The sequence below is a fragment of the Melozone crissalis genome, unplaced genomic scaffold, assembly GCF_028551555.1.
Source record: "Melozone crissalis strain CALT ecotype California unplaced genomic scaffold, PUWL_Pcris_2 ptg000027l_1, whole genome shotgun sequence".
In the NCBI taxonomy this organism is placed as follows: Eukaryota; Metazoa; Chordata; class Aves; order Passeriformes; family Passerellidae; genus Melozone; species Melozone crissalis.
The window spans coordinates 46136706-46205112 of record NW_026535805.1 but is presented as its reverse complement, the minus strand read 5'-3'; the positions used below and the strand labels follow the sequence as shown (position 1 = coordinate 46205112).

Below are 68407 nucleotides of genomic sequence, written 5' to 3'. Positions count from 1 at the left end.
TTGTACAGGGATCAGCAATTCTTTAAGAGATTGCTCTGTTGCCTGTTTTGAATTTGTGCTATTCAGGTGCCTCACTTCAGCTGGAGGTTAGAATACCATTTTGGTTAACTAGGAACATTGCCAGATGTCATGACTTTTGACAAACTCTAGCAGTTTTTGAAGTAGCTCATATATAATGTAGGTAATTTCCCAAACTGTTCTTAATGCATATGTTAAGCAAACAGTCAGAAGAAAATTGATCTAACCCATCAGGTTCAGATTAGCCTTCTTGCAAGCATGTTAACATAGAGAATTTTTGTTATCTCTAAGGGTTTATTGTAACGGTATACCAAAAGGTAACACTTTTGTTTCTTTGGATGCTATTTACCATCAAAAAATCTAGGAATAATCTGAAGGGTAAATAGTTAAGCTACTTGTAAAGTGTGGTAGGAATATATGCCAACATTTCAGTTTACAAAGGATAGTACTTGCATATAAATCTAAAGAACCGTTTACGTAAAAAATTTTAAAAGGCTGATTTATCAAAAATCAGCTGCAAAAATACATTAAGATTAAATAGAATCTAAATGTTATGGCTGGACTGAAGTGGCTTGATTATACTTTTAAATATCTGGCATTGAGTTTCAATAGTCCTAATGAACTGAGTTTCTTTTTCTTCCAAAAATTGTTTCTACTGTTTATCCCATTTGAATAAATATTAGTGATTGGAGTAGCTGGCAGGGGAAGAGAGGCAAAACCCTTTCACTCAAGTCGCTGCTGGTGAAAGATCCAAAAAGCACCTGTCATCTGCACCATGACCCGTGCCTGGGTGAGGAACTGTGTCTTCATCAATAGTCAAAGCTGGTTTGCCCACCATCTCCCAGGATGAAAAATTTACAGCTCTCTTAGTGCAGTCTTAGGTTAAAATATTTTTTATGTAGACTTATTGTTATTATGGATTTCATCAGTTTTCTGATATAGGTGTTCTTTTTTTTTTCCATCTCATCTCATCATCCCTTTCTGAGGCCACCCATTGTGCTTCATGCATGCTCATGAGTAATAGAGGACCATTTTTACCAGGCCTGTAGATAATGATCTTTTTGGGTTATGTCTCTCTCACTTGAACCACAAAGTGTTTTTCTGAGCTAAAACTTTCTCTTCAGTGTTAATTTATGAATGCAAGAAACTGTACTTTATTGGTCTGTGATTTGCATTCTCTCTTTTTCTCATGACTAGCATACTTGCTTCTTCTTGCCACCAATGCAATAGCTTTCCTCTTTGTCTTCTTTGCTTTTTTGCTTTCAGTTTTGTTGGAATTTGCAATAAGAATAACAAAGTGGGAGAGGTACTTGGAGGACCTTGAACCCTTGCAGCTTTAATCAGAGTTCCATTAAGGGGCTTCCAACTGTGTTATTCATTTCCCTTTGCTGTGCCAGGTTCATCTTCCTCCCTCTTCCTTGACCCACCTTCCTTTGATCATGTCTCTTCCCTTCCCTATCAGTTTCTCCAAGAGGTACATAGCCCAGAGTTGCTATTCTCCTTTATGCCTCCACCATTCTCCTGCCTGCCCTCCTGCCTTACTGTTCTTTTTTTTTTCTTTCCCTGTGTTAGGCAGGGGACAGGTCAGGACCTTGTCCTCTGGGCTTTCTTGAACTTTGAGTGCTATCCATAAGTTCATTTCACTTCATTCACAGAATGTCAGAGTCTATTTAAGTCCATGCAAAGACTCCAATAATTTCAGGGAAGTTGTTTTTGTACTGACCGTGGCTGCGTTGGTCAGAATGTCATTCCCTAGCAACCTTATCCAGGAATTCAGGGGAATGCCGTGGCTCACCCTCATTCTCCAAAACACTTGTTCACTGTTATAGTAAGTGGTTACTACAGTGAGAAACTCTTTCTTGACTTGTTGACTTGAGCTGTTGGAAATACTACTTTTTCAGTGATCACAATATTATGAATTTTTGCTACCTTTCCACAAAAAAACCCCACCTTTTTTAAAAAGGAAAGTGGCCAACTGATTCATACAATACATCTGCACTTTTACAATGGTGCTTCACATACCAAATATTCCTATGGTGTACAATTTCCTTAATTTTTCATAAAGAAACCCAGAATATGCTTATTCTTATTTTTTACTGATAATTACCCAATTTTTCCCCAGTTTTACTTTATCCATATCATATTGAGGTTAACATTTTTAAAGAAATGTCTGTGACTGGTTACATTACCCTTCAGTCAACCCCTTGCTAAGTTTGAGGTATTCAAGACTTTTAATTGCTCTGTATAATTAGTCCCAACGTTCTGAACATTTCTGTTACTCTTCACTGAAGTTTGTAATTTAGTAATGTTTTTCTACTTCTTGAAAGTAGTTTAAAAATTCTTGACCTATTAGCCAAATTGTCCTATTCAAATTTCAATATTTGACTGGTAAATTTGTATAACAAGGTGGGCATGATGTATTAATATTTGTAATGAACTCTTGAAGAAATTACTTCACATATCTTGGAACTCCTAATTTTCTTCTTGGCACATATATCCTAACTATGTATTCGTGAGGTCTTGGCTTAAGTTACACAAGATCTTTTCTCTGTAATTTTTTTTTTTTTGACAATTACTTCTGACCTCAGGATGCAATTTTTCCAGCCTTTAGGAACAAGTCAGAATATCCTCTGGAGTATTTTTTTCCTTTTTTTTTTTTTTTCTTTTCATAACTAGAATTTCCTGTGTTTTTAAATCCTTGGGGTTTATGTGCTGGATTTGTGCTTTAAAGTTATGTCAAATGAAGATGGTACATAATCTATGCAAGCTGATCCACAAATTTCATTTTGTTGGTTGATATTTATAATCTTTTCCTCTTGTTTTACTGTGATTTCTCAACTGTGGAATTTTTTTTCCAATTTCTTATCCCTGCCAACTTAGATGTTCAAAGTAATTTGGTTTATTAAAAAACATCAGCATGATCCTTCATCATGGAAAAAAAGAGGTCACTGCAACACTGATAATTTTGCTATTTTAGACAGCCAAAAAATTGCAGTGTGAGGCAGATATGCCATTTGTTCAATAGCGACTGTGAATTGGAGCCATGGCAGAAGACAATTGTTCATGTCAAAACCAAATCCTCAAATAATTTATCAGACCTGATTTAGAATCCAGGAGAATTGTAAGGAGGATGAGACAAAGGAGATAATAAAACATTTTGGAGAGATCTTTGATGTTATCTTGTTCAGGCAAGCAAATGGTAAATTGTCCCATCTGCTTCCTTATTTCCAGCTTGGATGGAATTCCCGAATTAAAAAAATAAGAGAAAACCACAACAAAAAAATCCCAACAAAACACTCCCCCCCACACCAAAAGAAAAAGCAACAAAACAAAACAAAAAAAAAGGCAAAAATAAACTGATTAATAATGCATGTCCAAATGCTAATAAAAAGTAGTAGATGGGTCATAGAAAAATAGAAAAGCCTAAGATGGAAAAGATAAAAAGTTCATTTGATTCAAACTTTCATAGGAAAGGGAGCCCTGATGACATCTACCCTTGTCCAGTGGTATCTTAAAAACCTACAATGATGGAGACTATCACATAACTGGAAGATTGTTCCAATGGCTGATTGTTCTCACTGTGAAATAAATTATTTCTTGTATCAAGATGAAACCTGTCCTTATGGAGCTTGAGCTCATTGTCCCTTGTCCTCTCTGTGTGTCCTTCTGAAGTGACCTTCTCTCTGATTTTTAACTGCCCTTTAAGTACTAGAAAATTTTGATGAGGTCACATGAGTCTTCTCATGAGAGAAAAGGCCTAATTCCTTCAGTTGTCCTTGTGAGTCAGGTTCTCCAGCAACTGAATCATCTTTGTGGCCCTCATTTGGATCCTCTCTAGTCTGTGCATGTCTTTTTTTGAGTTGTGGAGTTGAAAACTTGACACAGTTCTTAAAGCACATCCTCATTTTTGTTGGCTAATACCTCTGCAGATAGCCTTCAGAGATTTAATGAAGCATTACATTCCTTTTACTATCTTGAAACTCAGTTAAATCTTGGCTTTTATTCACTCTGCATTAATAGAATTCTTGCAATTTTTTTTTCAAGACTCTTTATATATATAGATAATTTGCTGGAGGATTTTGAGAGGAGGAGTACTTATAGTTGATGAAATATTTCTTCTTTGTCCTGTTAAATTCTGGTAAGCTTCTGCTGAGATGTAAATGCCTCATACAGCTATTGGCCTTCTTTAGCTCATGGACCACAAGAAAAGACTATAATAGCAAGCTGAAATATTCAAGGACTGGGAAAATCTGTGGCTGGGCTAATTCAGAAGTCAAGGCAAAAAACAGTTGTTCTTTCTAATGGAATCAATATGCAATGCCAAAATACACAGTTAAGACTGGAATTAGCTCTATGTCCAAATCTGCTGCAGAACCTCCAAATTTTGTGTGTTTCCCTAAAGTATGATAGGCAGAGCAGGAACAGGGAGAAGAAAAGCTGGGTTCTTGTTAATTGTCTCCCAGACAAACCAGGTGATTGGAATCCCCATTTCTTCATATTAAACTACATGTGTATGGAGGAGGGAAGGAAGGAAATAAGGTAATGGTAAAGCTGTTTTTGGCAGTGATACACAACCTAGAAGTGTCTCAGGGCATAGCAACTAGATAGATCTTACAGATCCTTCCCTTTCACTATTGCCAGGAGCCTCAGTCACTCACCAGGGCTGCAGTGCCCAGGTGCTGTCTAAACACAGAAAGAGCAGTGCCTGTCAGTTTATAATCACAGAATAAAAATAATAGGAGAAAGCAAGAAGTAATATGCTAAAAATATATGTTTTCTGAGTCAGAATTTGGAAATGTCAAGTGAACTCTTCTTGCAAAACCAGTTTTCAGACATCTTAGTGTGCACTCATATCCTAGGATCGGGCATGTACCCCAAACACAGGTTTAATACACAAAGCAATGTATTTTCTATCTTTTTTTGTGTCTAACTTTTTAAACCATAACTCAGGTTTCTTTCACAACAGATAATTAAGAGTGTGAAAATAAATGTATCATTCATAATAAATTTAAATAAAGGCAATGTTTATACTGAATTCAGATGAATTAATTATGGTCATCACTTATCTCCGGGAGAAACAAAGCTTCCTTCACCTATGTTCAAAGATTTCAGCAGCTTTGATGGGATTTTATAAACTAAGTCTTAAATTCTGCTGTCAAGCAATGGACAAAAGATCTTATGAAAGAAGTAGAGTTTAATGGGGCTTTTGAAGACACCAACTTAAAATGAAGTTCAGTGATTAATTACATGTTGTATCCACTTTGAAGATTTCAAATCTGTCTAATAGTAGAGAAGGATATGCAATACAAATTGTCTTACATGGGAGCTGTAAACATTTCTACCAGTCAGAGTAGTCTCCAGAATGCTGATCCCAAGGAAGACCATGGAGCAAGTCCTCTTGAAGAACATTGTGGGGCAGATGAAGATGGGAGTTATTAGCAACAGATGGCATGGATTTTCCAGGGAGTGATCAATCATACCCTACCAAACTGACAGCAGTGGGTGCCATTTACCTTGACTTCAGCAAGGCTTCAAACTTCATGGAACTAAGTTGAGTCATTACACTGCAAATGGGTGGGCAGATAGTTGGTTAAAAAGCTGTTGGATGGTTGGGCTCAAGGACAGAGAGTAGTTAGAGGATTGTGTTTACCTGGATGCTGGTGGCAGTGAGGTGCCACCAGTGCATCTGCCCTGGGACCTGTTCTGTTTGACATCACAGGAGAACCCAGTCCAACCCCAGCACTGAGTCTTCTGTAGCAGGGCGGCAGCAAGGACCTCCCAAGCATTTTTATCATATAGCGTTTGAACAACTGTCACTGTCTGCATTCTGTAAAGGATATGTTTAGAATCTTTATTTTTTTTCCTTTTGAAAGACTCTTCTTATCTTGTAAGTAACTCTTTAAATTGCTTACAGTAGGCACCAGGCACATCTGGTCTCTGTGTTGAGGTTGAACAATATGTTACTTACACCTGAAAATTTAATCTAGTGTAGAATCTGAAGGGTTGTTAAAAATGAGGGTTTGATTTTAAATGTTAGAGAAAAAGAAAACAAAATCAAAGTAGTAGGAATAAATCCATTTACTAATAAAAAAGGTTTTGCTAAGTGGCAGCCTAGAATTTGAATTTATTTGCCTGAATGAGCATGGAGTCAGAAAAAGTCATTGTGAAACCAGCTGAACACAGAAAGCCAAATTCTGCGCTCACATGTATTCACACAGCTATCATTTACTGGGAACAGGATTGGCACAGAGCATGGAAATGAATAAGTCTTTTCCAAGAAAAAAAAACTGAGACAAATTTCAGAAACCACATCAGAGGAAAATTTGCCATTGTGCCTGTGATTGTGGTCTGGTGGTCTGCTGAAGTGAGGGAGAAAAGCATGAAATTGGAGAGAAAAATATGTCTGCAGGCACCAAGCAACAAGAGGGTTGCAGCATTGTGGCAAGGTGTCTCACTGACTAATTGCTTCTTAAAAGGCATTAGACTGCATTTAAAAAAAGTTTGTTAATTCTTCACAGTTAGTTGAAGAATTGTGGATATATTTGCTTAGATATATTCCTCCTGGTCAGGTATTTTTCTTTACTGTACTGTTTTTCCCTCTCCACAGTTGATAACTTGTGTTACAGGGAGTCAATCAATAGACCTGCTTTCACTACATTACTGAAGGCTGCTTTAAATGGTTTTATTAACAGTCAGGAAAATGAAACTAATTTTACATGAAAATCTAGCATACTGTGTGGTCAATAAGAGTTTCTTAAAGTACTTTGAAAATTAATGGACTGAATTAGTCTGTACAACATTAGAAGGGCCAAAAAACCACAAAGTCTAAAGTTTCTTAGATCTTCAGGACAAAACCACTAAATCTAAAGCAGTTATTTAGCTAACGAATATTTGAGTCAGATTTGGGGGGGGAATAGTGGAAAATAATTTTGAGAGAAATTCTTATTCTTTAGAATTACTGAATTACTACTACACAAGTCAGAGTTAATTTCATTCATATCCCTACTTTTATTTCCCTAGGCTGCAAAATCTTTTTCAGTTATTTTCAGTGGGAACAGATAGTTTTAAAGACTTATGCTCTCAGTGTTCCTGAGCAGACCTTTAGATGGCACACAACAAGTCTAATGGACCTGAGGAGATGGTGCTCCAGTGTCAGCTGAGCTGCTTTTGAGTCCAGTCAGGTCTGAGCACAGTGAATTCCTTTCCTTGCTATTTTTTTCAGCGGGGAAAAACCAAGAGTCAGGAATGTGAGTTTTAAACTGTGGGACTTTATTATTTCCTCAAAAGATAAATTAAGCCATTCAGAATCTAAGTCCTGTGTGCTCTCTAGATGCAAGGTGCCTGCAATAGGAAGCTAGTCCCAGGAAGCCAGAACAGGATCCCTGCCCACCCAGCAGGGCTGGAGCTTTTCTGCTTTGGTAGCAAGCTCTGCCTAACAAAGTGCACAGTACAGAAACATCATCAGTCTGTGTGCCAGTGCCTGTGGCCACTGATCTAGCTACAAATAGAAGTCATTAGATTCATTCTGATTATGCATGTACTGAGTAGGACATTACCAGCAGGAGCAACAGTGAGTCTATCTAATAATATAATGATGTGATAGTGGCAGAAATACTAAGAAGAAATAGGTGTTTCCATTGCTTTAGGCTTTTGCATTAGCACAGCACCATAGTGCCTCATATTCCTAGTCACACACTATACAAGTGTACAACCTCAAAAATAAGGGAAGTGTAAAAACATCATCAAGTGTTGTCATTATAGGGCATGAGTTCTATTGTCATTACATTGCAAGGGTTCCATATTGCTAGAGTTTCGTACCTCCTTGATGTCTCTCATGGACAGCTCCTCCAGGCACTGACTCTTCCTTGTCCTCACAGCAGCAACTGACTCCAGTTCCCTCAGCCAACCAATCCACTCTTTTATAACACTCTGCTGATTGGCTACAGCTGCGGCCTGGTAAAGTCAGGCCTGCTCCTAATCTTTAATAATTGGCTCAGCTGCAACCCTTTAGGGGATGAGATTACTTTCTAGACTGCCTTTATTTACTTATGTTCTATCCCCCTACAATCAAGTATCTGTGTTGGAGCAGACCAAATCATAACTACACTATCTGTACATTTTTTTAATTAGCTAAGAAAAAGAATTTTTTCATGTGTCATTTTATTAAACATAATATATCCAAATATGCTAGTGTTTTTTAAAGCAAACACACAGCCCCATCAATTTTTCATGTCTCTCTTTATTTTTTTTTGTATCATTACAATGTAAATTGTAATATGGGACAGAAATGTGTCATCTGTAGACAGAGGGGAAAAGGAGGCTGCTGTGACTTTTACTAAATTGCACAGACACAGCACACATAGCAAGGTGTATTGCCAGTGTTTAGCAAGTATGCAGCACTGGCCAAACACTGTCCTCCTAGGTGGAAAAGGTGGGAACTTTATGGCCACATGAAATGCTGAGTCTCTCTGATCTGCCAGAGGTTCATATGGCAGGGAAGGTTATATTACATTTTAATTTTCCATTATAGGTGTCAGAAATAATGCTTACATCATTAATGTAAAACAATATAACCTTCCCCACCATTGACCATTCAGCCTGTGTCTGACTAGTACTAACAACAGAAACCCACAGTCCTCTGAAAAAAACAACTAAACAGCTGTACAGGGTCCAGTGAGCCATATGAACCTCTGACAGATCAGAGAAAAAATTGATGTTTTTGTTTGCTTTAAAAAAGACTAGCATATTTAGATATGTTATGTTTAATAAATTGACACATGAAAAAATTCTTTTTCTTTGCTAATTTAAAAAAAATGTACAGATACTGTAGTTATGGGTTGGTCTGCTCCAACACAGATACTTGATGATCTTTTCTACACTTCCCTCATTTTTGCATTGTGCTTCTAGCTAAGATTTCCTCTTAATTCTGAGGTTTTGGCATTGTTTAGTACAATTATAACACATGAGGAGCACTCAGCCCTCACTGCACCCTGAGCATGTCTTTTGAGGGTGAGAGAACAAAAAATTAATTATAGCTACACATCAAATTCTCAATGCATTTTAATACAAGTCTGAATACAAAGAAAACAGAATTTATATTTTAAGTTGCAGGAAAGAAGTGGTTGCATCAAGCATAAAGGAAAGGCAGAGAGGCTACATGTGTGCTGGAATTGAGAGGTTATTTCTGCCACATGGATTTTGCAGTGGCTGCTGGAGGCTTGAAACAAAGTTATAGTGGCAGCTCCTTTAATGCAACAAAACACGCTGGGGTTCTTGTGTTAATTTTGATCATTGTGTAAGTGACTTAACTAACTTCAGTGGGTATGGAAGAAGGTTCCACTAGGAGGAGAAAGGGGATGGCCATTCACAGCTCCCTCCAAGCGCTTATCCAGAGCCCCCTTCAAGTGCTTATTCAGAGTTACACACTATGAGGATGTCAAAAGGTAGTGATGAAGGTTTTCAGAAAAGATAGTTGATTTTTGGGGTGTTTAAGTATATTTCAGGAAACTTTGCTGTAGCATGCTTTTTAGGAAGTGCTGTGTGTTCATGCTCTGTACAGTTGCTTTAGGTCTCCTTTGCACACATTGCTGCCAGCCCCTCCTGAAAGTCTCAGGCTACCTTCCTGCATCAGTTCTAGGTGATGGGAGAAGCCTCCCAAAAGTAAATAAAGGAGCCACTTTAGCATCACAAGAAAGAATATCCTCTGTGAATAAAGTATTCCAACTTCTGTTCATGCACCCTTCCTTTCCAGCTAATGGTGAGTGTGTCAGTTTATCTTGTAGTGTTTGTCCATAACAGCAGGAAATATAAATTTGAAATTTCTATTTAAGAAAGCTGAATAAAGGGTTTGCATTCTTCCAGTTCAACTACTTTTGAAAATAAACCCTCAGTATAAGGATGCCAGAAAGCACAGTAAAACCTGCAGCCTCTTGCAGACCCAGAGCAGGTACTTTTGGCTGGTGTAGGAGCTAGGATTTTTGCAGAAAGAGAGAGAAGGACCAGCATGAAAGACCAGGAGAAAAAGAGAAAAGGGGTTGGGGAAACTACAATGAAAGAGATAAGTTGAAGACAAAGTCACAATGCAATTAAAGTTGGCGTTAGAAATATATAATGACGTTACTTTCCCCGCAGTGCAAAGCTGTGAGCCTGCTGATGGAATAAACTCAGTGCTTAATGCCATCTGCTCTTGCTGATGGAAACGATGTCTTGCTGGATGTAGAGGGTGGAACATTCCTGAACATGGTAATGCTATAAGCTGTTCATAGATTTGCATAGTTTGTTGCAGAAATGCTTGAATTAGAGAAGGAAATGACTTGTCATAGCAGCTTTAAAAGAGTCCTTAATGGTCTCTTGCAGATCTGTTGCACGCAAGTGACTGACCCAGCCCTGATCTGAGAACACTGCAAAATCTTATCTGCAAGCATAGATCCTGTTTGTGCCTGCAGGCAGCGTACTCAATTTACAGCCAAGGCTGAAAGCCCTTTGAAAGTTGGCTCTTAAGGTCATACCCTCTGTCCTAAAGTCTGTCAAGGAATTTTCTCCTACAAGATATTCCAGGAGAGTTTTCTAGGGCATGCTTGCCTTGTTTTGTTTTCTTTTTGATGTGACAGAAACGGCAACCTTTGTGAGAGTTCAGATAATCAGATTTGCATTTTGTTTAACCAGTCTCACTGCTGCTATTTTGAAAATAACTCTCAATATAGTTTTATACTCCAATTCATTATCACAGCATATGGTCATCTTTCAGATAAAAAAAAATAACAGCAAAGATGTTCCTGAAGGAATACAGAGTCCCTGGCATTTTCTTTTCTTTGGCATCTTTCTTTCTGAGTCTGTGGGATTTTTAACTTCAGAAATTCTTTGGATTTGGTTTACTGTTTTCTTCAGATTCCTGTAATACAGGTTGGGGGTGGCAACCCTAATATTTGTTAGTACAAAGCATTGTGATTCTTAGATGAAACGTGGAATCTTTTCTTTTTAAGGTTTTTGCTGTGTTTCCAAAAAAAAAGGGATTATAATATTTTCTAACTTTTTTTTTCTTTCACCATAACTGAATTCCTTCAGTAAGGAATTCTTTGTCTCCATACACTCACAAACTTTGTCCTGTGCTTTTCAGCTTGGCACTGTTTTAAAGCTTTCTTCATAGTAGATATTTTGCCCTATAACTGTTTGCGTACACTTAGCACCTCTCTTCAAAAGTGACACACTGTTAGTATTGATTTTTTTTCAATTTAATATTTTCCCATGACTTTCTCAACCTTCAAAGTTCTTTAATTCACCCATTTTAACTCTGAAAACTCACTGATTTGCATTCTTCTTTTATTATATTATTATTATTATTATTATTATTATTATTATTATTATTATTATTATTGAGTATCCTGCTGGTTAAATCTGAAGTAATTTAGAACTGTAAATCTCAAATATTATAAGGGAAGAGCACTTAATTTGTTTAAAGTATTTACATCAATGAAAATGATTCAGTGGAACTGGATTATAAACCAGTTAGTTTATGCAATACTGAAGTCAGTTATTTTAGATTATTCCATGAGCCTAAGAATAACAAACAAGGCAAAAATGAATTCTTTAACTGAGAGGATGCTAACTAGAAGAATAAACAAAACAAAATCAGATGAGTTTTAATGGCAGAGTAGTAAATGGATAGGAGGCATGCAGGCAATCTAGAATTATTTGATTTCTCTCCCTGTTTTTGCTTATTTTACACCAAGTTAGTCCATTGGAAGTCATGCTCCATTTATAATATTCTAAGTGATGAGAGAATCTGGCTAAAATTACATTCAAAACCTCTGTAAGTACCAATCACGTAAACGGGAACCCAAAGCAAACACAAACTGAATTAGCTAAGGTGAAGTCCATATTAAGACATGGAGTCATAGACTTCATGCTAAAGTTCTTTTCTGCCTTTGGAATGTAACTGTTTACCCCTTTTCCCCTCGCAGACTGCAAGTGACAGAAGTGCTCCAGGGTTCAGGGGCTCTTGCAGCAACCACCAGCCTTTGCTTCAGCTCTGTCAGCATATGGGTCATTAATTTCCATGTCATCAGTGCTGAGAATGAAAGTAAAATGTCAGTTGATTAAAACATTCTGTTTAGTGAACTCAAAGGAATCTCATAAACTTCTTTCTGTCCCTATCTGGCAGAATAGCAGTGGCATGTGGGCAAGTGTTGATCTGTTGGCTATGTGAAGCACACTGCTGTGTAGAACTGGGCAGTGCAAAACCATCTTACTTGATGTTTTTCAGTTTTCATTGGCAATAAGAGCTGAAAAGTACCCTGCAATTGAAGAGAACATGATTTGGAACAATGTAAAAATAACAATGGGAAAATGATCCATCTGTTAACAAAATCCAGTTTTAATTGTAGAGAAATTCACATGAAAATTCCTGGGTTAAGTGTGGTCTTCTTTTGCTATATTACAATACTGTGGGTAATTGTTTTGAAAGCTTTTGTGGGACAATAAGCATCAAATTCAGATATCTGTAAATGGCTTTTAGTTTGAGATATTCTTGGGCCCAGTGTGTGGTATCCAGATGCTCCAGAACAGTGTCGACATCCTGTTTGTCCTGTGTCACATCTGCCAGACACATGCACATGTCTGAAATGCCCTCAGGCACCCCAAATGGCAGTAGGTGTCTGTTTGAGACTGCTGAATCAATCCTTCAGTTTAAACTCGCTTCCAGGTGAGTTTAAACTGAAGCTGGATTTAAGCCAACTAACATAGGAACAAATTTTAGCTGAATTTTAAGGAAAATCTTGTCCAAGAGCTGAGCATCTCCTATATTTCTGTTCTTTCTCACAGTCCCACGAATATCCTAAATGCACCAAATGGCCCTAGTCACCTGTAAATATAGCCAGTCTCACCATGTGCAATTCATGCAACTAGATTTTATCCTTAACATCTACTGAATTTCTGTTTAGGCTCCTACATCCTGTGTATGAAAGCATACCTGTCACTGAAATCTACCATGTTAGTTCAGTCTATTTGCTTTTCACTAGCACATTCATACCCTTTAACTCTGAGAAACTTAATGCATGTGTAATGAAAGTGGTGAACATGCAAATTAAACAAATGAAAATTAATACAATTAATTCTTTCTCTTTATTTTATAAATAAAATACAGATTATGGCTTATGATTTCTGATGAGAGGATCAATTTAGCCCTTGCAGTGTCTTATTTTAACAAGGTTTTTAATAAAGAAAAAGACACTCACTGTCATACAAGTTTTTTTCCTCCAAGTAACATCTCTGTTAGAATCTGCTATTCTTATCAAAAAAAGGTTAATTTTCCCAGGTAAGCTCAAGTTAGACTCCATAGTTTTGTTTTCCAGGAATGAAGAAAAAAAAATCTCGTTTTCTTTATCAGGAAAATTCTTCTTCATAGGTGACAAGGGAAAGAGGCATGGATGTTTGGCATATTAGCATCTGACTGTAGTTATATTTTAAAATAAAAATGCACAAGGTAGAAATGTGATACTTGTCAGGTTCCTACTATAAAAGCATTTTTCAAAGCTGCACAGTTCAAGTCACCTTGAAGAATTCTCTAGCCAGCCCCAGGCAGAGGTCCAGTTCAGAGCCCATCAAAAGAGTATGAGTTTCATAGCAGGAACACAGAACTTAATTCAAAACCTCTCAAAGACAAATGGAGACAGAGCTTTAGAATGTGTCAATAGAAACAGTATTATAGTATTGTAGTGACAAGTTAGAAACAGATTTCATTCCATGTTCTACTGAGGTAAATTTGATTGTTACTATGCACCAATGAGCTACTTGTGCGTGATAATTGTGCACCCACCATGCTGCTTCCATTGAGGTCCCTGAGCTGTGTCAAGGGTGGTCCACAAGACGTAGTCCATAGGAATAAATCCATGCCCTGCAGCTGCTGGGAGAGGTAGGATCAGCAGGAAGGGTTAGTGGTGACTGGACGGATCATACAAGCAGATGGATATCTCCAATACAAAATCATAGTGCTGTGGTGGCAAGCCCCTTCAGTGCAGCTCCCTGTTACTAAAATTCCTCCTGTCCAGATACAAGTTTATACTCTTGATGACAGCAAATTATCAAAAAGTAAAGAAACTATTTTTTGTAAAGAAATATTATCCTATCCCTCACCTTTTCCCACCTTTTTGTCCCTGATTCATTCTCCATCACAACGATTGCCAGTATTTCTCAACAAAGCAGTTTCTTATCTTGGAAGTCATCCCACTGAAACTCTGTAGGAGTTCCTGAGCAGAAAGTTCTTATTCATTTCATTAAAATAATTTCAAAGATGAAGGGTGCTTGTGGAACAGGCTGTATCTCCACAACAATCATTGAGACAGCAGCATATGCAGCAATTTGACTGTGACATTAAAACCATGCACCCTGGGCTCTCAGGCAGGTGACATTGCTAGACTGATATTGCCCAGCTTCTGACAATTTTCCAGCTTGTGCAGCTGTTGAGAACATGTGGGCTTTAATGTTTCCGTGCTTAGTGAGTCTTCCTCTTGCTTTCTCTTATGTAAAACATGCAGACCACAGCCTGCCTCTACTGAGCACATTGAACATTAAAATAACAGATTTGTTTTCAGAACAAGAAAGTAATGGATTCAACTCTTAATTATTGAATAGCTGTGTTGTCTTTTAACAAATCTGAAACTGTTTCCAGTTCTGTAATCTGCTACTTTGATGCTGGTAAAGATTTTATTTGTGAGTGCATTCAGCCACATCTGTAGGAGAGTCTGAAAACCTTAAAGCACAGCTTACTCCTTCCGGATTATACTGAACATTTTACAGGTATGGAAACATTGCATTTTAGTTGGCTACAGTAATTTAGGTAGAAAGGTAAGTGCTGCCAATTTCAGTGCTAATTAAACAGAATTTTAACAGCAGCAGAAAGTGATATATCCTATTCTTCCAAACATAGGTTCAGTTCAATCTGTCTTTTTAATTGCACTGCAACAGATTATTACATTATGCAACTAAATAATAGAACAAAACTCCAGCTAAAATCCTGCTGAAGGGGAAAGTGCCTTGTATAAAAATGGTTCCATTAAATTTTGTTCTGCATTCCAACAAATACACAGCCATCAATATCCTTGCTTCTGTATGACAGAATTGTTCACATTAATAGCTAGCTATTTGGGTCTCAGTATGAATAATTATTTAAAACATTGATTAAACTGCCATCATGTTTTTAAATGGACAGACCATGAAAAAACTAGTTTACCCTGCAGTATTATTTAATAATTCAGCAAATTCACATCTTGAGAATTTTAGTAATTAAACTCCAAAATTAAAAACACACATAAACGAGCCAATCCAAGACAGAAAGAAAATTCAGTCTTTTGCCAAATTATGCTTCGGATGGAAGAACACTCTGTAACAGATATTGAATGCTAATCCTTCAATAGCCAAGCAACTTTGAAAACCATGTGACAGGAATTCATATGCCTGGAGGAAAAGTTGAGGGTAAGGAAACCAGATCCTAGAACCACATAGAGAATCACTCCTAGGAAAAACCCTGTCTCCACAAAATTGGGAGTTTTGATCTCAGACAGTGGAAAAAAATTTTTTGAACTGTTGATACTAAGATAAGGGAATAAGATATGAACCTGTTGATCGTTTAGCAAATCACACTAGTGCACTCACCTGTGCAAAAGCTCAGCCTTGGAAGCAATTACTGGTTCACAATCTGGAGCACGGGAAGGGCTCACGTAAAGAAGAAATTGGATCAGGGGTAACTGGAGGACTTGTGAACCTTCAGCTTTGGGAGGAGGCACTGAGACTCGCAGACTGGAATATCATTCCCTATTTAGTATTCACAGTCCCCAAATGGTTATCTTATTCGCCTTTCACCTCCAAATAAAAGTTTACACCTGTTTACAAGATGTGAATTATTTTGATTTTTCTAATTGTGAGTTTTAAGGCTGGCTATCCATCCCAGACACAGTAAATACAATGGGTACCACCAAAGTTCTACATTGAGAAAAGTTGAATCTCTCTTTTAATACAGCCTCTTTCATAGCCATGTCTTCCTTCAATAGATTGCCAGAGGTGGAATGTGTCAAATGTAACACTGCTTGATAAAAAGAGAATAGTTTTGAAAAACTGTTGAAAAAGGCAAACAAATGATCTAGCAAAACCACTAATGATGCAGCATGGCATTTGTACACTCCTTAACTTTGCACAAAATGCATAATGGAGGTACACTTCTTATTGAGTCCATCCAAACATTAAATCTCATATAAATGAGATACATCTAGATATTATCTTCCAAATGAAACCCTTACAACTGAGATAATTCCCATTTCCTCCATTTATGCATTACTTGCTCCACCTTGAGCCATGATTTCAAGTCAAGGTTATTTCAGTACTAAATCTGCTTTAGACTTAATTAACTCTGTTGATCCAGAAAATTTTTTAATACTTAGCAGAGCACACTCCTTAATATGAGAGCAAATAGAAAACAAGGTAAAAAGACAAACAAACAAAAACCCAAACTGAAAAGATGAACTGAAAATGTATGTCAGTGTAATGATCACATTAAAACAAATGCCTCAATATGGCTGTTTCAAGAACAAATCAGATTATGTTTACAGAAGGATAGTCCATATTAAAGCATTAATCACATTACTATCTCTTTTGTACCCTAATAATTTGTACAGACCTATGTGCATTTTTCTTGCATAAAAAACCCTCACACTTCTGAAGGATGCACCACTGTTAAGAGCAACTCCATGCTAAGGGTTCCTTCCAGCTCCTGGAAATTCTAAAATGTATTTTCTAAAGAGATAGCGGTTTGCTAGAAATGTCTGTAGCAATGTTGGATAAGTTTGTGCATATCCATCATGCACTACATGGCTTTCAATAAGGAGTTTTCATCTCTGTGTGCTATGTTTCTTTTTCAGATAGTTTCATCTTCTGTGATTTGATGTTTAAAAATCACCCATGCCTTTGGTGATGTCTCTTTATGCTGTTCACTTCATTGAGACTGATCTTCAAAGCCTTCAAGGTGGACACAAGAAGAGGACATCATTTATTTTCCTATGACTATATGTCGGGTCTCCCCGGCACAATGAAGGAGAAGACCCCAGTTGTTGCAATGCAAAATCAGAAGATTTAGAGCTGGAAATAGCTTTCATTATGTCCTCTCACCTATGATTTTGCTGTTTCAAAATTGCTGTCTTTTGAGTGTTCGTGTCCAAGTTAGTTATAAACAACTCAGGCCATACAAGGACTGAGAACAAAAGGAAGTTTCCATTCTCTGGCAGCTGGAAAATATTTTCCTTCATTGAAGAGCATATTTCTACCTTTTAGTTTCAATTACTGTATTTTCTCACCTTTCCTGCACAAAACCAAATAATCAGGCAAACAAGAAAAGCCCAAACTTTACCACTATCCTTCATTTCTGTTTATATTACTAGCTTGGAGTTTAGATTGTGCTGTTTTTTCTACTATCTTATGCTGTATTTTACATTTCCTTCAGGACAATCATTCAGGATAAATCTTATTATCAGTCATTATTTTCTGAAAATCACATATTAGAAACAAATTATTTGGGGTGTGTACATGTCTTTTTTTGTAGGGGTGAACAAGAGGAGTACACGTTCTGGAAGGTCTTTTATAGGTTTAAGATGTCAATTGATATAGCAGCCACGAACTGTAGTTTACTAATAAGACTTGCTGGAAATAAAGAGTTGGAATTATGTGTTACAGGAGCATTCCCAAGACATTCCTAAAATACATTAATGTAAATGTTTAAATGGATAGTGTTGAGCACTGGATACTTTTGTAATTATCAAACTATGCCTGGAAATATCATATAAATATCTAAATGAATTTTCTAAATTAATTAGATGTTTTGTTTACTACCATTATAACTTACTATTGCTACAACTTAAGACTAATGGAAGTCTCAACTTTTTTATGCAATTCTTGACTTTTTGTTAATTTATTTACTGCAACATTAACTTGTATCTACAGTACAAGTAGAGGACCTCCTGTGCTTTGATTATCCTTTAAAGAGCAATAAGAAGATGTTTAAACTCTTGCTGTTTGCATCCATCAGTGACTCCACGTATTACCTATGAGTAACTTGTTTGGGGTTTTTTTTTTCCCAAATGCATTCAGTGCCCTTTCTAGAAGTGACATCAGATGGGAAAATATCCTCAAGTATCATTACCAGTTGACTTTTTTCTCTATTAACTTACTGTAAAGGAATTTCAATGCTTCTAGAGATAATTAGATCTCAAGTGATCTTTTTTTCTGCAGGTAAATGTAATCTCCAGAGGAAAACACTAAGGCTTGACACACAGTCTCTAAAATTGAAATTGTTGTTGAAACCATTGCTCTGTCATATTTCCCAGAAGGAATTGACCAAATCAATTACAAGTAATCACTCACTTTCTGTGCAACTGACTGACACTTTTAATGAAAAATGTCTGTGTTGTATGTTTATTGACAAAAGTATGCAACGTGCTGTTCCCAGAAGAACCAGAAAATTTAAATAGAGTAATATGAATGACAGAAAAGAACCAAGAAAACAATTAATGACAATTAATTAGTTGTACTAATAGACCTTAAAAACCCTGGGGTACTAGCCAAATCACTACACCATGTAAATGGTAAATGTGTCCTGGGGGGGCATCAGGCACAGCATCACCAGCCAGGCAAGGCAAGAGATTATCACACTCTGATCTGCACTGGGGCAGCCTCATCTCGAGTGCTGGGGGCAGTTTTGGGTGCCACAATATGAAAAAAAAGATGAAACCATTAGACAGCATCCTTGAGGGGAAGCTGTATGAGGAGCAGCTGAGGTCACTTGGTCTGATCAGCCTGGAGGAGACTGAAGGGAGACCTCACTGCAGTTACAACTTCCTCATGAAGGAAGGAGGAAGGACAGGCACTGGTTGACAAGACCAAAGAGAATGGATTCAAGTTGTGTCAGGGAAGGTATAGGTTGAATATTAGAAAATGGTTCTTTACCTAGAAGATGGTTGGGCACTGGAACAGGCTGCCCAGGGAAGCGGTCACAGCACCAAGCCTGACAGGGGTCAACAAGTGTTTGAGCAATGCTCTTGGGCACATGGTGTGACTCTTGGGGTGTCCTGTGCAGGGCCAGGAGTTGGATTTGATGACCCTTGAGGGTCTCTTCCAACTTGGCTGAATAATTCTGTGATTCTGTGACATGCATTTATCCTGATGCAGGAGTTAAAAAAAAGGACTGCCTTTCTGAGATGTACTCTCTGTGTTGAAAGAGGATTGATTTTGCAGATAATGCAAGCTGATGATAGCCAATCAAGCATTCTGTCAACTTATCTTGGCTTTTACAGGAAAAACAAAACCAAACAAAATATTGTTGATCAGTTTGTCAAAGTCTGAAAATGTCACGACAAGTTTTTAGTATAGACCATGATATAAAAGGCTTTAAAATGTATTTCAATTATTACTTTCAGGTGGGAACCCTTCAGAACTCAGAATCACAGAATTTCTAGGTTGGAAGAGACCTTTAAGATCATTGAGTCCAACCCATGTTCTAACACCTCAACTAGATCATGGCACCAAGTGTCACACCCAGTCTTTTTTTAAACACATCGAGGGATGGTGACTCCACCACCTCCCTGGGTAGATGATTCCAGTATTTGACCACTCTTTCTGTGTAAAACTTCCTCCTTAATTCTAGCCTGTATCTCCCTTGGCGCAGCTTGAGACTGTGTCCTCTTGTTCTGTCTGTTGTTGTCCAGAGAAAGAGACCGACCCCCAGCTCACCACAGCCACCCTTCAGGAAGCTGAAGAGAGTGATAAGGTCACCCCTGAGTCTCCTTTTCTCCAGGCTGAACAACCCCAGCTCCCTCAGTCGTTCTTCATATGGCTTGTGTTCCAAGTCCCTCACTAGTTTCTCATTCTCAGACATTGACCCCTGAGTGAATAAGAGAATGGTTACAATGAACCGAGGCTCTTCACGTCTGAGTGAGGCTTTTTTTAAAATTTAGTCAATTCTCGCAGTCCTGAACTGAACAAAAACAAAAAAATCAAAACCAAAACCAAACAAACAACCCCCACCCCAAAAAAAAAACCACCGAAAAACACCACAAGCCGTTGGTGTACAGCCTTCCTTTGGCCCCTAGCCTGCCTCGTTCCCCCCAACCCGCCCCGTTCCCAGCCATCCCTCTGCCAGCCCCGTTCCTGCCACGCCGCGCTCCCCTGTCTCGCACCGCCCCCTGGCGGCACCTGCTGGAATCGCGGACGTCCTGCCTGGCCCCGGGTCCCCCGGCCAAACTCCTGCCTCCTTCTCCTCCAAAACCTTAGTCTTGCATAAATCAAAAATTCCATCTTTAAACTACTTCGTATCATAATATAGAAAGAAAAAAAAATTAGGGAAAAAAATCTTTATTTGATCGTTTCATTGTGATTTTATGTGTATTTTTTCCTAAGTATATATATTTTTTTCCCTTCTTTTATATTTAGATGTAGGGCATATATGAATAAGGGCTATGTAAGAATTCATATGTTATGTCTTCCAATGTCTTGAAGCTAATTTGCTATATTGGCAGATTATACTTCTTTCTAGCCACCGAAACTTCAAACCCTGGTTGGAATTGGGATGTCAAGAGTCCTTCGGGCTTTTTGCCCAGCAGCAGTTATTCTTCTTGGCACAATGTGAAAATTGTGTCTAATGTGTCTAATTGTGTCTCTGCAACCTTGATCTGCAGAGCTGCTTAGAAATGCGAGCTTATCGTAGAACCGGTAATTAGCAGGGACAGAAAGAAAGATTACGTCTCAGTGTAACATTTGGAATTAAGTCAAAAGATTTTTGGTTTAAAGACACACACTGTTTCTAGTGCTGAATTGTGTTTTAGGCCTTTCTCTCCTGCTGTAATAGCCTGGAAGGCAGCAACTGCCATCTCTGGAGGCACCTCGTTTTCTGAGAAGTCATTAATTGCTTCCTGCAGTGACTGCTGAGGGGCATGCTGGTCTGGAGAGCATGAAGCTGCTCAGTGCCTCAGCCTGTGTAAGGAAAGCACCCTTCTAAGCTAAACCAGGACTCTGAATAAGTTGTGTTTGTGCTGGTCACCAATGTGGCCATACTGACCAGCCCTGTGCTGTAAGGATCGCTTTTATGGATTTGATCTGCAAAGATCCTCGCTGTGCTTCCTTCCTGAATATCCTTAGTATCTTCAAGGAAAAAAAAAAAAGGAATGATGTTATAATTTTTTGTTCTTACTGTTGTTACTTTTTTTTCATCCTTAAGTTGAAAACATTGGGAAGCACCCATAGTTTCATGAGAATAAACCTTCTTTAGGACAATTTATAGAACAAAAGAAATAATATGCTTTTCCCTATCAGTCCTGCTCTCAGGAGTTCATAGAGGACCCAAAAGATGTTTCACACATTTTAGGTGCATATTACTGCCTTAATATGTTTACCTAGATTTCATGAATATTCAGAATAATTTCATGCAATAAATACTTAATTCCCAGATGGTTGTCTTACAATAAATCTACACATATCTATACCATCAGAGGAAAACACTTTTTGTGAAACTCATGGTGAGTTGTTACAGCAGAGACCAGTGGTAGAAGTGAGCTGTTTTATGGCACTATATATGGCACCAGGGTTCCCAACACAGGCACTTCTCAGATGCAGTCTGTGGGTCAAGCAGATTGCATGTCAAGGACTTTTACAATTTCACACTGAGGCTTCTGCATTTCCATTTCAAAGGCTTGTAGAGACCCTGTTTGTTCTTGATGTAAAATTCCTTCTTGAAATCAAATGGTATTGAGAGCAGGGAACAAAGGCTGAATAAGTAACAAAGAGCTATTTATGTGCCGTGGAAAAGCAAAAAATTTGTGCAAGTGCATCAGTATCACTTGACTCTACAAGAATTCATTAAAGGATCTGTGGTTTATATAGTCATTCATGAAGTAATCCAAAGAGATTTTACTTCTGGTTTAGCATTTAACTTGCAGTTTATAGTGTGTTTCCCTGTCCTGTACCCAAGATTAGCCTTTATTTTCTGGTTCACTTGGATATTCAGCAGGATCTTCCTTTATCAGTAAACATTTTCAGCAGTATCTTCTACAGATATCAGCTTAACTGGCTTCATACCCATGACTGCTTTCCAGGTTTAAGAGAAAGAATTTACTCAGAGGAGTATAAACAGTGAGTAAAGAAGTTCATCCAAAATGCAGAAGTTTCTTTCCAAATAAAGAAGTTCATCCAAAATGCAGTAGTCACTCACAATTTCCACAGAATAGTGTGCTGTGGGTGGCCCAAGGGGCTCTCAAACTCATGTAGATTGTATCCACTACAATTGTGCTGTGATCATCTGAAATGGACAGAAATAAATTTACTTTCGTTAGCCTTGTGTTATAAGAGCTTATCCCATTTTAGGAACTATTTTTAAAAGAACACTAAGACAAAAGATATTTTTTCTCAATTATTTCTCATCTTAATAAACTTTTCAATTATTTTTCATATAATCATAGAATGATTTGGGTTGGAAGGGACCATAAAAATCATCTAGTACCAACTTCATAGAATTATTAAGGTTGGAAGACACCGTTTTGGAGTTCAGCCATAAATCCAGCACAAGCAAACTAAACCCCAGCCCTAGTGCCATATTTTTGCAAAATAGTGCAGCTTCCTCAACAGCAATAAAGGATGCATTGGTTTTCCTTCAGGTGTCCTCGGTTTTTATAATTAGAGCAGTGGCTTTGAAAGCTAAAGACACTGTTTTGAACTTTACAGTCTCAGCAGGGCTGGCAAGTAGGTTTACCACTTTGGGAGCAAGTGTTCTGATCACTCAATGATTAACAAAAATCTCAGCTGCAGCAGAAGCAGAATCCCAAGCAGCCTCATCCAGGAAGAACAGGATGGCGTGAGGAGCCCCACGAGGCAGCTCATCCCGGGCTGTTTCAGATAAAATGGGGTAAAACAGGGCCTTTCTGGGCAGGGAGCACCTCTGGTGTTTTGGGGTTTCTGGTCAGAACAAGGATGGGAGAGGACTCTGGGCAGCACAATGTGGGGTGGTTCTGGGCCTGTTGAGCACCACGCATGCTTCCTGAGCTTTGCAGGTATCTGTGCTTTTCCAGAGTTTTGTAATTACTGCAGAAAGGCAGCAGAACCAGAAATTAGGACTTGTGTGCCTCAGCTCTCCATATCTATACTAATGTTTTGCGGAGAAAAGAAGAAACCTCACAACTTTATAAAAGTTGTAAAGCTCGGTATGTTTATTTACGGTGCCGAACTCATGCGAAGAAAATTCTCCTTAAAAGGCATGCGTACCTCTGAGAACTTCAGATCTCCTTTTATCCCCCTCCTCACTTTGCTTCACTAGGACCTAAATTCTGTATTCATTCTCATCCACTGCTGACAGCACCAAGTCACCATTAATGCGCTATTTTATAAAGACTTTTTTTTCCCTACAAGAAAACATTTTACAGCTATTGTCTACCATTTTTTACTTAGATTTTAGACAGAATTTGCCAGATATAACCTTGGTTGTGAGAATACAGATTTAATTTGTACCTTCCATGTTCTGAAAATATTCTGTACATATGGAAAAGTCTGAGATTATTAGTACCCATTTAGAATTTTACTGTGATCAAGTGTGCAAGAACTATATTTTTGGATAATACATCAGTGTCAGCTTTTAAGGCAGGTGTTTATTTTGAATACAGCCTCAGAAAGTTGTAAAGCTGCTGGATTTTACTATTCAAATTTGACACATAAAAGGAAACCCTTAGTTTAATGCTCAGTACATTACAACTAATTTTTCTCCCATTATTGAACTTGCTTTTAGCATTCTTTTGATGCAATGTACTTTCTTAAAGTTTAACAGCTGAAAGCTATTGTTATCTTTTATGTGATGGTTTCCCTTTTGCACCTATGTTCATGTCTGCTGAACAGTGCTGGCAATAACTAATGAGCAATTCCCAGCCTAAACTGTGAAGTCAGGATTTTTTATGTTCTTTACGCATCATTTGTGTATGTCATTAAATTACTGATATACTGTGTAACTTGACTACATTTCTTTTTCAGTCCAGTAAATCTAAAAATCTCTGAGAAATTAAATTAATGAATGTACACACATTTAAATTCAAAGCAGATTTTTGGGCCTGATGTTCTTTACTGCCTAAAAAAATGACTCATGGATTATACTGGAACATCTCCTTCTGGGAAAATCTATAACAGAAACTGCTAATTCCAGTAGATTAATTTTCCAGTTGTTTTCCCAAAGCTGTTCTTATGGGAACCTCTTAATTAGTAGTATATTTTAAATCAATTTGTGTTTTTACCAGCAGTAAACCCTATTAATAATTTTTACTTTGCTTTTATGTAGAATTTCTTGACATTTAGTTCTTTGCAGACCCTTTCATGTCCTCAACACCATTAATCCTGCAGGCTGCCAAAAGAAAGAGGCAATTATGCTCCTCAAGAGATTCTGTCCAACATATAAGCAGCTGTACAACAAAAGGCAACAGAGTGGTGTAGGGGAAATGAGTGGGAAACCTGGAAATGTTCATGTCCTCAAACACCCCTGTGGTGCTATCAAGGAGCCCAGTGAGTGCACCTTTCCCTTTCAGCCAGGAACATCTCACTCCCTCTGCCTCCGATTTTCAGAATTTTTTTGAAATAGTGTGCTTCAGGCCCATTCTCCTAGATGACATTAAATTTCTCTTTTCTGCAAGCTAAAACCCTCTTAAAGTGAGAGGAAATATAAACTTCTTTGTTTCCTTGGCAATCATGTGGGAAGAAGACTTTAAAATAAATGACTGGCATGGTCAGTCTGCAGGTGAGTGGGCAGAGTCACTCAGTGAAATGTGAATGAAGCCACATGTCAATCTAAACATAATTGTATCTACAGGAAAAGGCTTGCCAAAAGCATTCTTGAATCTTGTGAAGAATTAAAAAAATGCCAAACAGTTAAAATTATAATGTACATTACAATTATAATTAACACACTTTATTTTAATGCATGACATAATAGGAGAGCCTATAAAATTTTGATTCTAGTTTCTTTCTCTGTAGGAATTGATTAAAAGGGGATTTTTTTTTCTAAATATCAATGTGTAGACTAGCAATAAAAAATGTTTATTTTGATATTCTAGATAAAAAGTCCATTTAGTTAGATTTCAATGGTCATTTAAATATTGAAGCTGCTCAGTTTAATTAGCTGCAACCGATGATATTGCCTAGATAAATGTAACAATATTGCTCTCTTAGTAAAACACAGTGCCTCACACTAATAAATTCACTCAAATGGTGAGTGAATCTGGAATTATTTAAATAGGACCAAAAATCAAAATTAAATTAAACTCAAGGATATTCTGAGAACAGGATTTAAAAGGCATAGTTTCTTGAGGGGAAGGGAGCTCACTCATTTCCTCTTTGCTCCTCTGAAAGTAGCCAAACTTTCTGTCCCTCAGTTCAGCCACATGTGGAAAACTCATCAATCTCTCCAAGAGTTCTAAGACTTCCATAGGAAAGCAGTTGCTGTTTGTAAATCCTGGATAAAAAGTATTAGAATTATGTCAAAATTTATAAGCTTAACAAGCTTATAAGCTCACTTATTCTAAACATCCAATAACTTAATAAGCTCATTTATTCTAAACATCCAAAGCTCAATGATTTTTGCACATCAATTTATTTTTTTTAATAATAATGAATTTTTTCATCAATAAAGTTACAGAAATATTTTCAGCTGGGTAATAATTTTGGGAACTTTCCTACTCTGGTTTTCTTTCGTTTGTGAAGATTGTTATTTTGTAATTTGGTTGTACAACCTTTATTTATCCTGTTGAATATTACTTTATGTGTGCAAATTTATTTTCTTCTGTGAGATTACCCATTAGACTAAGTAGCAGACAATGTCAATACATATCCTGAAATTTTCTTTTATTTAATTGTTAATAAATTCCATCATTTCCAGACCTCCTGAAGAATTTAAAGACAGTTTTGTGAAAGACAATGTTACTTTCACACTGCTACTCTATGGTTTGAAAGAATGAAATGGCCATATTTGTTTTTAAAATCTCCCATCCTTTGGGACCAAAGGCATTGGAATCCTCACCACCATCAACAGAGAGAAACAAAAGCTCACAAAATACTGAAAAACCATCTCACTGCTGGATTTTTAATGTGAAATGAAAAATAAAATGAACAGAAAGATATTACCTGGCATTCAAGATCCAATATAATTCATGTTTATTTTCACTGTGTACAGAAGGTGGAGCCAAATTCATAAGGATCTGTGAACTCATACTTCAATCTTTGTTTGAATACTTTTCTAATGTCTTTCTGGAGGGGCAACTAGTTCAGAGAATGTATTGATTGGAATCAATAACAATCTTGGGATAAATCCTTTTCAGACCCAATTTTCTGGTGTTTAAGCTGTCTTCAATAAGGTTTGGAAGTTTCTGGGCACAGCTGAAGAGCATCTGAACCCTCGTGTATTGTCCTTCTCCTTTTCTTTGTCAGTGACACAGAAGTGAATTCATATTTCTAAATGTAGCAAGTGAAAGTGAGCAAGCTGGGTATCTCCATGAAGTTGTGGTGAGACCTTAGTGGTATGAAGTGACAAGCACAAAGAACAGAAAGGAAACAATCACCCCAAGTTTTGAGCACTTTCTTTTCCTTCTCTGTGGTCCTCATAAATTTTAAAAAGAAACTCACACTTACTTGTTTGTCCTGCTAGTTGATGTTCCAAAATACAACTAGAGAACAAATCAGAATAATTTGGGTCTTAAAGGATGGACCCTGTTCTTAAGAAATTTTGCTTCTCATTCTGGTTGATCCATGAGCTGTCTGTGACTCAGAAGAGTTGCTGATATTCTCCATGACAAACTTTCCAAAGCAGCTACTATAATGTAACTTATTCTATGATAATATTTATAAAACACTCAGAGATTGTAGACAGATGACTGTACAACAGTGCAATGTATTTCCAGAGAATGGTGACGGTTCTCTAGGGTGGACTCTGATGCAATGGCATCTGTCATATAGAACTTCCCATTTTCATTTTAGTTGCTTCAGTCTGCTGTTTTTTCCAGAAGGGTCTCTTTTCCAATAGCAATTGTTTTCTTTTGCAGGCAGTAAGAGCAGAATCTCTCTTATGCTGACTAAGACTCCTTTTCCCTTGGGGAATATCTAGCTTTGAATTAAATTAATCTGAGAGACCAGTTTCAACAAGCAATGGAAGGTGAATTCACTAGCAGGCAGTCTTGTGATTATCCTGCTTTTACTATTACTATCCTTAAAATTATTCTAGGAAAATATTCTTATAGGCTATGTGCTGTGCCACCCAAGTGGGACCAGATACCACCCTGAGGGATGACAATTGCCTTTAACTCTCTGTTTTGAACAAGCAGTGACCCTTTGAAACGTGGGGCAGGGGGTGGATACGGCTGTGCTTTGCAGACTCAAGGATGCTGAGTGCATCTCTGGGTTCCAACCCGGTCACCCCAGCTGAAAGAATGTGCAAGCACTGTGGCCAGCTACTTCAAAGCTGAGTTGTATTTCTACGTGACGTAAATTCCTTAAACAAGCAAAAAAACCTCACTGGGTGCCAAAAAAAAAAAAAAAAAAAAAAAAAAAAGCATTAGTCTGCACATTTATGTGCTTAGGTAATCATGAAACACCACATTATTGTTCCTTGGATGTTCTGAAAAGCTTTACCTCCATAGGCCGTGAAACAGGGCCACGCATTATTCACAAGTTTGTCTTCAGAGCCAAATGTGTCAGAAGGGATATCAGTGAAAACCTTCCAAAGCTTTTGTGCCATCCAGGGACGTGGGTGACCACACAGCTACCTTGAAAGCAAAAATCTGAACTGCCTGTGTATATTAATCTCTTAATTTACTGTATATTCAGCTCATGTTACTTGGTCTGTGGATTCCTCTCCCAAAATGCACAGGATGAGGACAGTGCCATGCATGGAAGTACTGGGAAGTGAATTTTGCAAGCAAATTAAAAACAAGTGGAGCCATGTGATTCATTTTAAGAGCTCCACAAACTACAGACATGCTTAATTGGAAGTAGACCATGAACCCATTGGGGGGTTTGGTGATGGTCAGAGGACTGGATAGAGCCTTCCAAATGAAACTTTCACTCGGACTTTTCTGGTGAATCAGGTTCTCAAAAATTATTGAGGGATTATTTAGAAGAAATACGAGGGAAAAAAGGTTTTTTTAATGAAATGTTTCACTTGTGTTAAGGTAATAATTACAAAGAAAACAGTGGAGTGAGTTCTGTATTAAACATGAATATGTGCCAAAATCTGGAAATACTAAATAATCCAAATTTTGGTTCCCTTGGTAAGTCTGCATAGAAAAGCAGCAGCAGTGGGCAGTGTGGGCTCTGAACTATTTCACTGATTTAGCTGAGGATTCAGCAGAGTGGATAGAAGCACTGTGGAAGTCATCCTGAGCTTCAGCCTCAGAGGTGCACTTGGCAGAACCTACGCTCCAGCACTGCACCTGGGTTGAGGTGCAACTGTGCCCTCACAGATTGTGCTGCAGCCTGCCAAAACAAAGGCAAACAGGTTCTGGGGTCCTTGCACTGCCGAGACAGTGCTCTTTTGCTCTTTTGCTCCAAAAGGCAAAACATCAATGGATGGCAAGAGAGTTCCCAGACAGTTCAATGCCCCAAAATGTTTCTTTTTTTAATGTGAAAAGAATCTGTCTTCTACAATGCAAGGCTTCAAATCTAACTGTTATCTTCTTACCCCTCTGTTAGTCCATAATTATGGACAGATTTGAAAATACCTCAGATCTGACACCCCTCTGCTTTTCTGTTGAACACAGCTGAAGAAGGGTTGTGTGTGAGGACATTTGTTCCATCTGAAACAATTGTTCCCTTTCAAGCAAATGAATGTGAGAATTTCTTGTAACCTCGTGAAATGGTAGATCATTGCATCACCTGAAGCAGGATATGTTCTAGTAATAGGCTTTAAAATGTGATAGTGAAGACACATTTCCAAACTCTAAGAGACATTTCCAAGTAATTCTTATTGGGGCAGATTATAGTCCTTCCTAATTCTAAACAGTATCACAGTGGAGACTTGTGAAACTTTCCCTTTTGCATGTAGATAATACCATAGCAAAATCAAGTCCTATGCTTAATATGGCCGCAAAACCATTCTTCCTTTGTTACTAATGTACACATTTTAGCTTTCCAAACTGGGTTTTAAGATTGCTGCGCTTCTCACAAATGCTGGGAGTTTTAATTTATGTGGAGGAAAACTTCTTCTTCCTTCCTTCAAAACCACAATGTTTGAAAAATTGCAAAGCCTGTACTGGAAGATAATGGGAAAATGCAAGATCAGGCAAGCTGGACCCTGTGATCTTGTGATTTTGCCAGCTTCAACAGGGAATGATAGCTTTGTATTCTTGCATGTTATAATTCAAGGGTTTATTCCTGGCATAATTCTGCTTTCCTAAGGGGCAATTTTTTTCAGGACCAACATACACAACATCCAAAATGTCCTCAATGTCTCAACATTGACACACATAGTCACATTGACAGAGTTTTATACTTTGGTGCAGAATAACCAGTGTTTTACAGACAGTAGCAGGAGCCCTAAGTGTGTACTCTGCTCACTGTCTATACCACAGTCATGAAGACAGTGAAACGCTATGGTTTGTATATTTCAATTTATCTATTCTCAAGAAGAAGGGCCCACAGTCTGTGAGGCACAAAGCTCCAATTCTCCCTTAATGTGATGAGAAAAGACATTCTGAAAACTACCTTCAGAAAACATGAAGTTTCTTTCTGCCTTATGGCTTGGACAACTGAAAAAACAAGAGGAGGGGAAAAAAATAAGTCAAAACTAACAAACTAGCAGCCACTATGAAACGAAACAGAGGAAACTGAGCAAACCTGTTGTCTTTGTCTGCAGCTGGAAGAAGGGGAAAGGAAGGTGTGCACTGTAGTGTACTATCTCTTTTTGTCAAACAGGAGGCACTGTGGGCTGCTATTAACTGCTCCAAGAAAGAATCAGGATGGGTGTGTTTAGCTCCCCGCTTCGAAGCTCCCTGCTGAGTCTATTTCTACAAAGATCTTGTCTTACTTCTCTTCTCTGGAGAGATCTGGGTAAAAAACAGTAGGGAAGAGCTGTGAAAAATAAGCAGTAATATCTAGGTTGTATCGCAGAATGTAACTCATTATTTAAAAAATAAACTGTAAAGAGGACATTTATCTAGGAATAACTCCATACCCATTACTGAACTTCTCCCGTTCAAAGAGCAAAAAATGCTTATCCATGCTACTGAGCCCAGAAACAACTCTTGAGAATAACATGAGTTGAAACCCAAGTGATCCTGGTACAACCCAAAGTGTTTCCACACTTTCCACAGTGTGAAACTTCACAGAGAACTATCTGACCAGGACACTTCTAGAGAAGCTCTTAAGTCCCATGGAGCCGCTCCAGGACATGAACAAGTACAAGCCCGATTCCTAATGCCTTTTGAACTCCATGTGTGAGGAGCTTAAAATAAAGAAATAAATTAATCTCTGTTTTACAGACAAGGCATTTTTTAAGGAGCATTTAACCAGGGTCTAGCCAGGAGCAAAGCCACATTAGTTTTGTTCCAATTGCATAGATAAGTTTTGAAGGATGTTTTTATTCTATAAAATATGTTCAAAAATTATCAAGAACATTTCTCACTATTGAAGCCTGATTCTGAAATCTCCTGGAAAGAGTATCCTGGAATGTGAGATCATTTCTTCATTTCTCCTGTGGGACAGACACACGCACACATGCACATACAAATAATCGTTAAAAAATATGTGATGTGTATCTTCCGTGGAAACAAACACGCTGCTCTTGGTGTGTGCTTTCATGTGTGCACGTAAAGGAAATTGACCTCGGTAAACAAGGCTGTGTTCGCAACAAAAAAAGTAGAGAGGGCTTGGGAGGGCTTCCTCTCCTGAGTGGTGGCTAGGAGATGCAATTCCCGCATCCAGAATGTCCCCGCTGGTTACTCATGAATGCCTTTCCCTGCATTTCTGCCTTTCCCTGCAGTGAAGCCCCTGGCGCACACCAGAGAGCCAGCTTGTGGCATCTGTGTCCGGCGAGCCCAGATGCGGTCACCGCGCCGCCCAGGTGCCCCAGTGACCGGGGGCTGTGGGGCGGCTGCTGACTGCCCGTGCATTTGTTTTGTTGCATCAGCAAGAGTGGGCTGCCGTGCTCTCAGGCTCTCCGCGGGCTGGATTTTTGCTGTGCCTTCAATCCTGTCCCTCCTCCTCCTCCCCCAGCTCCGAGCTCTCCGCCCGCAGAGCGCCCCTCCTCCTGGGCTCTCCCCTCCCTCTCCCCTCCTCTCGCACAGTCAGAGGCTTGAAAACTTGTTAAAAGCTCTCCCAGTGTTCCAAGTTAGAAAAAACTTTTACGAGGTATCAGCACTTTTCTTTCATTAGTGGGGAAGGAAGGATGAAAAATACAAAACAGCAGTAGACTTTTAAAGTTTAAATAGACAGGTCTGAGTGCCTGAACGTGCTCTTCCATTTTAGTTTAACCCTCCAAAGAAGTGCTCTGATCCGTTTTCACTGCTGATCAGCAAGGGTAAGTTGAAAGTTTTCCTCTTTCACTTTTTCATCATTTTGTGTATCCTTTTTTTTTTTTTTTTTTTCTCTGAAAACACTTCTTTTCTTTGTTCTTCTTTTTTTCCCCTGCGCTTTAAGAACTCTGTGTTATTGCGTTGAGGGTTGAACTTGTTTAAAAACACACATCTCTAAACAGCGCAGATTCTCTTTAAGCGCTCAGTTCCAGCTTGGAGGAATGCTTTGCTTTCTTTTGTCACATTTCTATACATTTCTAGAAGTGCTACACTTTTACAACTTGTAACCTTGTTCGGCCGGAGGAGGAACTGCGGCGAAGTTGTGAGCGCCGGGCTGAGCGGATTTGTTGCTGCCACAGGCGATCTCTCCCCTCCACTGCCTCTCTGGCTATCTCAGCTCTTTTAAAGAAAAAGCCGAGGTGTGCTTCACTCTCCTCTGCTGTACCGAAATTGCACCAGAAGTTAGCAACAGGGAGACCTTGCCTTGGATGCGTCCCATTCCTTCCCCTCGCGCGTTGCTTTCATATGGAAATCCTGATTGATGCCTGATAGTTTGAGCAGAGCAAGCTCCTTAATTAGATGCCTTGTTAAATGCTGCAGCTACTGAAGTGGTGACTTTCACGTGGTCTTCCTGATAAGTTTTTTTCCCTTTTCTTTTAAAATAGATGTGATAAAATCCAGACACGGGTTATGGATTTTTAACCTGGTTTGTATATAGTTACTCTGTTTTAGCAACCTCAGTGAGGGATTTTAGAGAAGGAATGTGGGATATCATGATATGCCTTACCACGTTGGCAATGTCTGTGAAAGTCTTGGGTAGATATAAATGAAAGTTGTCTAGGAAGGACTGTACATAATCCACATATGACACATTCCCTGTGTAATACCTCAAAGACTTAATTGTCAAAATGCAGAGGAAAAAATACTTGAGCAGCATCTCTTGGAGAACTCAAAACCTTTTCATGTTGCGAGACTTGGAGTGATTCCTCGTAGCAGTTGTTGCCTGCTGCTCGCCAGTAGTTCAAAAGCAGCACGAGGAAGGAGAAAAAAGAGCCTTCAGCTGAAAGACAGACAAAGCAGAGAGTCTATCTTATCGAGTAACGCACGAACAAGGATATTGTGTGCTTATGTGTCCTCATATTTTGCCTTGAGATAACCAGCAAGCCTCATGGAGCAGCATATTTCCTCTGAGGATTTCATTTTTTTACGTGATTCTTATGACAAAAACCCTGATAATGAGCACAGCAATGGGATATGGACACCTTTTGCCTTACGTCTGTCCCAGTGTGTGTGTGCGCGTGTGTGTGTGTGTGCGCATCGGGAGCGAGTTAGAGGACTTGAGTGAAGCTTTCATCCTGCCATTTTTAACATCTGGACAGCACACTACGCGGCAGAATTTAAGCCTCTAGTCTTTGGGATGTTTACTGAAGTGTTTCCTTCAGAAACTTCAAAGCCAAACACTGGCACTGACCCACAATACCTAACAAGCACTCGAATGGCAGAAAGGCAAGGGGCAGGCTGGGATCAGGAGAGGGAAGACAGGGATGGACACAAGGGATTTGATTTGCAACATAAAGCTGAATGCTTATACACACAGGAGCGCAGACAAATTCAACACTCTAAAGTTATCTCAGGTCTCATATTATGCAAGCCCAACAGACTAATTTTATCTGCCTCTGCAATGAACCAGGGCCAAGGATTCCTGTGGGTATGGGGAAGGTTAGAGGACATTGAGCAATGCATCTGTTTCATTAGATGCATTGCTCTCTTTCCCCCCAATCTTTGGTATCTCCTTCCCAGGTTACTCACTGAATTTGTCTCCTGTAGAGGCACCTGGACTGTTGTTTGTGCCATTTATGTACTTGGACATCCAGATTTCTAGATTCTCAAGCAGGAGCATCAGAGGGCCTAAGGCACCCTCAGGGAATTCAGCATTCCTTACCTTAATTACAAAGTGAGTCGGTAGAGGGATGAATCTGTGCATTAACACAGAGGATAGACCTGACTGGTACAATTAGGGAACATCTAAGAAAGTGCTTACAGTTGCCTGTGCAAATATGCCTTAAAATTAAATTAAGTGTGGAGGGCACAAGATGGAAAAGGCAGAGGCTGTGAGGTAGATCTGGTAGTGGCTGACCACCAGCAGTACTGGCAGACAAAGGGAAAACCACAGTTGTGACACTTTAAATTCTAGTTACTGCAACCATTTTGTGCGTAACCTTTGTCCTGTGGATGAAATGAACTGAAGCTCATCTGCAGACCTATATATGAACTATACCTTCCCAAGGGAATGTCTGCAAGGCATTTGGTTATTTTTATAAGATTTTGGAAAGCTAGCCTTCCCTGTTCCAGCAGGTCCAAACCCAATGAGTTGTATAGTCTTTCTCTGTGATTCATGTTACTTTTGGGAAATGTTCAAGCTGATTTATGTTTGGGGTCCAGAGCTTTCTCTTTTGTTGTCTAGGTGTGTGTGAGCACAAATACAAAGACAAAAAAAGTTGGAAATATGAAGCGTTGGCCTGTTTTGGCCTTCCAATTACTTCATCTGCACAATTCCACTTTAGAACCCACTCTAACCCTTGCTGCTCTTCCGTCCACTGGCATGTGACCTTCTAACACTGTAGTCAGACCTAGGACATTACCACAGCACTGAGTTTGCATTATTCTCCTTGGAAAATATGAACCAGATGACATGATGAATGCCGCTCATAAAAAACAGTTCTAGAATTTCTTAATTGTGGCTTACAAATCAAGTGCCTTACATATGTGGTCATCCTAAACCCGTGCAGATGAATGCTGTCAGATCTCCTGCTGCTCTATGGATTTTTTTCCCTGCCTTTACCCACACACAGTAGGACCTGGAAGAAATCCATCTTTTAAAGACTGCTGGATTTTAATACTAGGCCAGCATTAGTCTGCCTCAGAGAAGGTTATGATCCTGTAAAGTATTAATCAGTAGAAACTCTTGAAATGCACGTACTCATCATCAGCCATATCCTTAAACTCCTGAAGTAATGAGTTTGTATGAATTGAATAGGCCAGCCTGTGTCATTCAGTGGACTCCTTTAAGTTATTTGGAAGTGTTAAAACAAGCTGAAGCCCAGAAAGCTAGACAGCTATTTTTAAAGGTTGTCTGCCAACCATTTCAAGCTAATTACAAAGCTAGAATACTTAAGTACCTGTTTGATACAAAACCTCTTTTTGTACCTGGTAAACAGATTTGTAATTGGTTAATAAAACTGGTCTTTCAGTGCCCTGAAAGTAAACAAGTTAGATCCGATGAATGAATTTTCTCTACAACAAAGCAAAGTACTGTGTTTCATAAAGCAATGGAATCCACTTAAGAAAAGGAATAATATATTTGTGCCACCACAAGGTTATCTGATTAACAGTACAATGTTTTGAATTGATGTGGGTTTTTTTTATCACTGGCAAAGGCTAGCATGTAACTGATCTCTTTTTTAAAAAGTTGCTTTTCAGAACTATGTATGAGTAATTCAAGCATGGAATGTTTCCTCCTGGAGTTTATATTGCCAGCGGACACAAATGAAACTTAGCAATTTTGCATGCTGAAGCAAATTAAAAAATAAGGAGTAAATTCTCCAAATACTGCAGGTGTGGGATTAAGTAGGTCAAAACTGAAGTAAATCGTATTGCACTAATGAACCAGAGAGGAGTGTAATTAGAAAACAAACAACACATAACTGCCTAGAAATAACATATCCTCTGTTTTCTTAATCAGGCTTTCAATCTGAAATAACATTTAGACAGTAAAAAAAGTACATGGAGTCTGAGGAAAGTCTGTTAACCCAATAGTTTCTAGTCACTGGAAAGCTGACTAATTAAATCAAGAAGCTGTTACTTGAAAAAGGCTCCTTCTGTCCCCTTGCACTAGGACATGGAGCAAATAGCTTGCCTTTAAAACAAACTTCACGTGTTGTATGGTTACAGGCTGTTCTCTGTTTTAACAATCCCTGCCTGAGGAGGAACGTGGTCACATTTCATTCCAGACTTCCCAGGGACCTCCACACATCGCTGCCTGACTCCTTCTCTGCCGCTCCAGCCCAAAAAGACAAACTCACTTTTTCTGGGAAGGATGAAAGCTGAGGATGGCTGAGGGGATGTGTCAGAGACAAACATGCTGTGTTTGCTCCTTCTGGCAGAGGCTCCCAGTTTTAAAAGTTTGAAGCAGGCCTGATCCTTTGATGGGGCTTCATTCATGAGAAGAGCTAATTACATGAGGAAGGGTCAACAGGCTGCAGTGGCTGAACTTCTGAGCCAGCTGTTAAGGCAGACAGAGGAAATGGCCCTGGGGTATTTTTCAGGGGTTCAAAGATAATTGGCATCTCAGAGTTATCAGAGCGAGTACTTTAAACACTGTCTCCCATTACTCTCTCTGACTCGGTGGCAGGAACGGTGTGTTTTTATTTGGCATCTATTGTTATGTTTGAGTTTGCCAGATTTATACTCTTGTGTTCCCGGTGACTCACCGCTTCTTGAAAGCAAGTCTCCTTGGTGCTAAAATTTCCCATTTTATGAATTATCCAAAAAGTGTGTATTCTATAAATGACCTCCACTAGGGAATATAGCCATGATGCAGTGGGGAGGAAATCATTTGGACATTATCAAAACTGTTAATACCAGGAAGGGATTACTCAGCATCCATGGAACAAATATCTGTGCCCAGCAGCATTCACATGAAAAGGGAAACTTCATGATTATTTTTCCTTTTAAGTTTTTGATTTCATATGATTTCGTGCTTTTTCATGTCGGGCAAGTTAAAATATAAGTTTTAATAAGATTACCATCTCCAGTTGGTAAAAATCGATAGTGAAATTTGTTTTTCTTAGGAATCCAAAACATCAAACAAACTATTTCATTTCTTATATGTCATCCTGTGTGTTTCCAGATATTCTGAGAAGCTGCCTGTGTCCCAGAAATGAGCACTTTATAACTCAAGTCAGGAAGGACACTTAAAACTTGCAGTGTTCAACACTTGGAATGCAAATTACAAGCCAGGAGTCACCTTACAAACAGAGCATATTTACCTTTTTTTTCCTGCTAAATCTTTTCCTTTCAAGACAAAGAAGGAATTTAAATACAAAAAGATGCAAATACAAACCTGAAACTCCAATGAATTAAGCAAATCACAGATAAACAGGAAACCAGTTCTTCCAATACAGTAACATGATCTTAGCTGTATTTCATGTATTTACAATTTTTTGTTCCTTAATAAAACTGTAGGTAAATAATGCTTTCTTTGATCTTCGTGATGCAAATACTAATGTATAAGCTTAATTTAGACAGCAAATGCTTCTTCTGAAGTTTAGTAGAGTATAAGCTTGGCATCATTAGGAACTATATCCTTAAACCTACTACATGCTATGAAGTTGCAGGCAGAAGCTCAGTTTAATATTGCTGTGTAGGAAAAATGGCATGCATTTTACAAAGGTAGAATTTTAGGTATGTGAGCCTGATATTAACCTAAGATAACCTATTGCATTTAGGTTATATTGTGGTTTGCCTTTTTAGTATCTGAAAGAGTGAACATAAAAATTACATTGAATGATCAGTCCTTACTGAAACTGAGAAATCTTTCATATATTCCCAGGATATTTAGGCAGTGCTACTACTTATTCCACACCCTGCTTCAGCTGTCACATCTGTTTTTCACCTGAGGCAGGTGTAGGAAATGGAACTGAGGCTGCCATCAAGGAAGCTGAGCCAACCACAGTGGTCACTGAGGGTTATCATGGGCCTTCCTGAAAACTGGAGTGAAATTAGAATTAGGAACTTTTTCGATTGTGCTCTGAACCATTATACGTTACTTTCTCTTTTCAGTTTCCCTGACTTTCCACTTCACCTGCAGACTTACTAAATCTCCAGTTTCTCTTCAGATTTTCTGAAATACATTAATTACAACAAAGCTGATACCACTGCTCTATTAGTATTGATCAGTGATTTAGTGTGTCAAAGGTATTGAAGCTCTCTGACTTAACCCTTGCTATTTTTTTCCTTTGTGTCCTTGTTTAGCCAGCATCCTGTGAAGATGGGTGATTGGAGTGCCTTGGGAAAACTTCTTGACAAAGTTCAAGCCTATTCTACTGCAGGAGGGAAAGTGTGGCTCTCTGTCCTCTTCATTTTCCGAATCTTGCTATTGGGAACAGCAGTTGAATCTGCTTGGGGAGATGAACAGTCTGCATTCCGGTGTAACACTCAGCAGCCTGGTTGCGAGAACGTCTGCTATGACAAGTCCTTTCCCATCTCCCATGTACGCTTTTGGGTTCTGCAGATCATATTTGTGTCTGTACCTACCCTTTTGTACCTGGCACATGTGTTCTACGTAATGAGGAAAGAAGAGAAGCTGAACAAAAGAGAAGAAGAGCTAAAAGTAGTGGCAAATGATGGTGTGAATGTGGATATGCATCTCAAGCAAATAGAAATTAAGAAATTCAAGTATGGGATTGAAGAGCATGGCAAAGTGAAGATGCGTGGGGGACTGCTCCGTACTTATATCATCAGCATCCTGTTTAAATCTGTCTTTGAGGTGGCTTTCTTGCTGATACAGTGGTACATTTACGGGTTTAGCCTGAATGCTATCTACACCTGTGAGCGAGACCCATGCCCACACAGAGTGGACTGTTTCCTCTCCCGTCCAACTGAGAAAACCATCTTCATCCTCTTCATGCTGGTGGTGTCCTTGGTGTCTCTTGCCTTGAACATCATTGAGCTTTTTTACGTGTTCTTCAAGGGTGTCAAGGATCGTGTGAAAGGGAAAACCGACCCCTACTCCCACAGCGGTGCCATGAGCCCTTCCAAGGACTGTGGCTCCCCCAAATACGCTTATTACAATGGCTGCTCGTCACCGACCGCCCCCTTGTCTCCCATGTCTCCCCCAGGGTACAAGCTTGTTACTGGAGACAGGAACAACTCCTCCTGTCGTAACTACAATAAGCAAGCCAGCGAGCAAAACTGGGCCAACTACAGCGCGGAGCAGAACAGAATGGGGCAGGCTGGCAGCACCATCTCCAACTCGCACGCCCAGCCCTTCGACTTCTCCGATGAGCACCAGAACACGAAAAAACTGGCGTCAGGACATGAGCTGCAGCCCCTCACCATTGTGGACCAGAGGCCTCCCAGCAGAGCCAGCAGCCGAGCCAGCAGCAGGCCTCGACCTGATGACCTGGAGATCTAAGCGTCTTGATGCAGTACTTGCTCAACTACGAAACGACGTGCATTGGAAGATGCTGTCAGTGCTGATCTTGTTCCAGTGGAGGTGGTACTTAACAGTCTCAAGCAGGAGATTTTAACAATCATAAAAGAAAAAAAAAGCAAAACAAGCAAACAAACTTTTAAAATACTTGCTGGTTCTTTGGGGGGTGTGGGGTTGGTGTGGGGTGGTACAGTACACATTGATATTTAATGTAGCTGGTTTAAAGAATTTAAATACTAAAAAAAAAAAGGAAAAAAGATAGGTAGTACTAAGGTAAAGGGCTGTTTTTCTAGAAAGGCTGTAAATATCTGAGTGTATGTGTATGTGTGTTCTATCATGTTTGTTTCTAAAGATTCTTCCATAATACTAAAACCCAATAATAACTGAACTCACATTTGTCAGGGTGAAGTGCTACCTGAAGATGAAAACATTTTTCCTATTCAACATGCAAAAAAGTCCAGGATTGCCTCTGATCATTTCCCTGTCAAGAACATTCCATTCTTAGAAAGTGCACTTTGAAGGTAAACTTTCCTACATGGTCCCCCGGGTTGTTGGAAGGCTCCTGTGAGGACAATTTACAGTCTTTGAGTCGTTCAATTCAAATTTCAGGCATGGCCCACCAAGAAATACTTTGGTCACCTGCTCTTCCAGCCCTTCATGCAGGTGTATTTTGTGACGTGCGTAAATGGGATGGCTCCACACACGTGGAACCAGCAACGACATAGTCTTGCCCACAGCAATACTTGTGTCCTGCTACGTATGTAGAGTCTCTTTAGTATTATATGAAACATAATTTGCTGCCACTTGCAGATTTAAGCATCAAGACAAGCAAGCAGCTGCCTTTAGTGAATTTTATCACACCTTTATGTGTACTAAGGGTGTAGGTATGTGTGTGGATGCGGAGGTAAAGGTATACACAAAACACCCTCAGAAGCATAGGCTGAGAAATAAACGCACACAGGTTACTTGCAGTTGACACTTTCTCTTGGATGTTGTGAAGATCTGGGCCACTATGGTGTTTACATTCTCTGGTTCCTTCAATGTAAGTGAAGCACACGTTGTTATATTTTTTTAATTCTATAAAATATTTTCCATGTATCCTAAATGGACGCTCTTTTAAAAATAAAAGTAAATAAATCTAAAGGGCCTAATCCTGGATGTCTTGCTCTGGAAAATCTCTCTTTCAAGTTGTTGGGAGTTTTGCCTCAACAAATCTGCAGGATCAAGCCCAAGATGTAGCGAACCATGTTCTTGCTGGCATGAATGATTTTCTTTTGTAGAAGTTAGGGGTGGAAAAGACCCATTAGGTCATCTAGCCAATCTCCCTGATAGGTAATAATGATGCTTGAATGATAGAAGATGTAGTACTGTAAGCAAGCTTTAGTCTTTTATGTGAGAAACTTAGAAGAAGTGCTTTGTGCTGGATTAATAATAAAATATGCCTAAATGGCTTTTGCAGTAACTGGTATTTTTCTTGTTCTAAATATTCACATTTACTGAACTGCAATGTCCACTGAGTTTGAAAGTTAGGTCTTTCTAGATGGCTCTAGCAACTTTAGTGTTTACAGTTAGATTATGTTTGAAATGCAAGTGAAGTTGAAAGGATTTTTAAAGAGTACAATTCTAGCTAATTTATTTGAAATATATGCTAAAGAAATCTACCAGTTTCTTCAAATGCATAGCCTCTTAGCTGAACACAGATTGACCAAGGAAATACATAACTTGGTTTCATTTTGCAGCAACACAGATAAATTGTTTCATTTAATACATTATATTAATTTGTTTGACATTCCATGTTAAACTACTGTTGTCTTCAACTTCATTGCATGTATGCAACCATAGTTTGTCAGATCATGTTGTCTGGAGAACATTAGTCAATAAAGTTTTAATTTAGTATAAATACATTTTCTAATTGTCTTTTACTGTTTCATATGTCCATAGATATCTTTAGTTTCAGTCTGATAATCCAAACTCATTCCTCCTGTGTTCGTTTTTCCCCAGTCACTCTGCATTTCAGAAGCTTCCTTTATTTAATCCATCTGGGTTTGCTTTGAACTGAAATTCCACAGGACCATGTTCAGACACCCTCACAACAACTGGAAAAACAAGCATTGTCTCCACCTCTCCTGAAACTAAGTAATGTTCAGCATAAAGAAATCTTGCTAGGAATCTCAGAAAATGTATATTTATTTGCAAACTATTATAAAAATGACAGTCCTAAAAGATTGTCACATAATTTCTCAAGGAATTTTTATATATGGTTTAGATTTAACATTATGAAATCATTGCATCCAGTTTACACGTCATCAGATTGCTCAAGTGAGAGTCAGTTTCAGTTTCTGAAATTTAAACCTCATTCCTTCAAGCTCATTAGGAGAAAGGTACGGATTTTGATAAGGCTGGGATTTTGCACATTGCTTCTCCTGCTTCACCCCTTATGTTTCCATTACTGATAAAGTAATACAGTGCTTGGCTTTTCAGGATTGGACTGTAGATGTAAGGTTGTTCAACTCTTTCCTTTATTTGAAAAATGAAAATATAATATTCATGTGATTATCATAAAAGGTTTTACTTTCAAATTTACTTGTTATTTTAAGTACAAATTCTTCCCCTTTTTATCAGTAAAGATGGATAAAAAATCAAGGCCGTGGTAGTGGATTTATAGCTTTGAGAGATACTACAAAAGTACCAGCACAAGGAATGACTCCTTGAAGTTTTCCTTAATTAATAACAATGAGTCATATTCAAGCTGGCTTGTCCTAGTTCATCTGCACAAATGGAAGGGCATTCCAAGCATTTTGTAAGGATCATGCCCTTGGAAAGGTGGACACCGAAGCATTCAGAGAAGGGGTCGTCCTGAGATAAAATGTAGTGTCTCCTAGACAGGCTGAATGTCAGGTATGTCCCATGGGGCATCTTGGACAACTGAAATAATTTAGTGCTTCAATACCAAGGCTCTCTGAGTGATTTTTTTTTTGGTGTAATGCATGTGTGTACATGCGTAGGGTAAAGACATCCCAGAGGCTATTTTTCCCACTTGGATTTATTTCTGTGGATGACATTTATTACACACTTCAAAGTCATCATAATTTTGTATGCCATTCATCTAGTTCTTTAGGTTCTTTCTCCGAGTGCATCCCTGCAGCAGCATTTGCTTTTTCTGCAGACGACACAAAATAAGCTGTGATACAATGCTAGCACACACTTCTCAGCCTTTGTAGAAGGATATGTTAGATATTGATTTCAAACTGGAAAAGATGCAAAAATACAATCTCTGAAGGTAATTAAAAACATAAAACCCAATTTTACATCCTGTTAATTATTTTTAAATTGTGTTTATGTTTTGTGTAGCAGTATTTTGCAAAAAAGGCAAATCATCTTAAGGCTTACACCCTATCCCAACAATTTGAAATGTTTCAAAAGAGTAAAGTTAGAAGGAAAAGTTACAGACAGCCTAAAATCTATATGCATATCATGTAATTTCAAGACTTTTTAAATACTGTGAGCACACGCTGAAGGTTATTTCCTAATTTAGAAATTCTATTTCTATATTTAAAGTGGAAACTACAGTAAAAGTTTGAGAACCGGAACAAATTATGTGATCGTACCTTCCTCACCCACTGAAATCCATCATTTTTAAGGAATGCACTTGTGTCACTTGTCCAGAACCACATCTCCCACATCTGTCTGCAGCACTCCTGTGCTACTCAGCAGTAGCACAGTGGCTCAGCTGTGCACTACCACCATGGTGCCTTTCCCTCAGACTTTCTCTACAGCTTGTTATTGATTAAAACAGAGGAAAAAAATAATGATGTAAGGAGTAGAGTTTTTCAAGTCAGATACAGGAGTTCTGAAGTTACCTTGACTGGTTAATCCAGAGTTCTGAGTATATTAGATCAAAAGTTCCCCAAGTTTTGGTCATGTCTGTTTCTATTCTGCTGAGACAGAATACTACTTTTAATCCTTCTTATAATTCCTCCATAATTACCACTGCTCCCTTTTCAAGAATTTAAACAAAGTAGGACAGAAAATAGGATTTATCTTCCTCCTGTAGAATTTTTCCTTTCTATTTACTCCTAATCCAGACCTAGCAGGACTGAGCATTCTACTGAGCTTGACATACATTTTTTTAAATGTGCTGTACTATCCAAATAGTCAGATTTACCATAATCTCCTTGAAGATGTCTTCACTTCTCATGCTGCTCATGAGAAGTCCTGCTTCCCCAGCCATTCTCCAGCCATTTGCATTAGATCTGCCAAAGAGCTCAGATGACTGAGATGGAGTGGATGTCCCTTAGAGGATTTCTCTGGCAAAAATCTAGAGATGATGATACAGAGCTACTCCTTACATTACTTTTATTTCTACTGTCAAAATAGGCAATAAGGTCAGAAACCTAAGTCATATCTGAGAAATCACTACTGAGATGTACCATCTGCCTCAGTTGCAAGAAACTATTTGAGTGTCCTCCATTTTATTTTAACTTAATTCTAACATAATTGCTCCAGAAGCATTAGCCTGCAAAATCAGCTCTGCAAAGATGATGACTGCCTTTCCCTGGCTTAAATCATGTGCTTTTGACTGTGCCCAAGGATATTCACACCCAGACTCTGCCAGTACTGGAAAAGTGTGTCAGATGTAAATTACATGATGCTAGCACATCACTAGATTGAAACAGGAAGAGCTTATTTGTTCCTGTTCCTATTTAAAAGGTATTTTGATAGACACAAAGAAAAAATAAAGAATACTTATCTTAAATACTTCCTAACCTGGAGCACTACCAAAGACCCTATGAAGCAATACAGATGATGTGGATGTAAACATGTTGAGCATTATCAATGGATACCATGAATATAAACAGTTTAAATAGATCCAGATGGTCAGTAATGTGGTAAAACCAGACTCCTCTAAAATGGCTGCCCTCACTCTTTCTGCCTGGTAGCCGAAATGTTGCATCCAGCTTCCCAGCTTTCTGGCATTCACAATGGAAAAGCACCTTGGACAAAGGCAGACGTTTTTACATGGATTGTTTTGCCTTGACTCCTTGTAAGTGCTGGAGAAGCTGAGTGCTGGAGGCAGACAATCTGGGACAGCCTGTACTGGGTTAGTGATACACTGTCAGGGGAGGCAGTCACTGGTGAGAAGTAATGGCTTTTTGGGGATTGTGGCCTCTCCCATCACTAAAAAAGGTCTCTCCTGCTGCGTTGAGGAAATTTGCGCAACAAAATGAGACATGTGAGCTGAGACCAGTATAAAAGGGAATATGTTCAGACATTTTAATTGCTCCTCAAAACAAGCCTAGACCACAGTGATATGCTTCCCATTAGAACTGACAGAAAATGCTCACATGAGTTCCAGGATTTCAGTCATTTAAATCAATGCTAAAATTCTTTTCAACATCAAACATAAACAGATTGGACCAAGAAAGAGATATAATGACATATAATTTTCATTTATATAACTGCAGGGGGAAAGCTGATGAGTATAAGCTATGAAATCTTGGATGTGACTACTTTAATATGTGTAATCATATTATTTCCTCACACTGTCTTTTTACTGTAACTTGGTCTAGAGGCAAATTTATGAAAAGTAGTCTAAAGGTTTGCATTTTTTTCACAAAGAGACATGAATTCTGTTAATGTAATGAAATACATTTACATGATGTCCATGTCAAATTTTTGCAGGTTTACATAAGGGAGTGTGGGGTAATATATAACATACATCTAACCCTTCTGGCTGGGCAGCTGGGGAGTGAAATCTTTGTCTCTCCTCATCCTTGTTAGAAGGTTACTCATATCCCAAGCAACTGAGCAGTTTCTCTGGGAGCTTAGCTTGGCTAGGGGTCTTTTCATCCTCCTCCCTCTCCTTCTTTTTCCATCCACAGTGTAAATTCCATACTGGAAAACAGAAGCAGCCCCAAAAAAATAAATAAATGCAATCACAGTTGATAACAAAATATTGCAATCAGGGAATAGATAGAAGTTCTTTTTTCTCTCAACTGGAAAGCAGCATGGGAAATAGTTTAAGGCATTAGAAAATCCTCTGGATATTTTAGCATCTGAAAACCACTGGTCCTTGCTGAAACAGGCCTTTTCAGTCTCAGCTTCTGCTGAGTCACAGAGTTGGTTGCCTTTGAAGGCTGAAGTACCTTGGCTCAAAATTGAAGTTGCTCTGGAAAAATTCAGACCTTCCCTAATGACCATATTTGCATGCTATTCTCAGTAGTATTTACATATAATAGGACATCCTCCACAGGAAGGCTTCTTCAAAACACAGTCTCTGCTTACACTTTGAATTTCCCTATTCAAAGGAGAATATTCAAAATTATCTATGCATCACTACTTCAAAGTGTTTCGCTGGGAGTACTCTGCCATATATTTGGGAGACTCGTCATAGTTGTTTGAAAGCTGAATATATAGCCAACTGTAAGATTGCCACCTGGGTTTTGTGTGTGGAGGCAAAGAAGTGTTACTCAGGCAGGAATCCTACCTGGCCTGACCTAGCATACTTCTGTTGAGGACAAGGAGTTTCTGTTGAGTGATGTGAGATGAAAACCCTTCTCTGAGCTTTGCTTAGTTCCTTCTTTTATTCAAGTCCCTGTAGGGTTATTTTTTTGGAGCAACAGAGGATCCAACCTTGAGTCCATGAACCTGTGTAACTTGCTGAGGTATAGGATAATCTCTGAGGAATTTCTTCTGGTTCCATTTTGGTTGTTCCAACTCTGTGGACTTTAAATGGACTGTAGTGCTCAATCCCTTGATGCTAGGGTGACTGGTGATGGCAAAGGGTGTGTGAGTGGAGAAAGGGAGTCTGGATTGTTTCCCATAGCATTTCCTATAGAATCCAGGCAAGCTGGTCAATCATCCTTCCTTGTCCTGAAAAGTCAAGCTGCAAAGGTGTGAAAGGATTCCTGCTTTCTGACAGAGGCTTCAACTGTGTGCTGTACTATTCTCTTAATCTCTGTAGTCTTCCCTCCTCCCATGCAGTCATCTTCTCCCATCACCCACTTCTTTTCTGTATCACTTGTGCCACAGGTATTTATTCTGTTGTACTAAAAAAGCTTTCCATATGATTATTTTTCTTCCTTATGTCATGTACTGGGAACCACTCAAATACCTTAGAAGAACCTGCTCCAGTAAATGTCTATTAAATAACAAGCTGTTGTATCTCCTATTTCATTTATTTAGAATGCATGCTAACTGCTACAGGTTTTCCTGGCAGTTTAGGAAGTAATTTTGTATCTGAGCTCATAGGAACCCACATTTGCTTCAATCACTTTCTTTTTCATTCTATTTTACAATAAAGGAAGATAGCAGAGGAACTCAGAATTCTAGTTATCTACCTTAACCAGGTGCAGTGAAAGTGTCAGGACATGGAGTTTGTCCAAATCTTCCTCCCACCTTAGTCCTAAAGGGACTCAAATCTAGGCTCCCACTAATAGTTATGTATGCTATATAAACAATAATAATGATCATACCTGGAGTTGCACTGATACAGTGCCTTTCATCTTCAAAGCACTTTGAGAACCCTGTGTAATTAGTTTGCTATGGAGTCATCACTGACAACACTGCATGAGCCCCAGTAGTACCCACTGTGAGAGTCAAAGAGGGAATCTGGGCAGTCACAGAGACCATACATAACCTCCAGATCACTACTAAAAGAAATTAAAAATGCTGAACAAGTATTTTTTAGCACTTCACACAGGAGGAGGATCCACAACCAGCAGGAAGCCAGTCTCCCTATGATAAGGAAACAGGAATGTTTTCTTTGCTGGTAATCTACTACTTCAGATCTCTAAACACGTTCTAAACACATTTTACCTTGAACTATGTCTCAGTCAAGCTGGCAGAAGATCACAGGTAGATTATCTCATTGCATGGAATCTTCATTTTCATATATATATTCATATATTCAACTAGAATATATCCATTTTTTTAATTTAAAAAGTTTTGATTTGATGAATCCAGAAGGGATGCAGACACAATAAATATAGCATTAAATAGATTTTTACAAAGTTCAGTAAGACTGCATAATTTATCTAGAGTTTGCCATTGCCAATGGAAAAATACAATTTTAATATCATAGTATTTTTTCAAGTATTTCCAATGAGCTTACAACAGGTCCTTGTCAATGTCCAGGAGTTTGCTCTTTAAATGAACTTGGCATTTTCTGGAGATTATCATCCCAACATAAATTTGTAAACAGCCTTTTCAAAACTGCACCTTTAAGAAAAGAGAAGAAAAAAAAAAGCGGTACGAGTCCATTCAAACTGGTGAGAAAAAGAATACAGAGGACCAGAGCATTTTTGTATTTATTTGCCCTTTCCAAATAAATTTTTCTTATGGAAGATTTCATAGGACAAAAGGACACAATTTTACATCATAGTATATATTAATGGTCAAATGAAGAATAATCTTGAGACTAGTTTTCAAAAGTTGTGGTCAGGCAGAGTAACTGAACAGGCAGAAGCAGCTCTGCTTCCCATGCAGTTAATGAATACATGCACTCACATGTCTTGATTTTTGCTCCATTTTAAGATCACTGTTTCTTTTTTTAAGAATTTGTGTTCTTCCCTGTTATATTTAAATATCACACAAAACCATAAACACAACCATATGTCAGAATGAGGGTTTTACTGATGAATGAGGGTTTGGACTCAGACTCTTTGCTTTTATTTTTACTGCTTATTCCATTAGTTTTAATTGAAATGTATTCTCTGCGTATGTTACATTCAGCTTATTTTTAGCTACTCTTGGACTTCTGAAGGAAAAGTCAGTACATGACCTCAAGAATGTGAGAGGTACCTACTAAAGCTGCCCTTTCTCTCTCCTGTGGTGCACCAGTACAGCTTCATCAACACTACCACTACATAACAATTATAACATCACCTATCCTCGAACAAGAAATAATGTTTTGGAAAAGCAGCAAAACAAGGAAAAGGGCTGGGGAAGAGCAGTGAGATGAATTATTTGGGTAGGCCTTCCAGATTTCAAGCAATCATAGCTGTTTCTTTTCTGTAGCAAGAGAAGCTAGCCTTCCACTCCAGCTACTTTTACAGTGGGGGAGCTGCAGGTCTCTGAGCCGGAGGAAGGAAAGGGAGTGACAAGGCACAGCGACATGAGAGGTGGTGTAGGAAAAAAGGTGACAGCCGGAAAACGGATGTTTCAAAAGAAAGAGTTGCACTAAAGTAGATTTTCTGTGATCTTCCCATATGCAACAATAATGGAACTTTGAATTTGAGATTACAGTGTGAAAAGTGTTGGAGGTGAGAAACTCCGACGTTAAGAGTCTCCAGGAATTCATGGGCCTGACTGCACTTTTGAAACATACAATGAATACATATCTCAGCAGAGAAATATGGTTTACTTCATGATTCTGCCAGGCAGTATACAGCCACACTGAGGGAAAATGCCTTCTTCAAGGGTATGAGGAGGAAACTCATCCTCGTTTTTTTATTTAGACTTCTCATTTTCAAAGCCATATGTACAGCTATGCTTTCACACTGCCATTCCCTGTTCAACCTTTGTTTGTCCCTGCTTTTTTATTATTTATCTGACATTGCTCTCTTTTTTTTTTTTTTTTTTTGCCTCAACTCAGTGGTCAGGTATACTCTGCGTGTCTGAGCACGGTACACCAATTCAGAGGCACGGCCAGCCCTGGGGCTTGGGGCAATATTTCCACATGCCAGTGACACTGTGGCTGATCCAGTGTGTCCAGCAGAGAAGGTGGTGTCACTGGGCAGGTCTGAGCGCCACTGCAGCGCGGCTGCCATGCTCCTGGAGCTGTCACACCCTGCTGCTCTGAGTCACCAGGAGGCACTGGCCCATGCTGGTGCTGCCTCAAGGACAGGGAATCTCAGGGAATTCTCTGTGCACAGCAGACCTGCCCAGCATTTTCCTCCACACTGTTTCTTCACTTAAGTTTTAATTGCGCTTTTGGATCCCACCAGACCTCTGCCACATCTTGCCTCATTTTCCATTGCTCTGGGCCATATTCTGGCAAGCTTTTCAAACTGTGAGCTTTTCAGGCATTCCTTATCAAATGTAAATAGAGCATTTGCAGAAGCATGCAAACTGAGTAGTTATTCTGTTGATGGTTAGATATTTTGGGCAAAGGAGGAGAATTAATTTTGCAGCTTTTTAGAACCAGTGTGTCAGAAATGATTGTTTTGGCACCTGTGTGTTCCTGGGCTCTTTGATAAATTTACAAGTGAATGAACTGGAAGTATCACGTAGCTTTTTGCAGGCAACATTCATCATGATGTACATATTTCTCATAGATATTTTTACTTCCTATATTCACTTTAAAAAGCCCCTTAAAATTGATACACATTTTCTAAAGTTTTTAATTAAATTTATAAAATTTGTTGGAGTGACCTGATGTCACATATGATTTTTAACATATGAATTGGGACTTATCTGAGCCAATAGCAGTGACCACAATTCACTGAAGAGGACTCAGGAAATCTCCAGTCTGTGACTGAATGACCTTTACTCTTCGATTTCCTTTCTGAAAAATGTCAATTGTACTCCCTTCCTTTGTCTGCCCTATAGAGATAAATGGTAAGGTTTGGGGAAAAGGAGGTTACTAGTGTTATAGAGAACATCTGAGGCTCATCTGACGCATAGGAAGGGCTCACTGTTGGAGAGCAGATAAGTCATTGCCCTGGTCTGTCCACCAGGTCCTCAGGGCTGGAAGATGTGGGCCACCCATCCGTCAGTTCCTGCAGAGATTTCATGTGCATATCAGCATTATAAAGCCAGTTCTAACCAGTAGTAATTTAAACCAAATCTCACTGTAACCCAGTGATTAGGAGCAGTTCTGTTCTCTGTGCAGTGCAGGTGAAGTAGGCAGCTGAGCACCTTGCCTGCCATCCTTAGTGACAACACCATCATTTGTCTGTCCAAAGCGTAGAGACAGAAATTCAACTACCAAAAAGCCCTGTTACGCTCAAGTACAGTTGGTCGGAAAGTTTTGTGTTTTCCATAAGCATTTAGTTTTTCAGGAGCAAAAATGAAAGTGGAATTCAGTGGAATGCTGCCATGAAATTTGCAGTGAAAAAACATCACAATCATTAAGAAAAGCATCACTAGGTCTTTGCAGTAGTTGCTGTCTGGAATAAGTTCTCCTGGTTGGCTTCTAGGCTGCTTTAAAGGCCTCATGACACACCATGGCCAGGTCTCTTGTCTGTTCTCATGGTGCTTCTTGGAAAATCCGAAATAAGTTGCACCAGATGGAATATTCCTTTCCATTTTCAAAAATTCACAAATACTCAAAACACAAACTGATTGTGGAATCCAATACGTAAAATGTCTTCCTATTCTTTTTTATTAAATGCTCTGATTAACTTACGTGTCTTAATCAAGAATGATAACAGTTTCACGTTTAGGGCTGATGACAAGAAGTAGAAAACAGCACAAGGTGAAGCAACTTGAGAGATACTGTCTTTGCCACCTGGATTCATGGCATCTTTTGCTTGCTGAGGTTTTACTGTGGCACAGACAAACAAAACACAGCATCAAAAGCTACAAGCAAAATTAAAAAATAGAATCCTTTCTAGTATTGCTTCATTTTTAAACAGCTGCTTCACAGGTGGAGAAATATTGCGCTCAGCGGTTTTCACGCTGGGTGCCAGGCTCACCACAGGTAGCTCGATGAGAATCTTGTCTCTCTGTGGAGAAGCTGATTGGAGGGAAAGCAGGTGGCTGAAGTGCAAAGAGAAGGAAACAGGTCTAACTCCTGCTGGGAACTCCTGCTGCAGGGTGGGGAGAGCTGGTGGTGGTGCTTACGTGCCTGAAAGCTCGCCAGCGCTGGTCGTCTGGTTGCTCTTGCACATGATGAATCGGCTCTCAGAGTCCCTCCTGCACATACCTTTTCTCAGCGCTTTGAGTTAGTGCTACCTCAGTCTATTTTTAACAGCTACATTTTCCATGATTAGATTTTAATGCTATTTATTTATTTAAACTGAACCAAACAATTCCACATAAGCTGAACATTCCAGCGGGCATCACTCTTGGCCATGCAGAGCATTCTAAATCTAGTTTAAATTACATTCCTTGAATGGTAGAAAAAGCTGGGTCATGTGCCGAAGCTTGGTGATGAATAACCAAGTCATTCTTTCATACATTGCAAAAACTTTATTAAGGAAAGATAAACAGGTTAAAGGTCTTTCAATGGCTGCGCTGTCTATACATAGCAATTTTCCTTCAGTTTTTCTCTCTTCAGCTCCTTGTTGAATGTGTATTGCTTACTCTCATCATCTGCCATAATTGAGGCAGGTCCTCTTTATTTTCACTGAAGTTAAAGGGAATGAAGGACTTGGGATAATTAGACTCGGTGTCTCTGCCAGTTTTGTGCAGATATCTGGGAATATGAAGATCTTAGGTCCCTCCCTCCTGCACAGATAGCAAAGGCTGGTATGAAAATTTGGCATCTCTCTAAAACACCTTTTCATAAACAAAGAGATCATCTCCACGAATCTGTGGCTTAACTGTTTGTGAGACTTTGTGCTAGGCTTCCAAGGCTTCCTGGTAGGAAAGGAGAGTGTGCTTCCCACTTGCATCCATGTTAGCAAAATAAATCATTTGTGTTAAAATTAGCAGTGGGCAAACTGTTTCGGTTAAAACAAGAATTGTCCTGGATTGGTGCCAATCCTCAAAATAAATTCAAGTCAATTTTATTTTTAAGTTTTAAAAGTAATAAAAAGTAGTAAGCATGCGATGTATATATAGACATATGCACAGAGAATAGCTCAGGGATTAGAAAAAGATGTATTTCGCATCTGGAGCCCTAGATTTGCATATGCATGCAAACAACTTTGCTCATGTGAATTATCCCCTGGTACCATACACTATTTCCTGTCTAATCAGGCAGCAGTATATACAAATGCTTTAGTGCATAAGGGTGCTATAACCTGCAGAATATCACCATTTGTGCATCTAGTGAACAAAGACAACACTTGTTAATAGGACAAAGCTGGCACTAATTAAACCACATCCAGCACATTGACTCCACTTTCTGGAAGCAGAATCATCCCCAAATACTGTGTTAAGAAGCACAGCCAGCCCTGCCTACAGCAGGATGTGGCTTCCAAATATCACGAGTTGCATATAATTTATTGCGTAAATTAAAGTGAGGGGACGAAGGGTGGGAGGGATGAGGCTTCACTGGGTTGTGGCCTCAGAGAGGAAGATCAGTTTGGTTTACATTGGGAGCATGGGAGTTATTTTGAGGAGATGGAGGAAGGGAGGGTTGTCCATGTACATTATTTCACACATCATAAACTTCATTTCTTGTTTTTTGGTTTTTTTTCTTTTTTTTAGCAGCCCAGAAACAGATCATTCCCATGTGAGGTTTAACAGCACCAAGCTGTGAACATGAGGCTTTTGTTTGGATTATTTTGTTTTCATCTTCAGCCTTCGTCTTCAATGGCTGCAGGGGGTGTTTGCCCCTGCAATCTTGTGCAGGTGTGATAGTCACACATGAGGTGAGGATGTGAGCATGCCTATCTTTAGTTTAGACTGACTCCCTAAACTTTAATGAAAATTGTTTCACTGCTTTGGCAGCTGTGACCTGGTCTGTGCAGTGACATATAGTGCTGTCTAGCACACCCAGACATCTCACTCCTGTATGATTTATGTTCCTAGGAACAGGTCAACAGGGATATTGTACAGACTGTACCATAACCTCTCTGGAAAATACACATTTTTTACAGGCTTGTACACACTTTCGCAACAATTGTCTTTTCTTTACACCAAATTTTTGGCACTTCACAGCTCTTTTTAAGATATATCTTCTAGAATGGAAACAGAATTTTACAGCCACCTTCTTTCCAATTCACCATGAACATCCTTCATGCATTCCTGCTCTTCTAATAGCACTGCATATCTAGGTGTGGATGAACAATGGAGTTTGCTAGAAGGGGCCCCCAAAGATACAGTTCTGACTGCTGGACTTGTGTGTTAATATCTTGAAAATGCCAACACACATGAAAAGTTGCTTTTGTGGCTGTAAGGAAATGCTGGATAAATTACTTGAGGTTCATGCAAGTATTGGCAAATCAGTTTTCCACCAGCTATACAGGAGTGAGGACACTCAGAAATGGGTTCCAAATAATAAAAGAACAGGAACCTTCCAGAACAGTTCTCACCTCACTTTAGTATGTACAATATATGTTGAACATAGGACGTTTTTTGTCCAAATAGCCATGAAACGCAATAAAACTGCAAGAGACCAGTTTGTAAAAAAAAATTAAATCCTGCCTGAGGACCTCCCTAGAAATGAAGCTGAGTTACAGCACTTCAAATGCATATTAATTGGGTCATATGGTCTAGTATTTAAGCAAAGGCATGCATTTGTTCGGCCAGAATGTTCAGGTGATACTTAAGGTTGAAGCCTTCATGGGTCTGATGAAATTTGTGATCAGCTGATGGAAATGTTTACCATACAATAAACTTGAAATACTGTCCTGCACAGAAGAGCCACACAGGAGTTTGTTGTTGGGTGGCCCTGTGAAAACAGCTGCAGTGTCTGTATGTGTTTTGTTACCCCCAAGTCCCTTGCAAAAGACTGACAGATTTCTAAGGCATTGCCCTGAAGAAAGGCTGGTACAACATTCATCTTGCTTGATGCAGACATGCAGAGGAAGGCGTCTTTCTGGAGCCTGCCAACCACAGGCTGTCATGCTGCATCTCTGATGGGCTCTGTGGAAGAGAGGTCATCATATTTCAGCCCCTGAACTGAGATCCCCTATCTCCCTGTTTCATTAACTGTAGGACTCTCCCATAGTGACAGTGGGATGGTGTGAGCTGCATTTGTTTGCTCTTGCACAATGAAGATCAGACGAGACCAGTGAGGAAGACCACCTGGACCAGACCAGACAACAAAGTCCAGACTGAGCAGTCCATCATGGAAGCACTTATGCTGCCTGTGAATGAGGGCAGACTGGAGAGTACCAAGGGGATGGCTGTTGCAGGCTGAGCCCGTGGGCTGCACCAGTCATGCTGGTAACCTATGGTGAGAACATTCATGTACATTCTGTGATGAACAGGCTGCCTACTCTATTTGATGTTATGGACACATGTGAGAATCAGTGGAAGCAAAACCTATCAGGATCTCTTTTTTTCATCTCTGCAAACCCAAGAATTATAACTATTTATCTTAGGTTCATTAGGTGATTCCTTGTGTTACACATTTAATATATTTCACATGGACAATGTTACATCTCTTTTCAATAAGTAATTTAAAAGAGCTGTTCATGTCATACAAGACACAAACAGTCTGTCTGCAAGTCAGTATCTTAGATCTTCATCAACTTTGTCACATTTTCTTGTTTTCAAATTCCTCGTTTTAAAAATATGAGTCAACATATATAGCTTTGAATCTTTGTTACCTTATTAACCAATGACGGGTGACTCTGCTCATAAAATATTTACATAGACAACAGTCTTGTGCCAGTAACGTATTTTCACATTACTTAGTAATTTAAAACATGTCAAACCTTTCCAAATAGTAGAAACAATCCAAACATGAAACTGATGTTGACCTTAAAAGGCTGCTACTTTTTAAGTCAAGCGACAATCATTACCACAGAGTATTCACTATACATTCCTCATACAACTCTTTATCAGCAATGCCCACAAATAGAGGTCTAAATGGTAAGAGATAAAGTAGATGGAAAGGGATGATGTTACATCAATAGCATGACCTGTAAGGGAGTTTGTGGAAAACCATGTGGAAAATATATAATTTACCCCATTAATATTACATATTAATGGGGTAAATCAATTATATACATGTCTATTTTAAAAAGCTACTGGGTTGTGTGTTTGACTGAATCTGCATCTGATCATTCTTTGCATCATAAGAATGTGCATGAGTATGCAAATGCATCTATTTATAATGACTATGTATACATATGCATAGAGGTTTTTATATCATTTATGTGTGTATTGGATATCGTTTTTTGTTTTCTTTTTAGTTTTCTCTTTTCAAATCCTGCTTCTGTTGTTAGAGGACCAGGTGATGGTATAGAGAGCATTTAGTGTGTGTTCTGGACTACAGCATGTGTGTACTATAACCTAAGTGACCTGGACTCATTAAAAATAGTCTTATTTTTTCCCATGGTGATTAGTAGAAACAAATTTCAGCTCCCCAAGTCACAGGACACAGCCACAGTATGAGCTGGAGCAAGTGAAAGAATAGATAAATTTTATGTTCTGATTTATCATATGGATATTTATATAATACATGATCTTTTCAGTGTGTTCAGTGGCAAAAGATGGTAGTCCCCACGTTGTATAATAAATGACATGTGTCTCCTTTGGCAGACACTTAGTCCATTCAGCCAACTAACTATTTACAATGCTTTACTTTTGAAAAAAAAAAGTAAGAACAATAACAAAAATTCACAACAGTCTACTGTTTCTTGCTGTGTCCCAGAACACTTTTCCAGGGTCAGCCGTGTGACTTGGAGAGCTGCTCACTAAAGGTAATATCTTAATCACACTGTTCCCTGCAGACTCGAGCAGATCAGAGAAACAATAAACCTCTGTCATGCACAGGACAAAAAACTTGATCACACCGTGCCTCTCAGGTGACTGGCAGGTGTTGAAGATTTTTGGGGCAGCATTTGTGATTAATTGCTCTGTTTCTGTACCTCAAGTTCGTTATATACTTTAATATTGAAAAAAAAATCCTTTACAAGGTTTTTTTTTTCACCTGTATCTCTATATTTCCATGTAGTGGCATGGAAATTAAATGCAGTATTTTCTAGAGGACATGTAAGAATGAATATCAATATTTAAAAGGGTGGTGAAAATTTTCACTTTGGATTTTACCATTTTTTTCCCCTCTCTCTTCAGTACTGTGCCATGATTAGTCAAACTTTGACTGTTTTTCATCTTGACCAAACAGCCCATTAAATATATAAAGTGTAGGAAAATATTCATATTTGCTTCAAAGTTCTTTTAAAATAAGCAGAGACATTGTTATTGGCCAAAATATGTACACTGTCTGTTCTATGATAAATCAAGTCCACTCAAACTGAACCTGATAGAAGGGCAGTGTTTGATGGCTATAGTGAGAGAGATGAAGGGGATAGTAAGGCATCTGCAGTGATTTTTTTGAAAATAACATTACTTGACCCAAGGGCAGAGAGCAACACAGACCCCTCAGGTAGAGGAGTGTCAGTTTCTAGGAAGAGACAGGCTAATCCCTCTCTGTAATGGACTTCTTATCTTAGTATTACTATCAATGGTATACTTCTATTTTTCATTTTATTTTCATGTCTGTCAGAGAAAGCATTTTCCACAATGCTGGTAACTGTTCTGATCTTAGGTTGGAGTTTGAATGATGAGATTAGTAAAGTGTTTAAAGGTCTTTGTTGGATCGAGTTCTTGGAAGAGAACATATGTGGCCATTCTGATTTTTTTTAAAGTTGTATGTTAAGCTATAAAATTTATGATCTAGAAAATCTCACACTGAAACAAAACTTTTTGCATGTATTGTAATCATGGTGTTTAGCAGGGACAGCAGTTATAGAAGAGCACAATAGTTTTAGGTGCAGAATAAGGTAGAACTGTGTGTTCAGATGAACTTTTTTAAAGGCTGGTGAACACTTTTCAAATACATATTTGTCCAACAGTCCTATTCTTCTAAAGGAAGTCCGGTTTTCCTTACTTTACTTATCATTCCATGCCTATTCCATGTGGTTGCTCTTGACTTTGCTTGGATTTGCAAGATATGAGGCATCTTTGAGCAGAATGCAAGGGTGACAGAGCGCTGGAACAGGCTGTCCAGAAAGATTCTGGAATCTCCTCTGGAGATATTCAAAACCCACCGAGACATGATCTTGCAAAACCTGCTTTAGGTAAGGCTGCTTTAGCAGGGAGTTGAACTAGATGATCACCAAAGATCCTTTCCAGCCCCAGCCATTCTGTGACCCTGTGATTCCATGATTCCGTGGTTTTGTGATTATGTGAATTGATGGTATTTTATTTCAACGTGAAAATCATGACATAGGAAGAAACCCAGTAAGTATCCTTCACAGCAGAGTTCTCCTTGCTATAAACTAAGAAGGCCAAAGGCTGCTTCTTATTGAACATGACAAGAGCAAGACGTGGTGTGGTGTAACTGGAAGATTCCCATCTATGGGGAGTCAGAGTGGCACAAGGAGGGCAAGGTGGGACATAGGGCAAGGAGTTTGGAGTCTGCTGCAACTTCTGTTGGTCATGTGTGATAAATGACTGCAAATTATTATCCCTTGACTTTTCCTCTTGTTACAGGTAGGAATTAAATCCTCCCAATATATACTGAGTGAAACCTGACCCAGTAAAGCAGATGCCATTCTCTCCCAAAACATATGGGGAGGAGTATCAGGAGGCTTTCATTATCAACTGAGTGGTAGATGAATGAATGTTCCCCAAGCCAGTCCCAGCCTTCTCTTTCACCTGCCTGATTCCTCCAGTTGAAGGTCTGAAATCTTCCATACCATCTCCCCAATTTTTTCCAAGTTACCTACAGAGGGTATGACAGGAATAAAACATGGGGTCAAACATCTTAGCCTAGTCCTTTCTACTAATCCTAGAAATACCTATGGTAACTTTGTTAAAACCTTTTCGAGCTCTGGCAGTGTACAGGCTAAGGCTCAACCAGTCATTCTACCTTTTGTTGTCAGTTCTTGAACTGTGGTGTTGTCTCTTGGAACAAGAACTTTCTGGAGGAGAAGAGTGGTGGCATCAGTGGTTAAAAAAAAAACCTACATTAAAAGAGGTAGATGAGTAAGACTGCCAAGTGATATACTAATGCTAGGATATAAGGCTGAATTACTTATCTTATTTATACATGATAATTTGATCTTTGATTATATGTTCACATATTGTTTTAAGAGGATCCTTGCCTGATTCAGTGTACCTGATGTGCTGCACTCACATGACATGCTAAACAATGTTCAGATGCAGTCTCCTTGTTCAATGTGTGGCTGGATGGCTGGATGCTTTATTTACTAAATTCCCTTCTAAAATTAGAATTATAAATTTCCTCACAGACTTTGCTGTAGTATTTGTGATGATATCAGAGAGCTTAAAAAACTAATTAGTACCTATCTTTGTCAGACTACTGTGAAACAAACTGTATTTATTTCCATTTAGAGATGAGGAACCAGAGCACAGACAGCATAGCTAGAATATATTCCCTGCTTTTTGAGCCTGATTTAAGGTCACTAAGACATTATTTTAAGTATTGTATTTATTATGTGTTATTTATGATAACAAGAATTGCAGGTGCCACCTTCACAAAGATTTCCTAGGGGTGGTTCCAAAATCCATTGGAAATGTACTGAAGTATACAGTCTTGAAAGCATCTTTCTTATGATAGAACTTCAATGCAAGGTTTCTTCTGCTATAGAATTGAGGTCCTCTCAGCAGAACTAAACATGGTTGATGGTCTGACTTCCACATATAAGGATAGTCTGTGTTTAGTTTCATTCATCATTTTAATGCCATGTTGCATTTAATGTCACCCAGATTTCCCCATCTACATTTGCTATTTGTAAAGGTTTTTGTTCTGCTTGCCCAGGATTTCCAAAATATAATTGTTCTAACCCTGAGGAAAGGCCTCAAGTCTACTGTTTATCTGCCAAATGCTTACTTAGTGGAAAACAAGTAACAGGTGACCTTTTATCAATATCTGCCCCTTTTTTTCTGATCTCAAGTATGTTATCTAATATGTTTGGAAACAAATTGTCCATTGCTATGTGCTTAAAGAGTTGAATTCCTTAGGTATAAGGTATTTGCAACCATTGTCCTTAGTAAAAGGAAAGGTGATTTCCTTCCTTTGAAGTCATTTTATCATGCATTAGAGACCGACAGTTTGCACTTTTACATGTGATGACACTGCATCATCCAGGGACCATGACCTTTGGATATAAAGGACAAAGATTAAGGCAGGGCAAGAAGGTTGTGGAGTCCCACAGGAAGGGCAGCACGTGGTAAATGAACCGGTATGAAGTTGACTGGTAATTATTTTTTAACACAGTTGATCTGGCACTGTGAATTGATATCAAATCAGTGCTTTGGGCCACATGGCAAGTATGAGAAACCCAAAAACTGGATTTTCATGGAGATGTGGCCTGGGATCTTACCTTGTGATTGTTACCACAGATGAACTAATGTGTGTCACTGGTTTAGATCTTAATAGCAACTTCACAACCTCTCTTGGGCAACTTGTGTTGGTTCTTGGTCACCCTCACAGTGAAAAAAGTGTTTTCTGATGTTCAGGGGAAATGTCCTGTGTTTCAGTGATGGCCGTTTGCCTCTGATTCTGTCACTGGGAACCACTGAAAAGACTCATCTCCATCTTCTCTGTACCTTCCTTTCAGGTATTTATGTATATGTTGTTAAGAACCCTGTGGGCCTTCTCCAAGCTGAAAATTCCCAATTCCTTCAGCTTTTCCTTATAGGAGAGATGCTCTAGACCCTTAATAATTAGGAGGCTCCTGTCAACCTATTTTTCCAGCCTTTTGAGGTTTCTCTTGGTGACAGTATGACCCTCTTATTCATCAGCCATTTCCCCCCAGTTTTGTGTTATCTGAAAGCTTGTTGGGGATACACTCTGCTGCATCATCCAGGTATTAATGAAGATGGCAAATAGGATCAGAACGAACGAGTACCCCACTAGCTACCAACTTCCAATTGGACTTCATGCCAGTGATCACCACCCTCTGGGTCTGGCAGTTTACAAAGTTTTCACCTCACTGTCTGCTCAGCTAGCCCTGCTTTATCAGATTCTGTAGGGAAATCCTATGGAGAGAGTGGCAAAAGCCTTTCTGCAGCCTTTCAGCAGCAGAAAACAGCCACTGCTCTCCTCTGGCCTACCATGGCTGTCATCTCATCACAAAAGGCCATCAAGTGGTTTGAGCATGACTTTGACTATTCTTCATCACCTTCTCATCCTTCACATGCCCAGCAGTGGTCTCCAGGACCAGCTGCTCCATCATGCTCCCAGGGATTGAGGCAAGGCTGACCTGCCTTGTAGCTCCCTGGCTCCTTCTTGAAGGTGAGAAAGGAACTTGCTTTTCTCCAGTCTTTGGGGACCTTTCCCAGTCCCTATGATCAACCAAAGATTATCACAAGTAGATCAAAGACTACTGAGAGTTTTGAACAGGCTTTAAAAGATTATAGCCATTAGGTGAACATAGCATAATTGTTCAATTTCATCTCAGTAGCCCTTTATCCAATGAAGAAAAAACAATGAAGTTTTTTACTGTTATAGTTTAAAAAAATTAAGCAGATGGGGAAAAAAAGACTTAATATAACTGCAGAATTTAAGTAATTTTTGGCTTTAAATTTGATTGATTTTGATGTATTTGTCATGCTATCTTGTGCAATTCTGATGACTACAGTACTGATGATAAAAATAAAACCTGACATTTTCTGTTTAAACCTGAACAAATTCTGTATTTGTTTTCAAGTTTGAGCAAATCTTGGTGTTTTTATTAAAATAAATTGATTGTGAAAGGAGTATTGAAGCAGATTATTTTCCAGGCCCTGCTGATTCTGTTTATTATCAATATTTGCTGAAAGTAATCTAAGTCCTGCTGAGCTGTAACCAGAAAGTTATTTCACTGTCCAAATATTGACAGCAGCAAGGGAAAAAGTTCTAGTTTATTCTAGTCTCTTGATTTTGCCATTTTATTATAGACCTAAATTTGTAATGATAAGATTATTGATCATCTTTTTTTAATATGAGTAACAGATGACACTTGAAAGTTTGTTTTTGTCTAAGATTTCCTTGAGGCCAAATTTCCTTCGGTTATCTCAACCTTATTTCTTTCATTATAAAACTGATCTATCTGATGAGATTTCTATCATTCCTGTCATCTCTTATGACAATAAAACCAAACCTTTTTCTAAGTGATTTTGGACACTGGTGTTCTGACTTCATATTGAAAATAAAATAAAAAAAAAGTTATTTTGTTGGAAGCCTACATGAAGATCCAGTTTAGAAATGTATGATTGTACCAAGGAGCTGTGGCAGTAAATATGCATCCTTCAGCAGCATCACACATACTGAGTGATTACATCCAATCTCAATCATCCTTTCCACTCTTTCTGTGGCTGTTATGACATCCTAATGAAGAATTTTTGAATTTTCTTGAAACTTTGATATAGCCACTGATCCGTAATGTCTTTGGTACCAGAAAGGGACATATATACAGTTCACAGACACGAGATCTTTCCTTTTTTACAACAAACTACCTTGGCACTGAAAATTTATTTAACGCTCCTTGCAACATGCACAATGTGGGTAAATATGTAAATTAATATATGGAGAGGCTTCTAACAGACAATCAGAATAGAGCAGAATTCCAGAATCATTTAGGTTGGAGAAAACCTTTATGATCATCAAGTCCAACCGTTCACTCAGCACTGTCAAGGCCACCACTAAAGCATGTCCCAAACTCCCCATCTACACACCTTTTAAACACTTTCAGGAATGGTGACTGCACCACTTCTCTCAGCAGCTTCTCCCAGGGCTGAACAACCTTTTCCACAAAGAAATTTTTCCTAACCGAACTTAAACCGACACTGGTGCAAATTGAGGCCCTGTGCTCTTGTCCTACCACCTGGGAGAACCCTCACTTCACTACAAACCTCATTTTACTACAACCTCCTTTCAGGTAGGTTGTTGTAGAGAGTGATAAGGTCTCCCCTGAGCCTTCTCTTCTCCAGGCAAATGTGTTTTGTGTTCAATTCCTAGGGATCTTCACTGATACCCAAGAGTGAATTTGCCTTTTTGTCTTCAAAATAGCTCGTCTACACTACATAAGAGGATAACAGCAATACTGTTTCTTTTCTGGGGGAGAAAAAAAATGACAAAACTAAACAAACAACCTTGAGTTCTGCTCACTATGTCTTTTTCTTTGGCTTACTCAGAGTATTCGACCAATTATCAGCTATTCAGGAAGGTAGTTACACAAACTTTAGCCACTGCTGTGTAGAGTCATACCAAAAACAACTTCTTTACGGTTACATGAGAGCTATGTTTAAAATGTTAGCATCCAGTCAGCATAGAAAACTGCATGTGGTTTGGTTGACTAAGCTCACAAAAGAAATAGTGGAGAGTCATAAAAAGGCCATAAAAGCCATAAGGTCATAAAAACATCAAAATTGTAAATATATTATCAGAAATGTTTCATAGCTACTTCAAGAGTAGCTAGATGGTATGTGCTACTAATAAATTTCCTTTGCTATGAATAGATCCATAAATTTGACTGATGAACCTTAAAGGAGTGTTATGGGCTTCACAACAGAGACTGAGAGTAAGTAGTACTTTATTTCAAAACTACATAACTTAGTGGAATTGTACAGACTGAACAGTTTATTCAGTCGAAGTTAGGGTACCAAAATCTGGCCATTCATGAATTAGGGTCAGATCAAGCCTCCCTTTGACCTCAGTGGGAGTTTTGCCATTTGCTTCAATGAAAGTAGAATCAAGCTATCAATGCTTTAAAATGGTTCAATGGGGAGTGTTATTGAAATGCAAATGGACATGTTCTCTTAATCTGAACTTCCCATCTCCCCATTCAGAGCTGTTTGTAGAGAGTTTTATTATGGGCTGTTACTCTGGTACCTGTGTTAGACAGAGATTTTTGTATGCTCATTAGAGAAATGTCCTGTAGTATATAGGAATACACCTTCAAATCTTCTAAGTATAACTCTAAGTAAATCTAGTGAGTTTGGTCTAAAAAGCAGCCAAGTTTTGCTGTATCACCAAGACTGAACAAAGGTGAAGTTAATTGTGCTGTTGAGTAGAATATGTTCACTTAACACTTTGTGTGAATTGACCTGGTTGGTGTAATGAAAAAGAAGATCTTTCAGGTATTCAATTGCCAGGAGATACCACTTGCAATGGTTTTGTGTAACACTTAAAACTACTGGAGCTGTGAAAGCCTTGCATAATGAAAACAGAAGCTTGAGCTCATGTATTTGATATAACTTAGTGCTAGCTCAGTTTCATTCTTTGTGGATCAAATATCATCAACACAAATGAATGGATAAGCCAAAAAGGCTCCATTTTGTTAAAATCGAACCATGCCTGTCTTTCTCCTGCCTGCCACAACCCCCTTCCTGTTGCAAATGCCTGGCTTTCTCTTCCTCCTCACCAGCAATAGTAATTATTTACACCAAACCAGTTTCACTGGGGAGCAGTCATAACCTGTTCAGCTTGCCTGGGATCTTGAAAAGCAGTCTAGAGCTTTCAGCTGCAGACAGCAGGCCAGCCTACATACATCTTTTGGGCCCAGTCAGGAGTGGACACACACACAGCTGGTTCCAGGCAGGAAATGCACGCCTTCTGACCGGTGGCTTTGAGGCAAAGTCTTGCATCTCAGCCTCTGAGGGGGTCATCACATTCACTCTCATTGGGGAAAGACCAAAGGAATTATTTTGTGAGAGATGTGTGTTACAGGCCCACCTCAGGTATTTCCCAGTGCCCTTTGAATACAGCAGCCAGGATAAAAGAAAGGAATGCAACACCTTCCGCCCCCCCAACCCCAAAGAAAACCAGCAACTCCCCACCCACCCAACAAAACACCTACCAAAAAAATTTAAAATCTAATTGCAACCACTTCACATTTTACTGATGGAAGAAAAGATCTAAATGGATTAGCTCAATCTCTTAACTTTTTCCTTACTAGGCACTGATTCAGTGGCATCACTGGGACATAAGAAGGACACTTCAGTTCAAGTTACACTCTGTTACTATTGCATATGGCAATTGTTACAAATTTAACCTTTGTTCTGGGTGTGTAGTGAGCTAATTAAAAAGACAGATAGCTAGCTCATTGTTATTAAAGCATTAATAATAATATATCTTGTTTCCCTATCAGTAGTATTTTTATTGCCAAGGACACATGGCAGGTCGCAATGCCACCTACACATTTTTCAGGGACCAGAGGTTGCATCCTTGCTGTAATATAAAAGACACAAGCTGCTTACCCTCCCATAGCTCTCCATATTGTTTAGTTTTTAACCTACTTTCTGGCATGGGGTTGGCCTTGCTCCTCAGGTGTGTCCTAGACACAACTTTGGAAGAAATATGGCTATCCACCTGCTATTGACTGCTGAATGCCTGAAGATGCCTTCTCCAAGGTTGGCAGCAAGGCAGAAGAAGCTAAAAAAAAGTGGGAAAATCATGAGTTTACATTTATTCTTGAGAACAGAGAATGATCCCTAAATATTTTTGTTTACTTGACTAGATTTAAAGTATAAATTCCCACTGTCAAGACACTTGTCTGAACAAGTGTCTGAACAAGTGTCTGTTCTTGTCTGACCAAGAACAAGTCTTGGTCTTTCAATACCAATAATTCTCTGTAAAGAAGAAGCAGAGGTCAGAAAAGCTTTCACAGAGTTATTTAAGAAAACATATTCATGCTACTTATACCCTCTTTCTGTACTTTAAGCCACAAGTCATGTTGTGCAGGTGAAGAGGACCATAAGTGCATAAAAGCAATTTTATAAGTCTAGAGGATGCAAAAGATCCTGGATGGTCCTGGGCCACAGTGAAATTTGAAAGAAAGATGTCATTTCATGCACTTCAATTCAGTGCACATCACCAAACTGGAAGAATTGTTGGGGGCCCTTTAGATGTACTGAGCACTTTTCCAATGAGCAATGTCTTTCACCACCACTTGTTTTAGATGAATGTTGAAGTAATTTTCCTAGTAGCACAACTCTTCCTAAGATCCAGCATGAGTCCATGAGAGGAGTGCTGCTTCCGCTCTTATTAAAACACTGCTTGCAAGCACTGCAAGCCCTTGTGCTTGTCTTGGAAAACTCCCCATTGAGTAACTTTGCTGAGCAGGATTAGTCCTGCTTAGTTTATGAGATCCAGCATGATCACAGCTCTGATGATGTTGCACCTAGCCAAGAGAACAAAGCTACCATGCCTTGCATATATGTCTATCTGGTTAAAAAAAAAAAAAAAAAAAAAAAAAAAGTGAACTAATTGAGGAGGTTTTTGTTGTTTGTTTGGTTTTTTTTCCAGGGTTTTCTCCCTCTCTTTATAATTAATTACACTTTGTTCACAATTTTGAGAGGATTTATTTTTAACTTTGGTGGAAACTCTTTTGTACAGAAGTCTGTGTTATACGAATTCCAGGTTTTTTTAGCAATGGATTAAGTTGTGGGAGACTCTGACCTTGTGATACTACCATGTTTCTGCTAAACAAAGTCCAGTATGCCAAACAAAGATGTAGCAAGTAGTTACGAAATGGCACGGCTATTACACATGCTTTTGATTCTCATTGTCTGGTGTTTATTTTGGGATAATTCTGTTTTGAGAGTGGATAAACCAGACTGTAAATAAAAGGGAGGCCTACAGTACGTGCACTATGCTACACACTTTGCAAAAGTCTGATGGAGGGCTCTTAAGTGAGTGCCTAGGAAATAAGAAAATTATTTTCAATAGTGAAAGAAAAAGGTAAGAATATTCTGGGACACCATGACAAGTCAGAAAAATAGTTATTCACCACTTGCGCAAAGCCTGAGTAATTTGCTGTTGCAGCTCACAGTCGGTGTTGTTTCCCTGCTATGTAATGTTTCTAGGTCACTGTCTCTGGTGTTGTTCTAACCACACAGCTCCACTCCCAGCACACCTCCCTCCAGCTGGACAGTGGGAGAATCTCTATTGCAGCTCCCAGGAGATGTTGAGCTGCCTGGTACAGCATTTCCACTCCTGCCTTCTCTCCCATATTACCCCACCAATGAAACCAGTTGATAGGAAAGTAGAGGGAAGGGAACAGGTCAGACTGAAAGTCAAATGAATCCAAAGACTTAAAAGAGTGCAATAATCATCCAAAATCATAGTCCGAGAGACACTAATGCCATTTTAAGATGAAACTTTTGTTAGTGACGTGGATTCAGCCCTTAGTCCCAGAAAACATAATCAAAGTTATCTACTGTAGTTTTATAGCTCTATAAATCTTTGAGGCCAAACTCTGTCCTTCTACACATGCAGGACTCCATTTATTCCATGGGGAGCTGCACTCCTATATCAGAGGGTAAAATCTGGTTATATTTTCTAGATAGCAATAGGAAAAAGGGGAGGTCTTTCACTTTTAAAAACATTTACTGTATCCTAGCAATGTGCAGAGATGCTATGCAAGCCTGACAACAGACAAATTGTATTAAGAGATATTAAACCTTAAAGAAGACAATGTGATAATCTTTGGGAATCTGTAGGTAGGGCAAATTCCAAATATGGGTTCTAGGCACAAAGCAACTAAGGCAATATAGAAGGAAATATCTTAAACCCCTGTGTTGAAGCTGATGGAAACCTCAAGAAAATCTGACTGTCCAGAAATATAAACATACAGGGGAATTAGGAGAAGCAAACATTTTGTTCTCAAGGTTTTGTAACTCAAAAAAGTTATATCTACCTTTTTTTTTTTTTAATCGTGTGTAGGCTGCATTTGCAAAATCTTAGCTTGAGATTGTTGTTTAACAGCTTAGAGCTTAAGTGATTTTAAAGTTCTTAAAAGCAACAACAAAACTCTCTCCATAAGCAAATAAAGTATGAATCAGCTGTTTAATTCTCCAGGATAAAAAAAAATTAAAGCAACAGGAAAAAATGTACTAAAAGAGCAGCTTTGTGATCTTGTTAGCTACAACATATAGCTAATTGGAGAAAACAGTTTGAATTTAAACTTTACTGGGATGAGAAATTGTTATTCACAAAGGCGCAGTATAACTGCATGCAGCCTGCCACTATTTATGATGACAGGTTGACTCTTGAATAGGTTGTGCAATTAGCAGAGGAGGAGAGAGAAATGGGAGTCTGAAGATGACAAACACTGCTGGCTTCCATAATCTCAACTTCTTTCAGCCATATTTACCAATTTACATGAACTGTGAACAGAGTAAAAGGAAAATGGCACTGCTGAAAGCTTTTCTATGGAAACCTTAATTTGATCTCCATCCTCTAAAACACCATAAAATGCGTTCTTAGTCTTTATGACAATGTTCTGCCTCTTCAGCAACTTACCTTCTTCTAGTTATGAGAACTACCATTTCATCAGAATTTATTGTAGTTTATTAGTTGCTCTACCAAAATCTTTCAAAGGAAGTGTCTCCCTAAGGAATGTGCTAAGAGGTATGGATGAAAATTTGAGAAATATCAGCCAGGAAAGGACTTATTTATAACCCTGCAAATGCAGCATCTTGGTACATCTTCATGGTTTTTTGCCTTGGATATCTCTGACTTGACTCCAGAGCATGGTGCTCTGGAGCTTGGCTGTAGAAGTGAAAGGAAGGAACAGAATTCCCAGAGGGACTTATAGCACATCCAGCTGGGATAGCAGCACTCTCTGCATGACCCTTTGAGCAGAGCTGATGCAACTTTTGAAGCAATTTCATCTCCTGTCCCTGTTGAAGAGTCCAGCAATCATACATGAAGATTGAGAGAGAGGAATCTGAACCAGTTTTTTTTTGCATAGCTCAGCAATGGAATCAACTTTTTGACAAGGATTAGAAGATGCCAGTATTTTGAAGGGCAGTTACAAAATATTTGCCAAAAAATATTTATCATATCCAACTGTCTTAATATAATGATCAAATAATTTAAAATGTACACTTACAAAAAAAAAAAAAAAAGGCTGCAGTATTCAAGACTTCTTTATTATAAAATCACTTAGGTGAAATAAGAAAAAGATCCTTTATAAGAACCTTAAAGGAATCATCCTGTAGCTGCTGTACATTTGGGTTCTTGAAGAGGAGATAAAGGCATGGTTCTTCATTTACAGATATTTTTACAGCTACTGAATGAGTTGTTTGAAGCCATTATGGTTGAGGCCCCATCTCATAACAAATCCTTACTGCTGCCTTCTGCTCCAAATGAGAGCAATATCTGAGGCCTTTTTTTACTTAGATTGCTTTCCTTCTCACAAGTTTCCCATTCTCTGTGCCCTATAATTTTGTGGTAACTCTTTGGTTTAGAGTCCTCCAGAATGATATCTTTAACATACTTATGAAACTTCTTCACCGGTGAAATATGTGGGCTAAGCCCAAAACCAACACTGGCACATCGGGGGTATCTATATTTTCTGGCATCACTTTCCAGTACAGGCACATAATAATTAAATATCTAGCTGATATCATAGCCTGTCTGGATAGCTGTTTTATCAGATGTTAAATAGCAGGAAAACATACAAAAATAGCAGTGGCAAGCTCTGCTTTATGTGATAACCTCAGAATGCATCATACAAAATAAGACATTATTAGCTCTTACTAATGGTTGAAATAACATTCACATTTATGTGGTAGTGAAGTCACTTTACTGATAGCAATGGAGTCCTAACAATTGCTTTCTGTGAGTTCCCTGAGATGCTCTGGTGTTGAATATAGCTATTCCTGGGTGTTGAATATAGCTATTCCTGAAGGAAGCCATGATGGAGGTGGATGGTATGCTATGGAGTAGGGTGACATTTTCTTCATCCAGTGACCAAGAGAATGTGCTACATCTGACAATGCCAAGTCAGGGACAATGGTTTCTTTTGCCCTCATATTTCTCACTTAAATCTATGTCTCATGGTCCATTTCTAAGTTGCTAGGCATCACAGCCAGT

At 38.8% G+C, this 68407-nt stretch overlaps 1 protein-coding gene across 2 annotated transcripts; it reads left to right on the top strand.

Annotated features, from left to right (window-relative positions):
* Positions 1 to 31327: 31327 nt before the first annotated feature.
* Positions 31328 to 40687, top strand: GJA1 (gap junction protein alpha 1). 2 transcript variants are annotated; one of them, XM_054279115.1, is made up of 2 exons: positions 31328 to 31579; positions 37612 to 40687. In XM_054279115.1, the coding sequence occupies exon 2, from the start codon at positions 37624 to 37626 to the stop codon at positions 38767 to 38769; it is 1146 nt and encodes a 381-aa protein (XP_054135090.1). In that variant the 5' UTR covers positions 31328 to 31579; positions 37612 to 37623; the 3' UTR covers positions 38770 to 40687. The 2 variants fall into 2 exon arrangements, with proteins under 2 accessions (XP_054135090.1, XP_054135089.1); XM_054279114.1 differs by having other exon boundaries at positions 31329 to 31579; positions 37608 to 40687.
* Positions 40688 to 68407: the final 27720 nt, after the last annotated feature.

Excerpts from the sequence above, each read along its gene's own strand:
- GJA1 (XM_054279115.1), top strand. The coding sequence starts at position 37,624 with ATGGGTGATTGGAGTGCCTTGGGAAAACTTCTTGACAAAGTTCAAGCC.